Source organism: Cyclopterus lumpus, chromosome 8, assembly GCF_009769545.1.
Source record: "Cyclopterus lumpus isolate fCycLum1 chromosome 8, fCycLum1.pri, whole genome shotgun sequence".
Classification (NCBI taxonomy): Eukaryota; Metazoa; Chordata; class Actinopteri; order Perciformes; family Cyclopteridae; genus Cyclopterus; species Cyclopterus lumpus.
The window spans coordinates 10,886,615-10,958,703 of NC_046973.1; the positions used below are offsets into that span (position 1 = coordinate 10,886,615).

A 72,089-nucleotide genomic window follows, 5' to 3' on the forward strand; every position below is an offset into this window, starting at 1 on the left:
TTAGTTTATCGCAGATTGGGAGGAGTGGGGTGAGGAGAGGGTGAGGGCGAGAGGAGGGGGATGGGGGGGGTAACTGGGTGGCAGTGTGGGACAGAGAAGGAGAGAGAGGAGAGAGAGAGAGAGAGAGAGAGAGAGATAGAGAGAGGGAGAGAAAGAAAGAAAGGTGTGTGTGTGTGTGTGTGTGTGTGTGTGTGCGTGTATGTGTGTGCGTGCGTGCGTATGGAGACGAGGAGAAGGGGTGAGGAAGGGTGTAAAGGGGGAGGCAGAGACCAGCTGACCTCAAACTGACCAATGGGAGGCTTCCGTGCCTGGCATTCGTTCGCCCCTTTTCCTTTCGTTGGAGAGAAAGGGGAAAGGGGGGTGGGGGGTGTCGTGGTGGTCCCACCCACCCACCCTCACCACCACCACCACCACCTCTCTTCTTTCCTCTTTCCCTCCTTCACTGACCCCCCCCCCCCCCCCCCCCCCTATTTTTCTTTCTTTCTAATCTCCCCCTCCGGTTCCCGGGGAGATTGCGCAATCACACCGGAATCCTCGGCCCGTTAAATTGATTCTTTTTCTCGCCCCGCGCGTCCTCCTCCGTCTGTTGTTGGAACCATAAAAAAAAAGAAGAAAAAAAAGAAAGAGCGGCTCGCTCGCGCACACACAAGCCCTCCCACCGAGGGGACGGGTTGCTGCTGCTGCCGCTACACCACCGCCGCCACCGGAGGCAACCGAACAATAAAACATATTCCCGGCGCTTTGCAGATAATACCGACCGTATTAAAATGAATTTGGCGAGCGTAAATCACAGCCGGGAGCCGGGAGCCGCGCGCACAGAGTCACGAGTGATCCCGCGTGTGCGCGTGTGCATGCAAGAGAGTTATCCTACAACATAATGTGGGCTATCCACGTCTATAATTGAGGTGTTTGTACGTTTGTAATTGGTATATTTGGGTTGGTGGGTGGATTTATGGCTCCTACGCCGGTCAGTGCGCGTGCACGCGTATGTGTGAATGTCCTTTCACCGCAGGCCATGTTCGTCTCTCTATCGGACTGAGTGGGCTAATATGGAAGGGTTTATTTTTTGTTGTTGAATATAATCTGGTAGGTGTTGGTGTTTTATTGATGGCAGATAACCCGGATGACGCTCTTCGGGTCGCGCTCCGCCGTGCGCGTGGCATAGTGCGTTCGTTACAAATTATTATTTGTCTTCTGCACTGATTAGAGCGTGAAACTCTTCATGGGGCCATATATATATATATATATATATATATATATATATATACATTTATATTCAAGTTAAATATATATATATACAAATGACCTACAATAAGTAAATACTGATACACACAATACACGACCATAAGAAAGAAATAGCTCATCAAACCGCATTCAGCAATTTGAGAAATTAGATTTTAATATTATTAATAGTATTACAAAGTAGGCTGGCCTGGACTCATATTGTTAAGGTAATTGCATAGAGATGGACCTAAATAAAGTAAATCATATTTTAAATTAAATAGGCTGCATGAAACCAACATATTTCTATTATTAATGTGAAAATATAAAATAATCAAAAATAATTATATATATATATACAAAAGTTGTGCCAAAAAAGAATGAGTTTTACATATACATACATACTGCATTCGTAACACAAAAGTGTTTTTATTATATTATTATGACATACTAGTGTTCGAGTTTTATGAGTTCAAAACCAGGATATAAATAAAAAAGACACACACACATCTTGAGTACTATGCTGCTTTGTACTTTTGACTTCCACCATTTTGAGCCAAATCTGCTTGTTAGAGTTTGGCTTTTGATTATTATACCAAAAAAGACTTGGTAAAAATTATTTAAAAATTAAAAAAACAACAACCAGAACAACAACAACGGCAACAGAAAAGCTACGAATAGGCCTGCTTTTCATTCGCACTTACAAACGGAATATGTGTAGCTGAAGTCGTAAAATAACCGCAGCCATAAATAAATCTCCCTTTACAGGCTCTGACTTGTCTGCAGGGCCGAGCTGCAGACAGTCCGACTGACAAATAGAGACAAAGACTCTATTTTTACTCTTACTTCACCCTCCCGCCCGTCTATTCCTCCATGCCTCCCCCCCTCTCCCTCTCTCTCTTTCTCTCTCTCTCTCTCTCTCTCTCTCTCTCTCTCTCTCTCTCTTTCTGACTCTCTCTTTTTTCTTTTAAAGGAACACTGTTCAGAGCAGGGAGACAGATAATAAGTTTAATCCTCGACTTTCGCTTTCTGTGAAGGAACACGCACACAGAGACAGTTGGGGGAATCTCGCTTTTTAACTCTCATGTTGACCTTTCTACTCCCCCCCCCCGCCCCCCCCACCATCTTCCTATCTCTTTCTCTCTCCCTCTCTCCCTCTCCCTCTCCCTCTCTCCCCTCTCTCTCTCCAGGCAGGACGCTCCGCTTCCTCTCTGCTTTGTGGGAACGGGAAGCAGCAGCATTGTGTTTGCGGCCGACTGTGGTTTAATCATTAATGAGCACTAACAGTCGGGGCAGGACAGGCATGGCTTCAGCCTGGGACACACACACGCACACACACACACACACACACACACACACACACACACGCACGCACGCACACACACACACACACACACACACACACACACACACACACACACACACACAGTAGGACCGTGATACCATTATTACATCATTTGGTTTGAACGTGTATTTCGTTGGTATAAAGAAGAAGAAAATGCTGATGAACGTGTTTACGTGTTGAGTTCACGTGCTAAATGACACAGCGTAAACTAGTGGCAGGTGGACTTTAAAGTACCTTTAACAACAACTCCATAATGAAATTGTATAACTCTTTTTACTTAAGTTAACGTATACAAGCTATGAGCTTTTTTTGATTCAAAGTCAGCCCAACTTTTTAAAAACCCAACAGGTGCAGCATGTAGCTAATAACAATGAGCGTTACATATATACAAACCGTTGTGTTGTTAACATTACGAAAAAGCCTATTTTGTCACAGTGTAGAATTATGACACATGATGTTATCGGCTTGGAAGTTTTATTTGTATTTTGTTCAAATAACAAAGCCTGGCATACAACATTTTAAGGGACAGGTATTTTAAAGAGAATAATACTGTTAATATAATAATACTGTTTAATTCTTAACATGAATAGGCAGGCGGAATGTAGCTAGCAACGTTAGCTATACCGACGTATTTTAACATGTTAGCTGAAGTTAGTCTATAGGACCTATTGGAGAAGCTAAATGTGAGCTAACTTTTAGCACAGCAGAGTCACACGTTGAGGCTCATGTGATGTGGGCCGTGCTTCATTCAGCGGAACCTGAAGGCAACACGGTCAGCTCTCTCCTCGTATACTATTCAAGAGCCGGGCTTACATGCTAGCCTCTCCGTGTAACTGCGTATCGAGCTGTAATGAGCGGGTTGTTGTTGTTGTTGTTTTTGTTTGTATCGTTACAGGTGTGTTTGGGAGAAGCGGCGCGGCGGACGGCAAAAAACGGAACGGAGACGAGACTGGGAGCCATGTCCGGTTGGAAGCAGCAGCACATGAGGAAGAGCGGTGAAGTTGAGACACATAAGCGGCCGTTAGTGAGACATTAAAGGGAGACAGTTACACCCAAAGTTGTCAACGCGTTGTGTTTTTCCGTCCTTTTCTTTCTGTCGATAAGCGCGCCGCGGTTAAGCCATGCTGGAGCCGTGCAACATGCCTTAGGCCAATGTTCAACTCCTGGCTTCACGTCGCTATTGGCTCCTGTTCGGACCCCTGAACGTCACATAAACTAGCTTTACATAAAGGCTTTTTATATCGACTGTTGTGAGGCAACGAACATGTCCCGTAGAAGTCACATCTAGGACACGGTCGTTGAACTGACATTATTTGGGCCGAAATACGAGAATTAAAACAAGGAAAATGGACTTCATCAACCTTTTTTAAATCTATTAATAAAAATTGTATCAACAGAAAAGGCTACCCAAAAAAACAACTGCAATACCATAGGCAATTCATACTACTACTACTACTACTACTACTACTACTACTACTACTGCATGCCACTAATAATGATAATATGCTATGGTAATTTGCTATGAGGCCTACTCGATCGGGGGAAATAAAACAGAAACATGATTATAATCTGGAATGTGTTTCCGACTGGAAGACAGTTAACCAAAAGTTAGGAAAAAATAATAATAATGATAATAATGATAATAGTAACTATAATAATTCATATCATTATAATGTTGATAACAATTCTGATGATAATAATTATATGAATTATAATAATCACCTGCATTGTATGTTATAGTTTTTACAGTTTCAAATTCCGTCGGGGTAAGAATGGCATTTTTAATTTTTTTATTATATTTCATAACGGAGCAGAGCGGTGTAGCTGTGATTGCTCTGCAGGTCAGAGCTGCTGAAGGAACTCCAGGAATCTGAGAAACTTCAGAGATTATCGACAATTAAAGCTGAAGGAGTCAGACTGCTGCTTTATAGCTTTATGGCTTGTGTGTGTGTGTGTGTGTGTGTGTGTGTGTGTGTGTGTGTGTGTGTGTGTGTGTGTGTGAGTGTGTGTGTGTGTGAGTGAGTGAGAGAGAAACCTTAGGACTTTTATGGCTTTATGGCCGTTTATGACTCCTTGTAAAGTCCGAGGAATGGCGACGAACTGAAAAACAGGCCTGCAGCAAACAGCAGATTAACACAAGTGCTGTGCTGCACACAAGGAACTCGCGTTGACACGCGCACACACGCACACATACACGCGAGCACTGTACAGTTCATCTGTGGTTCATTTCAGCCGCCGCGGCAATGCTCAAAGCGCCCGCAGTTCACTCGATGTGAAATATATAACTGTCTATGAAATTAAACACCCGCGATTTATTTCATTGACTAACACTGTATTTATATACATATATATTTTAATAGACTGAGAATTTGATTTCAAACCGAGCAGAAAGACAGGACGTGTTTTTAAGCTTCTCTTCAGCTCACAAAGGAACTAGGATGGATATTACTGCTATACGGTTTAAAAATAACACATCTTTATTTCTCATTTAATATTTTCGTCACATACGCATATGAGTATTATTAGAGTATATTATATTTTATTCATTCTTTTTTATTTTTTATTCTCAAATGGGAAACAATAGCAAACCGAGAGAAAGCGCTTCACGTCCTTTCGCGAGCGTGTGTGTGTGTGTGTTTGTGCGCGCGTGTGTGTTTGTGTGCGTGTGTGTGTGTGTTTGTGTTTGTGCGCGCGTGTGTGTGTGTGTGTGTGTGTGTGTGTGTGTGTGTGTGTGTGTGTCTGTGTGTGTGTCCGTTTCAGGGCATCGCGAGCAGAATGGCCTCGTCCTTCACGGCGCCGTGAGCTCGTGCTCTGGGTCAGTTCACCAAACTGTTGCCGGTGGACGCGAGCCCTCCGCCCGGGGACGAGTTAAAGATTAACGGAAGAATGAATGCAGCACCACGGGGAGGGCTGCATTTTGCTCTAAAGGTTTTTATTTTACTTGTAGTCTAAGTCTGTTAAATACACGCGCACATGCAGGCGCACGTCATCACACACGTTACTAATGAATTTATTATTTTATTCCAATGTCATTTTAAATACAATTTAAAGAGGGCTAGGTTTTATAACATTGTCCTTATTGTTATAGTACTATTAGTACATGCTAAACAAATAAATGAATCGCTAACGCTCACTTATCACAGCCTGCACAGCATTTCTAATTCACCTTTAATACTACCAAATGGTAATTTACGTTGTGTGAACACGGTGGTGCTCACATGCAGCTCAATGGCTAAGTGGAATTCCCCCTCTGATACTATAGGGTGGGTAAGGAGAGTGGTGTGTGTGTGTGTGTGTGTGTGTGTGTGTGTGTATTGAATGCCGGATTAAAGTCAGATGATGCTCGAGTCATAAATCAAATGCAACACCATGGATTATTTCCTTTCCCCCAGCCTTCCCTCCACAACGATTTTTAAAATAATCACACACACACACACACACACACACACACACACGCACACGCGCGCACGTACACACACACCTGGATGCATATATTCGGGAGGCTGCAGATGAGCGCGCCAGTAAAAGTTGATGAAATCACGGAGCGAGGAGGAGTTATTATGGAGGCCACCCTGACCAATCAGCAGAAAAAAGGGCACAACGTTCGTGTGTGTGTGTGTTTGTGTGTGGGTGCGTGTGTGTGCGTGTTCTTGCGCGTGCATGGGTTTCTCCACGCCTCATTCACCACAGTGAGTTAACCTGGTATAGAGCGAGAGAGAGAGAGCGAGAGAGATGCCACAAATCTGTCCCTCTCTGCCTTTACATCAAAGACATGAGAGGAGCCTCACAGAATCACGCACGCGCAACTCTTGTCGTGTCTGCTTTCATTCCAAAGAAGACCATAAAAAAAAAGAAAAAAAAAAGTGAAGTCAACAGCTCGTCAGCAGACACTCACACACATGGAGCCAACAGCACATCGCGCATTTGAACTGCCACAGAGCATCAGCACCCGGGAGCATGGCGCGCGTGACAGTCTCTGACGAGCGCGTCCCAGGAGGGTGAAGAAGTCTTTGTGTGTTTGGGAACGGACGGTGCCGTCGTCCACGGGACGCTAGATGGCACTAGAGCTTCTTGCAGCAGCGCGCTGGGGCCCAATCTGACCCGACTGTGTGTATTTTACCGACAAGTTTATATGCGTGAGCCTGGTTTCCTTAACATATTCCAATATTTGTATCTGGTGTTTTCTTTATATTGTTGTATCTTTAGTGGGGGAGAGACATGTTTTATTTCAACTGGTGCCAAATTTGCCATAAATAATATGTACAGTCTACTTGTGCTGAGAATATGAATGAACGTGTGTTTATTGATAAAAACATTTTTGTACAAATGCCTATCAATAAACTCATGAACGTGATGTGCGCCTTGTGATATAACCCGGAACACGACAGGGGAAAACCAGCCGATGATGAGAATATTTTATTTTAACTTGTGTATATATACTGACAAAAATAATAACCACTTAACAGAACCTCCAACAGCTTCTACAGTGAATGACTTCAATAGGATCCATGTCCTTGTTTATTGTCCGTGTTTATTGTGGCCACGAAGCATCCTCTGGAAGAAGACGTATGCTCCTAAATTAATATTTACAAATGCATTTTGAATAAAACATGTAAGCCGTTATTAAAAGCATAAATCCGTGCAAGAGCGTGCAGAGCGGGCTCTTTTGTGCCTTTGTCTCGCTTTCTTTTCAATACAAGGCGAATTTCTGGGGAAATATGTTGTGCTGCATTATGAACATACATTTCATGAACATACATTTCACGAACCGGAGTGTGTAAAGCCTAGCGCCCTGTCATAACAAAAGCATAAACATGTCCCGGATCAAAGAGTTTTCCAGATTGTCGGATGAAATCGTTGCAGTATGAATATGCTACGCCAACAATATACTTTTGGTCAATGGAGCCACAGTGCTTCATTGGACTGTATCTCTAACTATGAGCACTTTATTCATCGGTTCAGAGACGAGAAGACGTGGCTGTGTTGCATTCAAAGTCATACAGTAAAGTAGAGTCTCCACCCGCTGGCTTTCCAGTTCGAGGTGTCTCTGACATTCAGTGGATACAGCGTCAACGCACGTCTGCGTTCAACTCCAGGGTGAGCGAGGTCAGCGGTTATACAATATTGAATTCAGATGTATATTTTATAGAAATGTCTTTGTGTTATGGATGCCTTCGTAAAGAAAAAAACCAAAAACTAATAAAGCCAGGAAACGTCTTAGTGTCCACATCACAATTCACACACATGTAACCAAACGCATATTATGCTTATGAAATAATGTCTATATCACACATCTATCGCCACGAACGTTAATACTAGTCTCATGACAAACAGTACAGTTTCAATCATTATAAAAACAATTACATTTAAATGTAAAAAGTCTCATAACAAACAATGTAGTTTAAATAAAATAATCTCATTAGCCTGCTTATGATCATGTGGTTGGTATCTTTTACCAAAGTCGACTCGTGAGAGACAATAATGAAATATAATACAGTCATAGAAAAATAATACATACTCTCAAAATGAGCTGACATGCAGCTGAGCATGGAGCATTTATAACTGTATCTAATGTGTGTGTGTGTGTGTGTGTGTGTGTGTGTGTGTGTGTGTGTGTGTATGTGTGTGTGTCTGTGTGTGTGTCAGTGTATCAGTGTGTCAGTGTGTGGGATGAAGGAATTCCCTCAACAAATTATAGACCAGAGGGAAGACAGACAGACAGACAGACAGACAGACAGACAGACAGACAGACAGACAGACAGACAGACAGACAGACAGATAGACAGACCTGGAGATGTGTTTGTGAATGTGGGTTGGTGGTGGTCGTGGTGGTGGGGGGTTAGTTGGGCGGTGCCCTGGCTGGTTAGGTGGAGACAAATATGGATACAAAACAGCCTCCCGCCGCAGGGAGGAAATGAGAAGTGAAACAAAGTCATAAAAGTGGACTGAAGGAACCGAGACAGAAACAAAAAAAGATTCCTGTGTCTGTTAACACGCGCGCACACACACACACTCACTCACACACACACACACACACACGCACACGCACACACGCACACACACACGCACACACACACACACACACACACACACATACAGGCTGTCAATCATCAGAAACCTGGAAGCTCTTAGATCTGGAAGTGAAACAATTGAAACACTCACACCGAGAGCCCAAAGGGACATTTAGAAACAGATTTATGAATGAATGTAAATACACAAAACCAGGAAGAACCTCCAAATATAAATATACAAAATTATAATTGAACAAATACAGCACACCTGCCTAGCCTCTCTCTCTCAACGACAACAACAACAACAACAACAACAACAACAACAACAACCACAAAAACAACCAAGACAGGAGCTAATTTCCAGGACCCCAAACCAGCCGAGTTGTACCCGATGGATGGCTCTTCCGCGGCTAATCCAACACTTACAGAGCCGATCCATCCGGGAGACTCACCGCGCAGCCTGACCCCGACAGGAAGCGCTCTGGTCTCCGATGGAAAACTAACACCTCGTTTGTTACGTTAATGTACAAAAAAGAAGCTGCAGAAATCATGTTGCAAGAAATATTAATATAAAAAAAGAAGAAGCAGTGCGGCTCGACTTATCTTGCTGCTTAAACAATGCGCATGGCAGCGCGCGCAAAGAGGCGAGCTGCCAGAAGGAGGAACGTGCACGGGCGGCTCTTACCGTTTGTTGATCGTCCGTCACGAGCCCCCCCCCCCCCCCCCCCCCCCCCCCCCCACACACACACACACACACACACGCACACACACACACACGCAAACACACGCACACAGCTGAGGCTTGACTTCACGGCGTCCCGCGCGCAGGCAGCCAGGGCGCCCCGGAATGGCACGAGACAGCCCTACACCGCGTGCAGACCGGATGGATGGATGATAATTGGATGGAGGGGGCGGCGGCGCGTAGGGGGGAGGATGAAAAGGACGAGGCACCAGAGGGGGGATTGTGCGTCCTCTCCCCCCGTTGTCACCCAGTCGTCAAAACACCGCTGTCATCTGCATCACCTCCTGTAGCCTATCATCATCATCCTCCTCTTCCCGGTGACAAGTGAGAAATTAAGTAAAATGTCAAATTAGAAATAAAAATAAATTAGGTCATCTCCGGGATGTTCCTTTCCGGGTTCGGTGTTTGCGGGTATAGGCCCCCTCTTCGCCTCACCGCAGCGGAACGGTCTCGAGCTCGAGTCCGCCGATTCAGCAGCAGGAGAGACCAGACGGAGAGAGCGGAGCCATAGCGGAGGAGGAAGAGCAGGAGGAGGGGTGTGTGTGTGTGTGGGGGGGGGGGGGGGGGGGGGAGGGGGGGGGGGGCTGTTGTCAGCGTCTCCTCGTGCTGGTTTCCTAGGTCGCAACTAGTATCCTCATTACCTAGTCCGTTTAATTACAGCGGGACGGTAATTTCCCAGCCGGTAAGCTCGGCTCCGCTCATCGGCTCCGGCGCGGCACCTCGCGAGCACCTCGGCCAGAGGAGAGGAGAGGCAGGCTGCTCGGGCCGGAGCGGAGTGCAGCAGCAATATAGCCACTTGGGAAATCATAAAAAGTTCATGTTCACGTTAAGCGCGTCCACATGACCAGCCCGTCGGCCAATCCCCGCGCGCGGCCACTCATAAACTTGTATCACAAAGTTGTAAATTTTCATAAAACAACAAGGAATTTATTGCATTTCTTCATGGACCGCTGCTGGAGGGGAGCTGCTGCTGCTGCTCTTTTCTCCCGTTCCTCCCGCCGCCATTTTCCTCCTTCTTCTTTTTCTTCCTCTTCTTCCTCTTCTTCTTCTTCTTCTTCTTCTTCTTCTTCTTCTTCTTCTTCTTCTTCTTCTTCTTCTTCTTCTTCATTTTCTTCCTCTTCCTCTTCTTCTTCATTTTCTTCCTCTTCCTCTTCTTTTTCTTCTTCTTCTTCTTCTTCTTCTTCTTCTTCTTCTTCTTCTTCTTCTTCTTCTTCTTCTTCTTATTATTCTTCTTCTTCTTCTTCTTCTTCACCCTTTTCAGAACAGCAGCTCTCAAAACACACAGAAGACATTGGGATTTCTGTCTTTTCCCTTTTCTCTTAAACTATCCGTGACTGCGTCGGGTTTGGTTAGCGCAGCGCTGCAAGGCTGCTTTTTTTATCCACTGAGGTTGGACTGTTAGGAGGTTGGAAACGTGTTTCCAAATGCATATTATCCACATTAAAAACCCAAAAAGGTTACAGTAAAGCTCAGAGTAAACAAAAGAAGACATAATAAGATAGTCGGATAGAAATTCCCAACAACGCAATTTGGCGGGCTGAGGAAGAAACAGCGACGTAGTTTAATCATCTTTATCTCTCAGCCTCAACCAACAGATGTAGCAGGAAGGTGTGTGTGAAGGAAGGCAGCTCCGAGTTGAAGCCGTGGCTCTCTGGGTGCAGGCGAAGAACAAGAACCGGGGTGGCGAAATATCATTTTTAATCAATGAATTGCAGGCTCCAGTGGGAAGTAGCCATCATTGTGTCCGTGTTGTTTGTTTGTATCTACGAAGTTAGGAGGATGGGGGGGGGGGGGGGATGTGCACACTGTTGCAACTGAACTAGGTGGAATTTGGGCTCGATGTCGATAGTGCAGCCGTAGCATCCAGCATCACCTGAGCGGCGGCCTGGGCCTGAAAGAGCCGTGCGTAAAAAGAGGTTTCGCAATGCGGCAACGCGTCATCGTTTTTAACGGCCCTGCGGGCCCTGGAGCCGCAAAGAGCTCGGAGAGACGCTGCAGACACACACACACACACACACACACACACACACACACACACACACACACTACAGTGGTTGATTATTATTATTATTAACACAACAAACATCTTGCTTCATAGCAGTTAAAACCAGCCCAAAGGAGAGACGTGAAAAAGGCACCAATAACAAGCGGCGTTAGCATTACAAACGTTTGGAGATGGTTCGGTTTCCATGCATGCTTGATTCATTAGAGTTAAATATAGAAATACATATCCTTGGTTGTGCTAATGAAGAATCAAACCTCCCACGCGTGGAACATGAGCCCAAACTCATCCTGAATCTTAAATAAGCTCGACGCCGCCTCCTGTGTTTCTGATTCAGTGCGAGCGCGCGCCGTACACGTACACGTTTGTCTAAAGGGACATTGTTACATTTTCAAGTGTCGGCTGCCAAAAACCAGCGACTGGAATGATTTAAAATGCTGCAACCAGAATATGTTCCGGCCCCGCGGCGACCCACACATGGCAACTAATACACCTGGTCGTCTGTTTCCGGTTCATATCTGCCTCTTTGTCACCGTCCTCGTGCATCTGCTCTTGATAAAGTCCAGGTCAGAAGAATCTCTCCAGACTGCTCCAAACACACATTCGGAAGAACTCTGGGTCCGAACTACGTGCATCCAGTAGCTTATCTAAAGCCCACAGCTCTTTTGATTGGAATCCTTCAGTGACCCACGCGTGACCTTTTCCCAAACTGCGCGTCTGGTTCCTGCAGGGAGACTCGGATCCGTGGCTTCCTATCTGCTTCAATGTTCTGTTAAAAATTAACAGAAAGCGCAGAACAGGAGGCACAAACCGCTCCGCGTCCTGTTGGTGTTCTTTGTCAGTTGTGTCTTTTTTATTGGGGTTTCCGGCCTTTTCACGGACGCAATAAAGACATTAGGACCCCCCCCCCCCCCCCCCTCCTTCCCTCACATATACACACACCACCTTCAGCCATTTTATTTGCTCTATTTGGACCCTGTCCCCTCTCTGGACCCTATCCTCCCCTTACAGCTCTCACGCGGACTTGGTGCAGCTACCTGGATGCTTTTGGTGTAACGCATGCAGGTCCAATGCTTGGGATCCGGTATGTGTCGGTCTGGAAAGAGTTGAAAAACATGTATTTATTTATTTTAGAAACCACGCAGAGGATGAACGCGTCAAAGATAACGAATGTGTGAATTATACAAATATTCCTTTCAACTTTATTTAAAGAAATTATGATTGTCATGAAGGAAGTTGTACTATTGTAGTTGTTTTAAATATGACATTAATGCCAACATGTTTTCCTTTTTCTTTCTTTTGGCAGCACATATTTGTGCACTATCTTTGTTGGTCGTCTGATGATGCATCATATATGAATTTACTTTTTCTTATACACATTGTGTACTTTTTATCCTCCATGTTATCTCTCCGTTGTCTCACTGTCCTTTTTTTGCTCTTTCTCTGTGCATGTAAAATGCGAGCAGCGAAAACAATCACATTCCTGCAATGAAGCGGATTTGGATTGTATTATTTTTTTTTTGTTAATACTATTAATAATAAGACTATTATTATTATTATTATATCGAACTGGTGTTGGGAAACGAAATGCCCACGAGTTCCTCCCTGTGTCGGGTGCGGTTCCGAGCCGCGCAGTGATATGTCGGTGTGATAACATTCGAAACGGGAACTGTCCCCATATATATATAAGAATGCAATACTGAATACTGACAAATCTAAATGTAAATACTGACACTCTTTGCTGTGGTTTATAATGTGTGAAAGTCTTGATTACATTCTCAAAGTGAAACCAATAAAAGAACTCTTCATAAGGCCTTTCTTGCAGTTTGTATGTGCGTGCGTGCGTGTGCGTGTTTACGTTCGTGTGCTTGTGTGTGTGTGTGTGTGTTAACTGATGCCTATATATATATATATATATATATATAAACTAAAGAAACGTTTTTTTAGTTAAGGGCGTCAGAAAAGTGGCTCCATGAGGACATTTTAATTATATGGATGTTTTTTCAGAATATTTTGTATCTCCAATATGTAGAACACGCGACGTGTCTGATTGGTCTGGATATTTCCCAGACGTAGAGTGCTTATATGTATCCATATTTGTATCTTTACCTTTGATCTGGTATAGCTGATGGATGATCAGGGTGTCCGGATCAATATCCACTTCCTGCCATGCATCGATATAGATCCTAGAAACCACCCGAAGAGAGAAGCTGGAGAAACGCACATTTCTCCACGCGCATTATTCCAGATTGAGTGGTTATTGTCTCAGACCTGGAACGGTGCCTCGTGGCTCTCTGCGCGTGGTTCCGGTTGTGAAGAGGTTCTATCTTCCAACGGAACCTCTAACTAAAGAGCACGTGAAACAGCTGCGACCATTTACACATGGACTCATCTAAAAGATATGACCACACATTCATTGCAGTTAAAGTATTATTTTAATTTTATTGAACGTTTATTTTCATCATTTAAAAAAAAAAAATGTACATGTGCATATAGTCTGAAGATGTAACCGGGCCACATGAACACCGATGCAGAAACAGATCATTAATACTCAGCATATTGCATATTTAAAAACCACAAACACATTATTGAGTCAGATCCAAAATCTACTTCAAACTAACGCAGACAGGAAGCCATGTTCAATGGATTATAAACAAACAAGATACAACCCATGTATTCAGTCATATTGAGCACATGCACACGTCATATCTTTAACACTAAGACCGATTCAGAAATATGGGTCATAGATTACTTCTTTTTTTTGCAAGAAAACTGAATGGAGGACAAATGATTTAGTAAAACATCATTAGGACCATAATAGATCTCCAATTTACAGAAAGAATAATGACGTTCATAATTATTTTGTGAATGCTTTGAAAACTCAGAACATTGTGCAGTTTTGTGGGCGTGGTTCTGCTGTACTTCTAAAGAGGTGAAGTTCCGATAAACATATGCTTATAATGGAAATATGATCCCACTCACAGTACACATTTTTCTAACAATCATATCCAGCTTCGTATATACGCAGAAAATCTCTCCCAACATCAGTTATGATTTTGTTTTTAAAAGTACAAGAAGCTACAACGTCCCGATGACGTTAGTCTTCAATAGGTGGTCCACATATTTAAAATCATTAGATGTAAAAGTGCACGTTAGGATTTGTTTGAAGTGTTCCTATGCTCATAGGAACGGAAATACTTTTTAAATATTGACTTCATAGAGAAAGAAAGAGCCAAAGTGTCACTCTTCCTCCTCCTCCTCCTCCACCTCCTCCTCAGCCCCCTCCTCTTCTCCAGTCGTCGGTAACGCCGCCGTCGGGGAGCCGCCCTTCGTCGCCTGGTTCTCCTTCTTCCACTTCATCCGCCGGTTCTGGAACCAGATCTTGATCTGCCGCTCCGTGAGCAGGAGCGCGTGCGCCACCTCCACCCGCCGCCGCCGCGTGAGGTACCGGCTATAGTGGAACTCCTTCTCCAGCTCGAGCGTCTGGTGGCGCGTGTACGTCTGCCGCCCGCGCCTCCTGTCGACACCTGCGCACGTGAGGACGCAGGTTATACCACGGATGAATCAGGAATAACTGTAGCTATAACAACAATATCTTGGGTTATGGGATATTTGTTGTATTTTTTATGTTTGACAACAAATATGTGAACGTTGTTAGGTTGAATTCATCACTTGATATGTGTTTTTATTTCTTTTGTATTATTATTATTATTGATTGATTTTTTTCCTCACCAAGGGGTTTTCTTGTTTACGGATCTGTTCAATTATTAGCCATTTTGTTAAAGACAAAGGAATGGTAGAGGCATTATGATTAAACAGTTTATAAGTCAAAATTCAAATCCTAATATGTTGTTAGAAAGGGACAAAGTGCAGCTATATTCAGAGCTTCCACAAACTACTGAATTATCAGGAATAGTGTTGCTCCCTATATCACGTGTCATCATATTTCAAATGAGAATAATCAAAACATGTCATTCATCCAAACATATTGCATTTTCTAGCAATTTAGCAATATGATAAAACATGTTCAACCCGTCTCAATCCATAACTCTAATATTTGGACCATTTGCACACAGATTTAACATAACAAACACTTTCAACCCCTGAACGTCCTCTTGGTATTTTGGGGTGTTCACGCTAACTTGGCTGCCACTTGTTGTCACCTCCACTTCCTGGCCAACACGTTTAGTAAACACCATAAAGCAGTTACTAAAGGATGTGGCTCAACTGTTGGTTCAGCTGCAGTCGGTCTGGCCGGGTGTTCGATGCTGCCCTCGTGCACTCAAAGGAGGTTGAAGCAGCTTTGAATTAACTTTATAAATTGAAGGGGAATTTAAGATGAAGAAGTGGTGTTTAATGCATTTAGATATATATATACATTAAATTACACCTGCTAGAATTTAGATATACACAACGTATATTTATTTACACCATGTGTGTTTATATTTACACTACATGTATTTATATTTACACTATATGCATTTATATTTACACTGCATGCATTTATATTTAAACTACATGTATTTATGTTTAAACTATATGCAATTTTATTTACACATACCAATATTTATATTTTGACTCTTGACTGTAATTTTCTTTACACTACCTGTATTTATAAATAAACTACTTGTGGTCATGTGTTATATAAATAAATAAATAAAATGATACATATTTACAAAAATATTAAATATAAATAAATGAAATAATAAACATTTACAAAAAAGACAAATATATATATATATATATATATATTAATTTTATCTCTTTCTGTCACTTGCTGAGAGTCAGACTGCTACAGTGTTGGAGCATCACTATAAAGAGGAAAAAGTAGAAAAAGAAATCTCTGTTGCTCCTCCTGTGAAATGTGCATGAGTCAGCCATTGATTAAGGACAGCAGAGAGCATGGTGACCTTCTGCCTTCACAAGGTCATGCAGCACCTGAAGGAAGGAGAAACTGATCACATGTTCACAACTCGGAGGTCGTGGTGTCCCGTGTAAAAAGTAAAAGCAGAATATTTGTGTGAGTTGGTGCAAAGCAGAGCTGTGGATGCTGGAGCATATTAATAACCCGGACGCCTCTTCACACAACTGATGAAATACACCGGGTTTGTACATTGGTCCACTATGGGACCTTTAACTTTTCACACTGCAATAGAAAACGCTGCTCTTGTGTCTGTGCTCGTTACGGCATGAGCTGCTGAGTGAGGCCTTGTCCATGATGGAGGGTTGTGTGTAGAGCAGAGAGGACACACACAGCTGAGAGCGTCATCTGATGGACAACCTTCAGTCTAAATATCTTTGAGTAATAGCTGCCATGATTTGGATAGATCTTTTTTTCTGAAATCTGATATTTGGATATGCATATGAGGCACTGTCTTGTCAAATAAGTATAAATCTAAATACCTTTGAAATTAGATGAAGACAGGTTTAAAAGATTGTGCTATAGTGGACATGTTAGACTCAAGTTAAAACATACCATCAACAGCCACCAAAAAAACAAAACATTTTCACCATGTTTTTTAATAAAAGCTTGCATAATTCTGTTGAATAAACAAACGCTAGAAACAAGTTGGGAATATAGAGAGGAAGGAAAGTGGAACGTTTGTTGGATGTAAGAGAAGTGGAGATTTCTGGATTAGTCAGATAAACATTTTAAGTTATGTTTTGTAATTATTAATTACATATATTTTAAGACACTATAGGTCACTAGGGAACTGATATTGATAATGATCCAGCTCCATGCACTCAGGCCACCCAGAATGCAGTGTGTTTAACAACGTCTGAGGAGGATAATAAAGCTTTAGTATGGCTTATAAAAATATTTATTCTATTTATTTACCAACTGTTTCTCTCTTTTTCCTTCTCTCTCTCCCACACACACACCGACACATGTAGAGTGTTTTGTCTCTTTACTTTTATTACAGTATTCTATTAATTGCCAAATACATATGGGGCGTTAAAATACATATTCTTTCATATGTGTGTGATAAAAACACGTTTCCAAATCATTCTAAACGGAGCTTATTCTCTTGAGAAAAAATCAAACTTGAATATAATAAAACTAGAAACTGTTACAACGCGTGCACGTTCCAGCTCAATCATATTCAAAGTTGTGCACTTGCATTCTCATTCATGTAATGAGTGTTTTATTTTGAAATGTCTTCAGTGCTTTTATAGCTTGCATTAGATGTATTTACTCACGATCAGGGTTCTCTGCAGCATACAGTTTTCCTCCTCGTGCAGATTTTTGGCGCGTGAGCGTCTGTGCGCGTTCGTGAGCGCGCCCCGGTTTATCGAACGCAGCGGCCGGTATGTGTGGGTGACCGAGTGTCAGCAGCGGGGAAGTGTGCGTGATTGAGTGTGCCTAAGTGTGTGTGCTTATCTGTGCGCCACTTCCTTTCCTGCTGCACAGCGAGGCGTGCGTGTGTGTGTGCGTGTGTGTATGCGTGTGTGTGCGCGTGTGCGTGTGTGTGTGTACGTGTGCATTGGTAATATTTTTCTGCTCTCGCGCTGTCGGCGGTGATTTGTTCGCGCTCGAGTTGGAATTCTCTGGCAATCAACAAGAAGGGATTGTATTGTGCTACGCACACACACACACATACACAAACATACACACACACACACATACACACACACACACACACACATGTGATAGACCAAAAGTGTATGTCTGTGCACGTGCGCGTCCCTGTTACAGCTCGAGCGTCTGCTTTAATAAGGGCCCATGCGTTTCTTTTATTCGCCGCTGTTAACTGGAACATCCGGGACTTTTCCCCCCAATCAACTTTCTAAGCCCTGGACTGGAATCGGATCTAAATTAAAATCTATAAATTCATTAAACAGACCGGTTGGTTCAACCCCGTCAAACCCCTACCTACACAGGGACATAGTAATTATACGTGAATACAACACGCACACTCTCTGGAGAGAGGAGGGAGGGTAACACCTGAGTGTGGGCCTGTTGTATTCACATATTTTATATTGTTTTGTAATCATACACAAAGCATTGTTACTCCTTAACGTTGCCTTTTGTTTATGTTGTATTAATATGATGCTATGATGCTTTTTTTTGTCAATAAATGATTCTCTTTTTGCAAAATGTTACCCTCATATCAAGGTCATGAGTGTAAAACTTAGTTTTAATATGTATTGCCTTTTCGGCTCTGTTTTTTTTCCCCAAAACAAAAGCCCCAAACAAATTAGCTTCATAGAAAATAACACACTTATAAATTCATGATGCATGATGATTTCCTTTTCTCTCTTTATCACACAGCACTCGTGGACCTTTGCCGAGTTCACTTTCTATCACACACAAACACACGCACACACACACGCACGCACACACGCACACAGGGGGACCCGAGGATGGTGAGGTGATTGAAATTAATGAGAAAGCCTGCAGCGACGACGAGGAGCCGTCCAGGAGCTGCCAGGAGGCGCCTGCTAATGAGGAGGAACCTGATTTCTCCAACACTATGTTCTGAGTGACTGAGTCTTCTGCTGGAGACAACAAAGAATTACACTGAATGGAAAAAAGCTACCTGATTATCTTTTAGATGTTGAGTAAATGGACCGTTTGTCCCCTCAAATTAACCCCATTTACGCACACAATAATTCATATTGCACTGAATATATACAAGCGCGCGCAAGGCGTATACACTCCCCCATTCACGAGCTTTAGACGCAGAAAGCGTTCGCGTCTCCTTCCTGGTTCCACGTTGCTGTTTTTGAGAGAAACATCTTGTTTACGCGCGTTTTACGCACAGACACTCACAGCAGTTCCCAGTTTTTACGCGCTGCCACTCAGTAGTGTGTGTGCGTGTGTGTGCGTGTGTGTGTGTGTGTGCGTGTGTGTGCGTGTGTGTGCGTGTGTGTTCGTGTGTGTGTGTGTGTGTGTGTGTGTGTGCGTGTTTTGGTTCGAGGCCCCGCGTCCATTCAGCATCCAGCCCGCTGCTGTAGCACAAAAGCCGCTTTTACAATCGGGGGAAAAGGGCAGGCATTCAGAGATCAAACCCATCTGCTAATTTATAGTGTTTATAGTTTTTTATCGGATCGTGGGTGACGGTACAATGGCACAATGGGCTTTTCAGCGGTGCCAGATAGCATTGACAGAGAAACACAAGGCTATCGGGACAGCGAGGCCGCGCTGAGCAGCAGCCCCACACTGAATATGAGCGATAACCGCGAGCCACCGAGGGACGACTTTCTCTGGAGGCTTTTTTTCAAACGACTTGGGATAATACTCCAGCACCCCTGCGCTCCCCTTTCCCCTCCTCAAACACAATAACACCTAATGAATATTCACCGAGTCTTAAATTATGGTTTTATGGAGGTAGCAGAGCCATAAAATATCTGCAAAGAGAGAGAGAGAGAGAGGTTGTAAAAAATAAAAAAGAGAAGCAGAGAGAAAGAGACAGACAGGAATAGTTCAGCTACCGGCAGTGGCCGCTGCGCAACCGGGCCAACAGTTTAAAGAGCGATTAACGTAATTATTGGGTCGAACTAATACCACCCCCACCCCTTCTCTCTCTCTCTCTCTCTCTCTCTCTCTCTCTCTCTTTCACATGCACACCACCAACCCACAACCCCTTTTCTCACCCCCTCTTTACCCAAATCCCTCCCTCACCGCTCTCTCCAACTCACCTCACAGAGGCCTCGCTAATGATCTCTCATAACTTATTCTATTCCCATCCCTTTCCTCCCTCTCCTCACCTGAGCTTCTCATCCAGGGGTAAATACGTGGCTCCTCCTCGTTTAACTGCCACTGCTGCTGCTCCGGGCAACTCTGCCTCCTGCAGGGCGGCTCAAAGAGACCGGCCAGCGTGCAGAGCTGAGACCGACCGGGAAACCGCTCCGTGGCGCATCCCTGCGGGGAGGAGCTCTGTGGACCGGCTGCGCACACTTCAACGGGCTCGGAAGGCTGCGCGCTGGGCCGGGCGCTCCCGCCGCTCCGGTTCAGAGACCAACAGAGTGACGAGGAGGAACAGGAGGGGATGAAGGACGAGGAAGAACTTGAAGAAATGGAGGAGGGAGGGAGAGGGCGACCTCTCCCACCGGCCGCATGGAGGTGATATCCGCTGGACACGAGGGCGCACGAAGAAGAAGCTGCGGTAGCAGTGGGAGAAGTCGGGACGGGAGAAGTTAGATGGTCTGCGAAGAGAAGAGTGGAGCAGCTCGTGGCGGCTCGATGGTATTTGGAAAACAGCGCGTTGGCGAAGTCGAGCGAACTCATAATTTGGCGCCGGTGATTTGTAGGCCCGGGGCGCTTTATGTCCACTTTTTTTTTACGAGGCACCGTGAATTATCGGTGGAGCATTACTGTCTCGATTTACACCAAAAAAAAAGAAAACACCCCACCCACTCTCCTCCACCCCTCCCTTGCAGACCACGTGACGAAGTGTCCATGTGATTTCAAGATGCCCAATGGCCGACGGGGCAAGGAGAAGCAATATTACAGAAGCAATATTACAGAAGCAATATTACAGCGGTAGAAATTAGAAGTGACCAATGTAAACACACACACAGCAGTCCAATCTATATGATACAATCAATACGCAGCAGCTCAGAACGTGTCCACTAATCACCGTGCGCCGAGCTCCGAAGTAAAAACGTCTGAGGCTGACACACTTCTTTTCTGTCCTTCTTGCTGGGTTGGAAAACGGGTGAAGTCGTGCGCAAAATAATAAAATAAAAAAACAAGCGGCATTATATGTGATATTGATTAGACTTGGAATGGAATGGCTCTGGACACGTGCGTAAAGTTGCCGAGAAAAACGAAAAGAGAAGATGGATTTCCCCTCAATTAAAAGAAAACAACCCGTCGTCTCATCACGCTTTGTGGAGACCACACATGGAGAAGAAAGAGTCCCACTGTCGTTCACTCCCATTGTACAATGTGCCGCTGCTGACGTCACGGCAGACAGACGGACTCGGAGCGTATTAACAGCGTTACAGCGGAGCGCGACGTGTTTTCGCTGTGAAAGATCAGGATGCAGTAACTCTCACAGCGAGAGACTGCAGCTGCGAATCCAATCCAAACATAAAGACCTACATGTTTAATATGTATCACTATTGAGTTCTTGGAGTATTGCAGTATTACAGCTGTAAGCTCCGCAAACAAAGCTTGAATGTCAATGAACACATTATGATGCCCTCCGGCAACAGAAGAACAACAATAGGAAACTGCTGCTGGTTTTCCAGATAAACCGCCGCTTTCCTTTGACTTCGGGTCGGGCTTGGCCCCGGACCTGCCCGCAGGCAGAGGAGAAAACTCACCTGGCCGCGCAGGTGCGCAGGACCGCTCTCAGATCCGTGCCCGTGACGTTGACCTTTCCCCACCAACGCGGTTTCAGAAGGGTGCAATCTCTGTGCACCGAGTGTAATGTTTAACAGGCCGAAGTCATGCGTGCGTAAAAAAACATCCAGTTTTCTATTTTTATTTCTAACTGATGTGGCGCAGTGAAAGTGTAAACTCCACTTGATATACACTTTATATATATATATATATATATATATATATATATATATATATATATATATATAAATATATATATATATGCGCGTAACATCTTGTCTGCTCGACAAGAATCACAGATGTGTCCACAAGGTATTTCTTTTTCTCCACATGAAGCTCAAGCTTCATTTAGTTCCTTCCTCCTTTTATTTACCTTTTTGCAAAGCACTTTGGTTATGAAAGGTGCATGCATATAAAGAAAAAATCTGATTATTGTTAGTATTCATGTTTCTATGTTGGCTTTTTACGCAAGTTTGTTTAAGGCCAGTTTTAGTCCATCTTGTGGCCTTGCCTTTTAGAACAGAGCTGTAAGTAATGTATTATTGTTATACAGTGCTCACGTAGTGCACATTCAAGCTGCGTGTTACAAAATCACTTGAAACCACTTTGGGCATCTCTCTTTAAATCTGTGTCGTTCCTCAATTTCATGGAAGTGTGAAACATATAATATTGTTCCTCTTGACCTTGAGTTGTCAGTCTACACTGTCAATAGGCATTGCAACATAAAACCGAACTGCATCATTGTGCACCACAATGCTACTTTTGGGGGGAGACACTCCAAAGTCCAGCTCATGGAGACAGATACACGTGCGTAAATACGCACGCTGGGTGGTGTTTGATCTCTCCAGATGGAAACAATCCAACCTCAAGTCGTCAACGTGATGATGATGGAAGGCAGTGTAATAGTGAATGTAGAGGGCTGTAATAATGTAAGTGGAAGTGACTGACCGGTCACCGGTCATAAATAAAGTGTTTTTTGGATATGTTGTTTTAAGAGGAGATTTCGGGGCTTAAATGTTTGGCCTCCTGAACTGAACGGTTTTATCAGTCTGGGTGCTGACAGTGAGGCGAGAGAGAGGGAAGGGAATGAGGAAGGAGGCGAGGGAGGAAAAGAAAGGGCGGAGAAGGAGAAAAGTGTGGATGAGCAGCTTGCTTCATTTCCCACTCTGTTTGATCCCAGACAGCTGACTTCTTTCTTCTTCTGTAACAATTGAGTGAAACCCATGTTGGTCATGAAATCAGCCGTCAACACTCAACAAAATCTGCTTCACATTAAACGCAGAATGCAACACGTTTTATTACATTTTTCCTCGTTTTTTATTTTTATGAATGTTCTCTCTCTCTCACTCTCTCTTTCTCTCTTTTTTTATCTGCACTGTGCGCATGCTTTTTACCCCAAAAAAGGGGAAAAAAAGGGAAGACAACATAAAACAAAACACCATCAATCAAAAAACGAACTAAAACGACAATTAGAGTGTAAAAAAGAGACCCGACCTACTAAAACGGCATAAATAGGCAGTTTCATGTTGTTGGAAATTTCATTAATTGCAAAGGCATCATCACCATCATTAATCATCAATCAATCAATCATTGCCAGAACAACAACAACAACAACAACATTGAGTGTGAGAAGTACAGTAAAAAGTGCACCATCATCATTTTTTAACTTAAAAACTATACAGCTGCCAAAGATAAAATTGTTAATGATAAACTTCTAACAATATAGAAATGTTTCCACGATAATTGTTCCACAAAGAAAGGAAGCTATTCTTTTTTTTTTTTTCAAACACTAGAGTAGACTATGTTGGGTTGACTCCGCTAGATCCACCGCCCATCAGTGTGCGTGTGCGTGTGTGTGTGTGTGCATGCGTGTCTCGGTGTGTGTGCGTGTGTGTGTGTGTGTGTGTGTGTGTGTGTGTGTATGCATGCGTGTCTCTGTGTCTGCTGTCTGTGTGTGTGTTCTTTAGTTTTTAAGTTCACTTTCTTGCGTCCTTGTTTTCCCGTGGTTACAGTCAGCAGGAGACAGAGGCGGAGCCCCTTTCAGTCCGTCCCGGCTCGCCGGTCGCCATTTTGGAGACTCAAGTTCCTTCTCCTTCAATTGAATTGTGGAGACAGCGCAGCAGTCCAGTGGCCTTAATAAAGACGTAAACAGCCCCCCTCCCACACCCCAACGTGTCCGGACACTTACGCCCTCCACCCCCACCCCCTCTCCAAATGACACCGCTTCCCTTCCTACATCTGCTTGTGAGTTTTCTCGCAGCAGTCCTCGTTCACGGAGGCCTGTGATCCCGCCGTGCCCGCCACCGCCACCGGCACCGCCACCGCGCCTCCTCCGCCTCCTCCTCCCTCACCACCGCCTTCGCCGCCTTCGCCACCTTCGCTCCCGCCGCCGTCCCGAAACTCCTTCTCCCTCCGCTCCCTCTCCACCGCCTCCTGCTCGGTCTTGCTGCTGGGAAACTTGTCCTTGTTGTTCTCCTTCTTCCACTTCATCCTCCGGTTCTGGAACCAGATCTTCACCTGCCGCTCCGTCAGCGCCAGCGCGTGCGACACCTCGATGCGGCGCTTCCGGGTCAGATAGGGGTTGAACAGGAACTCCTTCTCCAGCTCCAGGGTCTGGTAGCGGCTGTAGGTCTGCCGGCCCCGCCGCCTGCCCGCTGCTACAGGGGGGAGAGGGGGGAGGAGGGGGGCATTATTAGAGGCAGAACTCTACCCTCTTGCATCTTGGTGGTCGCTGGCCACCGTTCATATATTTATAGTCCTATCAGAAGTTGGCATAACACTGGTTCATTCCACAAAAAGCCAATATACGATATAAAGGAAAGAGATTATAACACGTTTTGTTCAGCTATATTATTTTCACAAATTAACACCACTTTTATGATTGCATAAGTAAAAGGCTAATATTAGGCTATAACAGAACTACACCACAGTCACATGACCACAAATCGACTGGTGTGATGACATGTTAGTCTCATTTAGCCACATGTTAGCAACCGCCTTTTTGAGACACGTAAAAGCCTATAATGCCACGAGCGGTGTAAACGTTGTAAAACAAAACGTTAAGATATTATTTCAAGTATTTAACCAAAAGAAAACATAAAAAAGACCAACTGACAGCACTCGTTGGACCCCGTAGGTGAAACATATAATGTTCCACTTAATTAGAAATGCTTGAGGTTATGACTGCAGGGATGACGTGTTTCTGGTGGCCAACCCTGGAAGCTATTAAGCATCGCACTGGTTCCCTGATGGGATTTCAGATGAAAAACTCTGTGATCAGGTGATGATTCACTTTTTGTTGAGCAAGATGATTTCCCCAAAAGAACAAACACTTTTATGACTTTTGAAGCGCAAACATAATCAGCAGAAATAAAGCGAGTCGGCGTGAAGACGTTTTGTTGTCTCTTTCAGGCACTTGTTAGCAAAAGCTTCTAAATTCACGATGTTGCATGACTCAGTCCTGCACCATGTTGGCTACTTCTGACCAAACAAGCATATCGGTCGTATAGCTAGTATCACTATTAAACATCATTTTTTAACATTTTGAGAGAAGACATGTCAAATCAACATTAATAATATTCACTGAATAATCACTGCTTTTTATTAAAGATGTCAATCTGGGGATTATTTTTACAATTGATATTGTAATCAAAAATATTTATAAATGACGTTATCAAGAGTCCAAAATGCTGAGATACTCTATAACTTATATATGTTTAGATCCCAAATAAATGTGTACAAAATGTTGCTTTGGATGAAATTTGTGTTTTCCTTCTTATATTACAATGTAATAACGTAGTAATAACTTGTGAAAAAAGAATTTCACACTTCTAGTTTAGTATGTGGTTTGTAAAAAGGGTTATCCTCATGTGATTTTATTGTTCAGGGGTCTTATTGCACATGCGCTCTCACACACAACATTGGCACGCAGCACACCAACACACATACACACAGACATAACACATAGGTACACACACACACAACATAAGCACACACACACACACACACACACACACACACACACTCCCAGGGTCCAATCCACCAGGAACTCTACAGCAAAACACCATCAGTTAATTGCAGTTCATAACATTAAAAAACTATTTCATATAACAGAGACAAATACCGAGCACTTACAGAGGTGCACATGAATATTTGATGCTGTAAATACATCATGAACACTTTTCAAAAGGGAAAAATGATCCCGCACTGCGAAGCACGAGACAGAGAGAGAGAGAGAGAGAGAGAGAGAGAGAGAGAGAGAGAGAGAGAGAGAGAGAGAGAGAGAGTTGCCTTTAAATAAGTAAAACTTTTAATTAGAAGAGGTGCACACACTGCAAAGTGAAGATGAAGCCTTGAACCAGTTAATGGTTTTTCTTCTGCTGCTTTTCATCTCTGTTTTCAGCACATGTTAAAAAAAGAAAAGGAACCAGCGCGCATGCAGAGGAGCCTGCAGTCGCAATATAAAAACCATAAATACTTAATGAACGCACACAGGTTCAGACAGTGTGCGTTCTGCACACAACAACGGACGTGTGCGTTCATTAAGTGGGAGAAAAACCTGCACGATTTTTCAATTAATAAGCTGTTAAACATCTTTACCGGCATTTTATGAACCAAAGGAGGACAGGCAGGGTAACCTTGCAACCAATTTTGTTTTTGAAAATATATTTCCCACACGCAGTATTCAATCGAACTGGATGATACTACAATTATAAATGATTAAAATAGCAACATTTTCCAAATTGGCATTGAAAATATAAATACTTTTATTGATTTTGTTTGTAAGAAATATGCCGAAGTGTAGAAGTTATTTCAGATTAAAAAGGGCGAGAGAAAAAACACAATTAAGTAGTTTACACATTTGGGACATTTGTGTAGCTAAATGATTATCCACCCATGAAAGTGTTTGTTTTCCTCCTTGATTATTATAAAATAAATCAAAATTTAAAAATATTTATATACAGTATATGCCACCATGATCATGATATATATATGATATAAAATATGTATATATTATATATATTAAACGTCTGCTGCTTCAAAATGACTGATCTAAAGAGAAATTCAGATGTTGCATGCTCGGATTGTTTAGCATTAATTAAAATATGCCCTGTAAATTAAAGAAGAAAGACCACACGGACACAGACACACACACACACACACACACACACACACACACACGCACACACACACACACACACACACACACACACACACACACTCACACACACACACACACACACTCCTTGCCAGACAGTAAAGTTTCAGGATTAAATTAAGGAAGGTAACGACTTCAATGGAAGCGCATGTACGTTTTATATTTTATATTTACAATGATCTCATTGGAAGGGTATCTCGATCCATTATATATATATATATATATATATTTAAAATATATATATATATATATATATTTAATATATATATATATATATATTTAGTATATATATATAATATATATATATGTATATTATATATACATATATATGCATGTATACCACAAATACTTAAAAAATGCTGTGACTCCCGTGCTCCCACTTTTCCACGTCTCTGAGCCCATTATGGCAAAGCAGCCACGGGAAGCAGACAAGGGAGTCTTTATGGAAATGCGCGGACGTGTAAGTGATGTGAGTGTCTTGTATGTGTTATCTGTCACGGGCCCGGCGCCGTGATTTCGTGCTGTGGGGACTAAAAAGTGAAGCCGGCGCCACATTCGGCGCTGTCACATGCAGCCATGAATTAAAGGGATGAAATGACAGCGCGGACGCCTCGATGGGAGATGTTCGTTTCTTTTGACGGTGAATCTGAACCTCCGGTTCACTCGACGGTATTCGCTTCTCTCCAAACTCATACAGCTTCAGTGTGAGGGATAAATCCAACAATTTGTATAATTTATTTTCTTCTCTGACGGTCTGGGAAAATGTTACACGCCTTGCAACGTTTTTAAGACCTGTTATATATGAAACCTTTTACGGAGCCAATTAGATGAGCCCTAAACAAACGCGCTGTAGTTGGCAGTTGACATTTTGGAGGAAGGAGAAACGAGGTTTCCACTCGACTGAAGAGATGCGGAGGCAGAGGACACTGGTGCCATCACTCTGCCACCTAATCACATTTCATTCTGTTGTCTGTTGTTTTATATATTATATTTAAGTCACTATCGTAAAAACGTCTCATAGGCTGTAGCTTGGGGTGGGGGGAGTAGGGGGCTCGTGCGGATCTCGAGATCCTATCCGCTGAGTGGGAGCCTCCATGCAGCATGAAAGGTGTGGAGGAGGCGAGATCCCACTTTATAGAACAAATTATTAAACGCAAACCCCCTCGTTAAAGGGGGATTTCCGCGAGAGGCCCGTCGGCCTATCCCGACCCCCTCCCCTCCTCCTGCTAATAAATCCTAAGAACCAAGTCATCTAATCAAACTGGGCCCGGACTGTAACTGTGCGCGTATGCAGTATCGGACTTGAAGCGCCGGGTTTCCTATTTTGGCTTTTTTATTTTGCCCCGAACCCGGGGGCCGGGGGCTTTAAAAGATGTAGATTGTCACAATTTACAGGCCAACAGGAACGCAGATCAACACACACACGCACACTGCTGGGTGGTGGTGGTGGTGTGTGTGTGTGTGCGTGTGTGTGCGTGTGTGTGTGCGTGTGCGTGTGTGTGTGTGTGTGTGTGGGGGGGGGGGGGGGGGGGGGGGGGGGTTACTGAGGGAAAAAATATATATCGTGCGTAAACGTGAATTAAGGATCATTATTATTATCACCGCTGTCTGTAACAGGTGTGAGTCTGATATAAATGGGGAAATGAAATCAGCTCGAGGTGAAAATACAGAACTGTTTTTAAAATTAGTATTATTTATTTCTATTTTACCATCAAAATCATGAAGCCACAAAAGTCCTGTAAAGGCTATATAACCCGACTGCTGTCCCAAAAAAATACAACCGAGAACCGAAGCAATAAAGTCTTTCTCTCTCTCACACACACACACACACACACACACACACACGCACACACACACACACACGCACACACACACGCACGCACACACACACACACTCACACACACACACACACACGCACACACAGCGCGGCCCAAGAAATATGGGCTCAAACTAAATAGGCTACTATACATGTCAATCCGCTCTCTCTCTCTCTCAGTCCGTCTACCTGCAAGTCTATGTCTCTCTACCACCACGGCGCCTCTCTTGCGTAATCCTTCTTGTCGGTGGAGTTGGTTTTTAAGACGTCGATTATAAACTCGGTTTCTCTGTAATGCAAATACATATATTTATTGTTCTCGCTCATGAATCACATTCCTTTAAGATTTATGATCGGATCGAGTCGAACCAATCGGGGGCCTGATCCATATTCACAGGCTGGTCGCGCAGCCACAAAGACCACTAAGTGTTCACACACACACGCACACACTCACACGCGCGCGCTCAGTACACAAAAGCAAGACAGCTTCAATCTGAACCACACGGACAATACACTTGTGGGATGATTTTGAGTGAGTGGGATCAGACACGGTGAATCCATCCGACTATTTCCCTTCTGTATCTTCTATTATATCTATGCAACCCCACCCCCATTCTCCCTGCCCTATGATTTAACCCTGTGGAGGGACTGGCCACCGTGTTGCCAAATAATCCCGGAGACCACAGACAAGTCGTAAAATCGAGAAAAAAAGGGCAGTAAAAGCTTAACCGGGTCATGTCTGTGTGCGGCTTGAAATAACTACTTCCAACAACTCTTTCCCATCTGCTCCAAGCAGGGGTTTCTAATATTTGGAGCTGGTGGTGGGGCGGGAGGCTGGTGGTGGTGGTGGTGGTGGTGGTGGGGGGTCTCCCTAGCAGGCCCCCCTCCCCTCTCTCTCTCTCTCTCTCTCTCTCTCCTCCTCTCTCTCTCTCTTTGTGTCTCTCTGTCTCTCTACCGTCTCTCGCCTGTCTGACTGCTTTCTCTCTCCCCCTCTCCGGGCTTCCTATCCGGGCTCTTCCCCTCCATTCTCTCACTATATGACCGGGGCAATTAAGCCCTAAAGTCATTGACAAGTTTTGGGGGTGCCAATAAAACCATAAAGGCGTTTTGAGGGCAGGAAGTAAGATTACCCTGCTCAAAGTGCTGCTTTTAAACCGACTTTTCCCCAACTTTCCTCCCCGTGCGTCGAACACTCCCCGCCGTCCTCTCCTGGAGGAGCAGCGTCTTTGCTCCGAGCCAGGACACTCACCTTTCGCCTGAACGAGAAGCGTTGAGGAGGGGGGGGGGGGGGGGGGGGGGGGGGGGGAGAAACAATACTAGTATTTTAAAAGCCAGAGTATCCGTTTGCTCACCTTGCGGCCTCATCCAGGGGAAGAGCTGCGTCGGCGAGGGGCTCTGCTCGGTCCCCTCCGCGTCCTCGGCGCCGAGCCCCGGCGCGCTCCCCAGTTTACAGTCGCTGTACTGGACCAGGTCCGCGTCCTGCGCGCCGAACAGCGTCTGCCGCTGCAGGGCGTCGTATCCGTAGAAGTTGCCCGGCTCGCCGTGGCATGTGACCGCGCAGGGGCTCTGCTGGTACGGGTTGCTGGGCAGCGTTGAGGCGCTGTGGTGGTAGAAGTCCTGGATCTGCGGGGCGTGCTGGAAGGTGGCGCCGGAGCCCGGGCCGTACACCACGGTGGGCCGGCTGCCGGCCAGGTCCTGCGCAAACCCGCACTCGTAGTAGTTCGGACGTAGCGAGTCCCCGCTTTTGTATTTGGAGAAGAGCGAGTTGACGAAATATGAACTCATCTTTTGTGTCGGTGTTTTTTTGTGGTTTCAGTTTGTGTTCGGCTCGGCGGAGTCCGAGAGGCTTCAACTCTTTTCTCCCCTCTATTCTCTTTTTGTTGTTGTTGTTGTTTGGCTTCTTGTCGTGCGGCTCGAGGCAGAGAAACACCGACACGCGAAGACACACGGAGGGGAGGGAGAGAGAGTGTGAGAGGCAGGTCTGCCGCCGGTGTCGGGGACCGTTGTTGTGGTGTTTCCCTTCACGGCCGCAACAGAAGAGCGGTGTGCGGAGCGGCGACGGCAGCCGGCCGGAGCGGTAACAGCGACAACAATCACAACAATCACGACGATTCCATAAAATCTCCGGCGATGAAGAAAAAACAGCAGCAGAAGAGGAAGAAGAAGAAGAAGAAGAGGAAGGATAAGAAGAGGGAGAAGTGGAGGAGGAGGAAGGGCTCGTGCGCATCACAATTCCGGTGTTAGCGCTGTAAGCGGGATTCCTGTCGCGCTCTCAAACGGGTATTCCGTGATTTACTCCTCTGCAAATGAGTTGTTTCATATTTTCTCTCTCTCTCTCTCTCTCTCTCTCTCTCTCTCTCTCTCTCTCTCTCTCTCTCTCTCTCTCTCTCTCTCTCTCTCTCTCTCTTTCTCGCTTGCGCGCGCGCGCTCTCTTCCTCTTCTCTCTCTGCTCCTGGTCCCGGTGTGTGTTTGTGTGTGCGTGTATGTGTGTGTGTCGATTCCAGGGATAATTTGCATCTATTATCAGCTCTTCATCCCATTGGCTTTTCCACGCTAGAAGACGAACGTGCACAAGCGCGCGCACCCACACACATGTCCACATCAAGTCTAATATACTTTATTTTCCTTCTCTTTTTTTCCCCCTTTTTTTTTTCGCCGCGCACGCGCTTTGCAATACTAGATGGTGGTCTCCTGGCTCGAGGAGCTCTGCGAGCCTGCGATAATGCAAAGGGAGTGAGGGAACGAGGGAGGAGAGGATAGGAGGAGGAGGAGGAGGAGGAGGAGGAGGAGAGTGGGTGCAGCATCAAGCGAGAGAGGAGGAGGAGTGGGTGCGTTCGCGTGCGCGTTAATGAGAATTATGCCGCTTGGCATCTGATCGAGTACACGCGCACACACCAACTGATAGTCCAACCAACCAAAAGAAGAAGAGATGGAATGTTTTTTTCACTTTTAAAGTTAGATTGAGGCTGGGTGATGATGGTGCTGGAGTGGTGGGGAAGGGGGTGGGGTAGTATTACATTTAGGGAATCTCTTGCATTAATTGCCCCCCCCCCCTCCCGAATCCCTAAAGGAGAGAGCGTCTATTGGTGCTCGCGAGAGCGAGGCCCGAACATTTCAGGCAGCCTTACAGGAGAAAGCTTCACGCGGACAGAGAGAGAGAGAGAGAGAGAGAGAGAGAGAGAGAGAGAGAGCAGCGCTGCCTAATTGGTATTGGTTTTAACAAGTACCGGCCTATAAATGTAATTGAGGTTTTAAAACCCCGTGTTGTCAGTTTCGTTCTCGTCCTCTCATTCCATTCCGACTGCTGCTCTCTCTCTCTCACACACACACTCACACGCACACACGCACGCACACACACGCACACACTCACAAAATAATAAAAATACAAATAGACGAGCTCCGCGGCCGCATGCTTTCTGATCTTCTTACACTTTCATAAATATGATGTCCATAAACGCGTAAGGGGGACCTGGGAGGGTAATGGGTTTCGGGAGGAAAGCTGTAAACGCTTTAACACACTGTAAAGCTCCAATAAAGGTGGAGGGGCAGTGTGTTGTTATTTCTCTTGCTTGTTTACGTCCTCGCAGCAGATCAACTAAGCAAAACAAAGTTATTGTTGGAGGCCTCATATGTTGCAGCACCCTCCTGACTCACAGACTGCGTTGTGCTAAATCAGCTGATTGTAGGCGCTCGACTTCCAGGAGGAGTAATTGCCGCAGTATTTTCGTAATTTAATTATTTTTATTTCCTATTTACTTTCCCGGAATATGAATATGATCTTTTGTTGGAAACTTCACCCGCGCCGGGTTTTACGCTTCCAATTGAGTGTTTTGCTTATGAGAGCTGTGGTTTGTTTGTACGGTTGTGATGTGATGCACCCACAAATAAAAACAAGTGTGCACGCTCCCTCCTACTGTCAACACACTTACGCACAAGCGTGCGCGCACATGCCGTCAAAGTCAGCTATCGGGTCATTCCTGAAGAACACAAGCGGCCCAAATGAAAACACCATCCTCTGCACTAATTACATCTTCACGCGGATGTGTGTCCGCTGCAGCAGTGCACGTGTACGTGCATGCGTGTAGCTATTCCTCACATTTGTGGGGAAAGTGTTATTGGCTCATTCACACTCAAACGGGTGCGCGCGTCCTTGGTGTGGACTTTCCACTGGGGGGGGCACACACCATTTCCTCACAGTATCCTGCATGTCTATGGGTTATTATTTCCCAAGGTCCCAACACACCCACCCCCCGATACTGATAATGACCTGAAACTGCCTCAAATGTCTGAATGTCCTAAAGCAAAGTCAGAAGAAGAAGTGGCCCAATTCACCTCACTGCTTAAAAGCTCCCTCTTTTAAAAAATGCATTAGGAGGAGGAACACGGCAGGTTTCACCCCCTTTAGAGGAGCATGTGTGCGTGTGCGTGTGTGTGTGAACGAGTCCTCCGTAAAAGGCAGGCGAAGCCTCGGGTGAAGTCTTTTTCTTTTATCGGTGGAGCACGAGCGCCATCAAGCGGTGAGTTACAATAAGGCCGCGGAGGGGAGGGGGGAGGGAGTCGGCCTGTAATGCGGCTTTATGGTTCTATTAAGTCGGCACATAAAGCTATACAAGCTGCTTTAAAATAAAACTGCAGGTTGTAATCGGAGGCCAGGTGCCAGGGCTGATTTGAGGGTTGGAGGAGTCAGTCACGCGCAGAGCTCCGACTGTAAGTCTGCTTTGAACTGAAGAAAACCGCAAATATTGAATTGAAAATTAAGGCAGACAAAGAAATACCTTCTATATTAAACTTAATTGTTTTTTTGTTTTTTATCTCAAGGGGGCCAACAAATTAAACTAACAGCATAATGGATCAACTAAATGTTAATTGTGCACAACGCTTTTTGTATAACGCTGTATCTGTAATTATAGTGGTATTTCCTTTTTAAGCTGAAGCTTTTTCGGCAACCTATGTAACATGAGCACGCACTTTTATCATCACTATATTTAATATTTACGTAATTCTTTTTTTTCCTCAGTCAGAGGCGGCTGTAGCATGTGCAAATACGATGATTATTGCTATATGGATTTGCCCCCTGTCCAGTGAGAGGCAGTTGTGGCATGTGCACATATACTGTATTCCTATATTTAATATTATTATTTTTTAATATATATATATATATATATATATATATATATTTTGCCCAGTCAAAGGCAGCTAAAACATGCAAACTATATTTTTGTGTTGTTTTATTAATTTAGCAATTTATTGTTGTCATTACGTATTATATTATATTATATATTATATATTATATTATATTATATTATATTATATTATATTATATTATATTATATATATTATATTATATTATATTATATTATATTATATTATATTATATTATATTATATTATATTATATTATATTATATTATATTATGTTAAATTATATTATATTATTGTTGCGGTATTTTAGCGAACAACGATGGTTGTACATTTAAATGCATGAAGTAGAGGAAAAAAGACACGAACTGTGCAACAATGAAAGAGAAGACCGAGAAGTGAGACGTGTAACAGCGTGATTCTCCGGTGTCAGTGGAGTCCAACTCCAACCCGGTTTATCACCGCTCATGATCGCTGCTGTTATATTTAGAGGGACCTGGTGTGGTGTGCGTGTGTGTGTGTGTGTGTGTGTGTGTGTGTGTGTGTCTGCGTGCGTGTGTGTGTGTGTGCGTGGGAGTGTGTGTGTGTGTGTGTGTGTGTGTATGTTGCAGATAGCTAAATTACAGGCTGTAACAGACTGTAAAAGTGGTTGTTACTATCTGAAGAGAGCTGCAGCCTCACCGCTGTGCAATATGAACCCTATTAAGCTCTTATGAGGCTGCAAACACGGAGAAGCGAAATAACGCGAGATTTACTAAATGCAATAATAGTAACAACAAATGTAATCCCGCTTGAACCAATACGGGCGTCTGTACTGCGTATTGCGTCTGCTGTGTTTTTAGTGAGCAAGTTCTCTCTCTTTTTGGGAGATCAGATGCACACACACAACCAGGCTGCAAAAAGGGCCAAACAGTCAAAAACCCATAAAACTCCCAAAGCTGAAAAGAGGAGGAGGAGGAGGAGGAGGAGGAGGAGGAGGAGGAAGGAGACTCGCCTATACCTTCCACGTTGCTACCACACAAACCGCAGGAGAAAGAGGGTTATTCCTGCAGGCCTTGTGCCCCCCCCCTCTCTAGAAACGCGCATGATAACATGTAGAAGAAGACGCACACTAATATTTGCTCTCCTCTTCAGTCTTCATCGCCCATCAATATAACCTCCCCCCCCCCCCCCCCCAAATACACACACCACACACACACACACACACACACACACCACACACACACACACACACACACTTTCTTTCGGCGTGTTTGCTTACAGCCGTTTAGTTCTTAACCTTCAGAAATTTATACGCTATAAACTTTATTGCCGTCATATTCTTTTATTGCGCGGCACTGCATTGAATCCTTTTTCTCTCCTCTTGCTCTCCTTTTCCGTCTTTGCTGTTTTTACGACAGTCGGCGGCGGCTTCTTCCAACCCGCCCGCATCCGCTCCCGCATCCCTCATCACCCACCCTGCCCATCCTCGTTTTTTTTCTTTCTTTTTTTTTGTTCCCCGGGAGCTTCGAGGCCCCCGGTGCGTGCAGCACATCCTGCTCCTCTCGTGCTGCTTGTTTCCGTGTTTGAAAATAGGAAGTGTGCAAAAACAAACTGGCGTGCGAAAGAAGAGGAGGAGGAGGAGGAGGAGGAGGGGGGAGGCTGCTGGAGCTTTACTGGCCCAAAGGGAGAAATACCAGCAGCTTTTTCTTTCAAGACAAAGTAAGATAAAACAAATGTAACAAACCCTGGTGGCCTTTTTTCTGACCGCCGGAGTCCGCTCGAGGTTTCACAATTACTGAAGAAATAGATGCGGGAAGACTCATCTCCCCCGTGGAGCTCCACCGGGCGACGCGCTGCAAGAAATCAAACCGGCCTGAGATTTGCGGCTGTGAAACACAACTGCACTGTGAATGCAGATGGATGGGACTCATTGGAGGAAGCGGAGCGCAGGACCGCGTATGGCGCTACCGTAACCGTAACCATTCTCAAACTAATGGCCAACAGGGCCACGCAAATAACACGAGATGTCTGCTGCAAGTTGATATCTTAATTCGAAACTTTAGAGGGGGAGAATGTTAGTTAACCTATTGTTTTTGAATTATTGTTTGCAGTACAAGCAACACTACATTTTATTTCCCCTGTTCTTGCTCTTATTCTTCTTATTGTTTTTGGAATTGTTGGGGTTTGTTTAGAAATAGTTTTCAATAAGGTATTGTACAATCTCAATCCATTGTCCTTTTTATTTTATTTTATTTCATTTATTTATCAGTATCACAACAAGCTGAATTTATTATATTTTATTTAATGTATGTCTAATTAAAAACAGAAATGTCCACTCACTGTTAGATTGATTTATTTCTCGAAAGATTTATTCGTGTGTGTCGGAATAAAAAAGTAGCTGACCTAAAAAATAAATAAACAGACGCAGTTACATTTTAAAATAATGATCATATTTTATTATTTATTACATAAGGCTATGTAATGAGTGAATTATTGGTGCACATGTTGTTTAATTATTACATTTATACTCAATCAGAAGATGCTGTAACATGAGAACATACTTTTACTATTACTATATTTAATCGTATTATTATCATTATTATATATTATATCAGAAGCAGCTGTAAAATGTGCACATAAAGTGATTATTTCTATATTGTGTATTATGATTATTATTAGGTTTTTACACAGTCAAGGAAACTGCATGTATATAACTAAATCTAATGTTAATGTTTTTTATATTAATTATTAATATTATGATTTTGTTCTTCCGAGGCAGCTGTAGCAAGTGATATATAATGTTGGTATTACTATATTGAATAAATAAATATATATATATATATATATATATAGTCAAAGATGCAATATGTATTCAACTATATCTAACAATCCAATGATAATAAAATAATCTTTCATTTCTGCCAAGTCAGGGGCAGATATGATATATGCAGATGCTGTTATTATTACAATATTTTATTTGTATTTATTTTATACTGGTATTATGACTATATTTGATCTTGTTATCATCATACTCCGGCCAATTCACAAGCAGCCGTAGCGTGTGCAGTGCAGCCAGCAGCACTTGGCTCTCCATCCAACTCTTAATGAGTCCAGAATGGCCGATGTGATCTGATTCACACAAGGAACCATAACTCTCTTTGAGGAAAATTATGAATATGAATGATATCCATTGCTGCTTGATGAATTATAGAAGCAGCGCGGTGTATAACAGCTCATTCAGTGTGTGGGGCGGAGGGGAGAGCTGCTCGGGCCCCCACTGAGCTCTCACGTCGGTCCAATCCGGTTATTATAGACTCTGTTTTAATTCGAGGGGATAAAGTGAAGACATATTGGATTGGCCGCGTTCGCCGTTGGTGTAAATATGAATTCAGCCAGCAGCAGCACGTGGCTAGTCTTGGTCGGCCCATACTTTTATAAAATGTCAGTGGAATGATGAGGCCTGCGCCTATTTAGCAGCGCAGCTAAATCACCGCACAAGGAGACGAACCGGATTCTTCCGTTGCCTCTGCAACACATCCAAACCGGATCCAAACCGGATGTGTTCCAGAGAACGAGGGAGGTGTTGTTGCGTGGCGTGACTCTTTCAGCATAACAGCTGCCACCAGACCAGTGGGATGCACTCTGCGGGGATTTGATTAGAAGCAGACGGATCAAGGTTTCTGCTGGAGCCCAGATCATACAGTAACAGACAGTAACGTTATTGATTTTGATATATGTTGGTATGCATTATATGGACTATAAAACAGGGATAACTCCAGCCGGATTGCAGAGCGAGGCGGTTGTAAAAGTACTTTGGCTGATTTTAACGCATGAGCTTGTCTTATGAATGGACACCAATGTGATTTCTACTTCCACTGATATGAAAGACAACACTGGAATGTTTCCTTCCCCCTATAAGTAGTTCTTTGATCAGCACGCTCTGATGCTGCCTCTCTCTTTAACCATAATAGCAGTGACTCTGCCCTTCAGGAGGAGACCGTGATGTCTCCCTGGTGCTCTTTCCGGCTCCATAACTGAAACTCATCCTTGTTTTAACCTGATGTGAATGTGTTGTTGTTGTTGTTGTTGTACGAGGCTCCTGCTCGCTGCATTCTTTTAGATTTACTGTGCACCCCTCACTCTTGCTCAGTCTCTCACACACACACAGACACACGCACACACACAGACACACACATTCACACTCACTCACACACACACACACACACACACACACACACACACACACACACACACAGAGACACACACACACACACACACACACACACAGACACACACACACACTCTCTCACACACACACACACACACTCACACACACACACACACACACACACACTCACTCACAGACACACACACACACACACACACACACACATACACTCACTCACAAACTCATAGTAGTGTGAAGCAGCTTGCAGTTGCAGTCCTTCCCTGGGACAGCGGGACTGAGGCCCCCAGCCCAGTGCAGTGCAGTGTAGGGGCTTCTGGATTTAATGAAGCTCCGACCCCGCTGGACCTCGGAGGAGCACCACAATCATCTGCCATCGAGTCCGCAGATGGTTTATGGGATGGCTTTGTTGGGGCCCGAGCCTTAATCTGCTTGAGTCCAGAGGCCTCTTTTGCTGGGCCCAGCAGTGCGGGGAGAAGCGGGAGGCTGTGCTCAGACCTTTGTAACTCTTTACACCAGAATGGGCTGTTTGTCCTCACTGCTAATACAAAATGTGTCATTGACGAGTGCTGTATGATAAATTAAATAAATGTCATGAAACTTATTTTTGTACGCTTTTATGTAATCATGAAGAAATACAAGAAGATTAGTTTTATACACTGTATATGTCCAAACTACTAGGACTTCTCTTATACATTTCTTCCCACAAAGCATCCATAACAATTAAGTGGTGATAATTTGTCTTGGTGATAATTTGTCTTTGTGTGTTTAAATTAATGTAAACAGAATGTATATGAGTACGTGCATAAGCATTTGTTTAGGCCATTTCATAAGTGTTTATCAATACATGCTTGAATGTTTACCATGACAAATGTTCCCAACAATGTTACAACTTCTAATACTCCTGCTGCCAACCACTAGTGTACGACTACCAATACTCATGCGTCTAACATGGCTAGATTGATTTTAACAACTGCATCTCTATACACTCATATTACAAAAGTAAAGACTTCCCTATGTGCATGACACCGAACACTCCTCATACTATTACTCCTCCTGCAACCGCAGGGATGGGGCTAAGGACACTGTCCTCTGGTCATGTCCTCCGTGGTGATCCTGATCATTTCTAGATTCCATAGCTAAAAAATTGTTGGTATTGTGCTTTAGGGGGAACATTTTTAATTAACCTTTTAAAAACCATGGCCCCCAATTGGGGGCCAATTTACACATTATAGTTAGACTGTGTAAAGCATTACAATAAACATGAGCAAATATATTACATTACATTATTACATTACATTACATGTCATTTAGCTGACGCTTTTATCCAAAGCGACTTACCATGTGCATTCAACCATGAGTACAAACTCAGAACAACAAGAATTGAGAAAGTACAATTGCTTCAATGAAGTTAAACTACATAGTGATGTTGTACATTGAATTAAACAAGATAACTTGCGCTACAATAATAAGTAAGCCATTTCCACACAACTCAAACACCAACTGAAAGAATTATTGAAATATCATAATCATCTTTTTGTCAGGAGTCAGCCCACTCAGCACGTTTTCGGAACTAGCAACCAGTAGCTCGGTGCTATCAGAAAAAGCCAGATAGCTAAGAGCAAGAGGATTTAACACAGATTCTAAACATCTTTAAAAAATCCTTCTGCACCAAAGCAGCAACATCAATCGCTTTAGTCACAAACGCTGCTTATCTTTGGTTTATAAAAATCTTCTAATCAACAAAGACTGTTGTATTTGGATGCATTGAACACCATAAGTAATATACAAGTGACATATATGGTTTGATACATGAGAAAATTCAAATTGCACAGATGGTGCCCAAATGCCCATTTTGCCTAAATTTTCTGTACTTACCTCTCTAACTTTGTTCTGCTTCACTTTTTCAAAGTCAAACTTTGCATAGACTGTTCACACAGTGTGCTATGATCTGAGTGAGTAGAACTTTGCTGTGCATCCTTCCAAGAGATAATCATCCTGAAAGTGCTTTTTCTTTCTAGGCGAACCTGAAAATTCAACTTTTGCTGTCTTTCATCTTTATTTACTCTTAAACAGTAACACATATACTAATATGTACACATCTGAACAAAAGCACACATGGATTCCCTTTATTATAACACTATAATTATAACATTATTCAAATAGCCTTTGTGGTTGCTGAGGTACACCCTTTTTAGTTTGGGTATGTTATTTCGAGCAGAAACCTAAAAATAGGTCGGGACAAATAGACAGAGCTTGTAGAAAACATATTTTGATAGTTAAAACTGGCCATAATTATCTGAGATTGGTTGACTTGTTTGGTTGCTATGGTGAAAAACCTTTAAGAAAGGTGGAGTTGCACTGGGGGTGATTTGGACTCATGATGACCTGCAGTAATAGTACTAATAAAACATTGCAATACTACCACACTTGGTGTAATTGTCACAGTATCTACTATGAGTGTGTTGGCACAAGTGCCAACAATGCCACAGTTGAAAGGGTCGCTGCAGGTCCTTCTGCTTCTATTCCGTTGCTTTTGGAGTTTTCTTCTGCACTGAACAGCAAAAAAATTATGCAACTTTTACTTGCACTACTTCAAAATCCGGGCCTTGTTACAACTGTTTCTCCATCACGTGAGAGGCACGAGAGGACACAAAGATCCCGGCAGCTCTGCTCGATAGACGCCGTGTCTGGGTTAGTCATTTGGGCGCAGAGACAAACACAGGAACCGCAGCGGCTTCACGAGGTCCTAATGGACGGATGACGACGCTCCTAATGAATGCACTCATCATCTGTGTGTGTGGGTGAGGGGGGAGGCGGAGGCGGGGGTGGGAGGGTGTTTATGGTTTTATGACAGTCTTTTGGTGTTGCAGCCAAACAGACGCCCCTCTCCTTTAAGCTGCAGTGTACAACTGAGGAGACACATATTTTAAACACATGCTGGCTCATCCCCCCCTTCTCGTCTGTTTCATTTCCCCCCTCCAAGCACACACACCAGAGTCAATCTGGAGAAGGACGAGAAGAAGAAACAGAGAGCTCTCAACTTTTCCCACCGCAGCAGAAGAAGAGATAAAGGAAATGTATTCAAATCGTAAAATTAGGTTGTAATCACAAATTACCCCCCCCCCCCCCCCCCCCCCCCCCACCTCCTATTTAATTAGAAATAGAGACAAGAATCATGGTCGTATACTGTAAAGTATCTTCTTAATAAGGAATCCAGCATTCACAGTGCCATCAGCACACACACAGGAGAAAAAAAGACACAACAACACAGAGAGAATAGAGAACAACAGACAAGAGGGGACTGGAACATTTCACAGGGAGGAGAGGATCAGAGAGACTGGAGTTAGTCCTGCTCTTAATAATGTCTTTACTGTGGTTACATGGCTCTGGTTTAACTTATTTTTTTTTTAAGTGAAAGTAAAATGACTTGTAGAGCTCGGTCCACATTCATCTGCAGAGCAAAACAATAATAAAATTAACCCCAAAAACGTTGTTCCTCCAGTCAGAAGAATACTGCGACAGGAAGTGAGATAAAGTCATAATAATAACAGAAAATAATAATGAAAAAATGTATAATTTATAAAGATGCTTTGCTTCATTCTTGTCCTCTCTGCCCCAAACACCAAACCGTAGACACCAAAGAGCTCATCGGACTGGTAACGGACAGTCGGCACAAACGACATGGAGAACAGAAGGTAAAGAACACGACAGAGAGAAATCATCTATATTACAGTAAGATGCCGAGTCCCATAAGACAAAACCGTAATATTCAGCATATTTAACTCATTCCAATAAGAAAGACGATGTTACTCACTTTATGTACAATAAATTAGAAATATGTCCTATCAAGAAACTTCTATGTTTTAATTTTCCCAGCAAGCATTCCCCTGACAGATTAAACACATAAAGAGCTAGACGACGAAACCACGTCTTCGAGCCTCGAAGCATGCGCGAACCATGTAAACATTTGTACTCGTAAATAGAGGATTTGATACTTCTGTATTTAAGACTTTGCAAAGAAAAGGAGAGGCTGCTTGTCGACCCGTTGGGCTCTGCGTGTATGAATGAAAATATCATTTACTAAACTGGAGGAAATAAGTGTGCGTAAACTATATGTATGTGTCTTTTTTATTATATGTTTTACAACGGTGGTACACAAGCAGCCTTTGTGGTCTGCCACACACCACACACACACGCACACACACACACACACACACACACACACACACACACACACACACACTAACACCAACACACACATGCGCGCACACACAACGTTGTAAAGCCAATGTGTTGTTTATGACCCGTCCATAAAACTGACATCGGACGCTATTTAACTATGCCGACACTTCAAATAACGCCACAGTGGCCCTCCGACATGGCCTATTCATATTTTAACTTCCAGATCAATAAACATTCCGCATAAACTGAAGTCTTGCCAGAGAATAATACCCCGAGCTATTTAAATCAGACCCTTTTGCTAAAGCATTTTACGCGGGAAGAAATCCAAAGTGTCCAATTGTGTCGGTTTTCACGAACGTGTTATAGAACCTCTAGGAATTACATTTCCAGGATAATAATAATAACACAAAACTGAAAGGTAATTTCAAAATGGTCAGTATGCACGTGAGCGCAACCTGGGCTCGGTCACCAGTCTCGGGTTGCGTTCGGTATCCGTCTATTTCCTGTAATGAGAGAGAAACCCGCCTTGCATAGCAGATAATACACAATATTCTGTATGTATAAAAATAGAGCTGGTCACTTCTGCAAGAAGCACGTTGGATTAAGATTGGAAGATGGTGACTGAGAAGGCTGGACATTTAAAAAGGATTCATGCAAACATTTGTGCACACCAGAGGATCTGAAACTAAAATGAAACTAACTCTAAATAGCTTGTAAACTAGAAGCATGGGCGCTTTTTACTGGTCGGGCTAATCAAGAGGCGTTCTAGCTTGTGTCTTTAATGCTGTTTGAGAATGTGTGCTGCGAGGAACTGGAGAGGAAGCTACTAGGCATTCATCGTCAAAGCCGAGTCCAGATGCCTGAGGCTTAATTTAGATAAGGATGCATTTGATTACAACAACAGAAAATGGGAATGTCTGCTGCGTCTCCTCTCACATGGACTCCGGGCTCATGTGAAGCGGAGGGGGCGACTATCGATAGCCGATAAAAGCCTCGGAGGAGCCGCCGCAGCGCATAAAGCATGTGGCGAGGAAGCTGGAGGGCTCGGATCCACCTTATCGACAGCCGCCTAATCGGAATCCCCGGTTGCTGAGTCGAGTTAACACCCTCCCAGCACCCCATCACTCCCACCCCATCACACCCAGTCTCCCCCTGCTCCCCCTTTCGGTGTCTGCTCATTACTTCGTGCCGACAACCGGGAAACAAACGGCGGCTCGCAGCCTGTATCAACGCCGACCATGGGGCGCTTCTCAAATCACAATGAGTGAAGCAAGAGAATGGGAGAACCAATATTGCGTGCGTGTGTGTGTGTGTGCGCGCGCTCGCCCACGCTCGTGTTTAAAATTGGCCATTTGAAACCCCGGTTTCAGCACCTTATGCGTGCCTCCGGTGTCAGCGAACAATAAATAACTAATACAAGGAAGAGTAGTGCTTGAGAATACATTTCAATCCTCTACGCCCCCCCCCCCCCACCCCTCTTTTGTTGTAGACTCGCCAGGCCGCTTCCTTCCTTTTCATGTAGCCAAACATCAAAGGCCCAAATAAAAGCGAATACAACTAGAACAAACAACAGCTGTCAGTTCATGGAGCAAAGTGTCCAATCCGTAGCTGCATGTGGAGTCCGACCCATTTAAAGGAGAGGAGGTCCGGGAGGAATCGCTGTTGGTCATGAGTTTTTTTACTGCTTTGTCCTCCAAGACACTCAAATGATTTCAAAGTTCAAAACACTGCTTCCTTCTAACATCAGACGTAGCGTTCTTAAGACTTCAGTGTTAACGTTGCAGCGTCTGCTGGAGATCAATGGAGGGATCGATCAGTTGTATCAGTGTGATGGGGCTGAAGCGCACATGGTGGCGCCTGAAGGTTAAAACAAATTGGAAATAGCAGGTGTGTGTGTTTACAGTTATTGGGAAAGGCCATTCTGTGTTCTAGACATAAGAAATAATTCATGTTGAATACATGGGGGTGAGCGTGCATGTGCGTCTGAATGTGCGCGCACAAGCGAGAGTGCTTTCCCCGCTGTCTAGTCCTTGGGTTGGTCCTTGCTCTGTTTCTTCATCTTCATTCTCCGGTTCTGGAACCAGATCTTCACCTGCCGCTCCGTCAGGTTGAGCGCGCGCGCCACCTCATGCCGCCGGTCCCGTGTGAGGTACATGTTGAACAGGAACTCCTTCTCCAGCTCGAGCGTCTGGTATTTGGTGTACGGGCACCGCTTCTTCCTGGAGGAGCGCGCGTGCAGCCAGTTGGCCGACGGATCACCTGGAGACAGAGAAGAGGAAGAGAGGGAAGGCGATTAGTGAGACTGTCTTCAGACCTCTTTGGAGGGGTTTACCACAATAACGCAACGATAAAAACAAATGATCTTCGTTCGTAAAAGTCGCAGAACCTTGTGCGTAAAAGCTCGGCTCGAAAACACCTGAAGCTGTAAATGTTGCTCCTTTTGAACTGGTTGACACATTTCACAATTCATTCACAATTTAAGGAAAAGCATTAAAAATCCAATTACTGGTTTAAAATCCGCCAATGAGTTCGCTGCTTTGTTCACTGTCGCAGTTAATTACATACAAGAGAGGCTTCTGACTTGTTTCTGAAGGCTCCTGTTTGAAGGTGACCTTCAGCGGATGAATATGATGCTCTATAATCACGGAGGTTCAGATCAATGATTACAGGAGGCTGTGTGCGTGTCCGGCTCTATAACATTTTGTAACATAAAAAAATCAGCGAATTTATCCCGCGTGATGACAACAAAGGAACAAAAACACACCAAGGAGGATGTTTTACAGACATAAAACGGTTTTGATTTGGGTTTTTTTTTTGCGTGAGAATGATCATGTTTATATTGTAGCACATATGCCTCACTCCCAATTGCTCCAAAATGAATAAACAGCGAGAAGATGTATGGCCCCTGATGAGATTAGAGGGAAATCTTATCTGCGTGCATCCTTGTCTTTCATTCAGTTTCCACCCAATAGACCACACTGAACCCATCAGGACATGCTCAACCCATTATTTTTCTTCTCATAATGAACTACAAATGAACTATTCAAAAGCAGATTGTCTTACTCTTTGCAACATCAGCGGAATTAAAGGTGAAACAAATAAAGGAATGATGCCCACTGAGATTGTTGAAACGCGTGTATGAGATGGGAATAACAATGTAATGCACAAATGTAGAGGCTCCTATTGGATTTTCGACAGCAACAAATGTATGAATTATTGCTTAGATTTGTTTTTCCCCTCAACTTTGTCTTTCTTTCTTTCTTGGTGGCCAGGCCACCCTGATTCCACCGCCATCCACCCCACCACACACCCACCACCACCACCACCCTCCCCCTTTTCGACTGCCCCACCCATCTTTATGGCTTTCAGACAGATGTAATTAGCAGAGACCTCTTCTTGTTTGGGACGTGTCTGGTTTAGGGCTGAACGCTATCTGCTCTTCCCTTCTGCAAAGCACAGCTTTTCAGCTACGACGCCGCTAGGAGTCTCACAGCAACTCCACCATGAGAGGAGAGAAGCTCTCCCTTTATAACACAGTTGTTGTTTTACTTGCAAACACTGTATTTAATGCTTTGAAGCAACTATCAAAACACATCCAGGAACATTGTGAGGGCTGGTTCTGATTCATTTCCACTTTTACGTGTTCTAAATAAAACCTTGAACCATGAGCAATCATTCCCTGTGGTTAGGCCAAGGCTCTTCTCCTCCAATCAATCACAGCAGCCGAGCTGTTGCCAAGCAAGTTTTCCACTTGAGTCAGAAAAGACCAAAAAGAGAAGCTCAATGCGGACAGGTAAAGCTTAAAGTGTCTGTCTTAGGAGGACAGCTTTTTCCTAAGCTTTAATCTGAACAGCTAAGACAAATGCAAAAGCAAGGCCACACTGAGTTTTTTCATTGCATTTTTATAATGGTATCAACTGAGTACGGCTGTTCAATTCCAAGTTTGGTACGCAACCCAAAATGTGTCTCGGAGAGGGGTTCCGCTGTGGAATTGTTGGTGAAAACACTTGGTTTACACTTGTTTTTGTGACACAAAAGCCTCCCAGAGGTGGTGTAAGTCCCACTGAATGGAACACAGCACACATGCCGTCTAGCCATCCGGCTGAATTTGGGAATCTAAGCTTCATTCTAAATCAGTGTGGCCAACGTCAGGTCCTTAAAAGCATCTTATTATTGCTGTCAAACTGCAAAAAAACAAGAGATTTAATAAATTTCTTTCCGCCCGGAGACCAGGTCCGTAGGGCGAGGGGTTATAAAGGAGATATTCTATGTAAATGGAAGCCTCAGTCCGCTGGCCTCAAAGGGCAGAAGGGACGATCTTATCTCTCACAAGTCATGAGGAAAAGCCAGAGCCTTCTGACGCCAAGCGAGGAGATTTAAAATATTGCGTGTGCCTCCCGGAGGACCCGCTTGTTTTCCTAACTCATGTTGCGTGGAGGCTTCTTCTCTCAATTTCCTGGTGATATTTTTCATCCTGTGACAGAACTTTGCCACAACGTCATGGCAATTTACAAAACTGCTACATAACATTCGTAACAATCATTCGTTTAACTCCCAGATGTGAACAAAGCTGTTTTAGTGCTCGATTGTTATCGTTATTAAGCAAAATTATAGGACACATTTTGACTTCTCATTTAAGGTTCCTTGTTCTGCTGGGGCCTCCATAATTTCCTCATGACTAAGACATACACAAAATATGACATTTTAAATCAATACTGCCAAGGCAAAGTTGGGGATGGATAGGTCTGTCCTAAAGTATATCATATATTCTTAAGATGTCAAACCTCACCAGTTTTTCTTTAAAGCATTAGATCTCTCTTCCAGGTTGGATTGAGCTTGTGAATGTATCATAATTACACAAAAACAACTTGTTCATTGAGGACATCCCAGATGTAATTCATCACCAAAATGTCATTAACTAATCAATGAGCTATCTGGTCGCCAAATTTAACCCAACACATATATCTCAAAGCTTTTGTGTAATTATCGTTGAAATAAAGCCGACTGCTGTATGAAAAGAAATGCAGAACTATTTGCATACAACAGATGTGATCCATTTGTATGTAATCCACCTAATCTTGAAACTAGACAATATAACAAGTCGGTAGGGAGGATGTCATGGTGGAAGGGTGGATATAATAACCCCAAATCGTTCGTCGTTGCAACCGCCCTTCATATCTCATGTGGAACCAGAAGTCAACGTTGACTTATTCACTGTAACCTCCCGACTAAGGTATCATCACTTCTGTCGTTATTTTAACACAAACGTTAACTTGCTTTGTCCAGTCTGGTCTCATCGCATTCATAGCTATCCCACCAAATGATGTTCTATGTTATCCACATAGCCATAAATAAGTGAAAATTAATGGACATATGTATCTGTGGGCTTGCACAGACTGATTGCTGTGTTGCCTCGAAAAACAACAAAATACCTTGCCTAAGCTATTAATGCACACTTGTGTTCTTCTTATAGCTAACACTACATTATTGCAGTAAGGTATAGACAAAACGTAATACCAAAAGTATTTTTTGCAGGACTTTGGGTTCGGAACAAGACTGCAAAGCCAAGATGGCTGCCAGTGATGTCCATGCCATCACCCAGCCTCTATGTGGGTCTAGCAGGATATATATTCCCATCAGCCAAGTTAGTTAGCGCCTATCATCAGTAATTATGTCCATAATACCCTCTGGACTCCCCGTGGCAGCGTGGGTTCTCTCCGGGCTCTCCGGCTTCCTCCCACAGTCCAAAGACATGCTGCAGGTTAATTGATCTCTAAATTGCCCATAGGTGTGAATGTGAGAGTGAATGGTTGTATGTCCCTACATGTGCCCTCGATGGACTGGCGGCCTGTCCAGGGTGTCCCCTGCCTTCGCCCTATGTCAGCTGGGATAGGCTCCAGCGCCCCCGCGACACTAATGAGGATAAGCGGTATTGAAGATGGATGGATGGATACCCTCTGGAATCAATTCCCTCCAACACAGTCAGCATGTAGAGGATCGATTTCATCTCAAGGCAAAATAATGCCGGGTAAAAGAGGTGAGAAGAGGGTGTAGGGGTCGGGTGGTGGGTGTAGGGTGCTTTTGTCACACTGTAAAGTGGGTGCTTTGCATTCCCGGGGTGTATAATCACCTCCAGGACCATTCATTACCCTTCGGAGCTGCGCCACGGTCGTGGCTGTCACCCGGGATGACAAACTGGTTGTGGGGATGGAGGAAGGGTGGCGAGTTGGGTTGCCACTGGACGGTATAGTCTTTTTCTTTCATTCCAAGCTGTGGGACAGTTAGGATGATGACGGATAGAAAGAAGGAATACGGGTGGGAGGTTATGTGTGTGTGGGAGGGGGTGGGTGGGGGGGCGGGGGGGGGGGGGGGGGGGGGGGGGGGGGGGGGGGGGGGGGTCCTAGCTTGAAGGTTCCTCTCATAGGCCACATCCAGAAGCAATGTGTTGGCTTGGATGTCAGTTGGACGAGCACATGGACGAAAAGATTGATAATCCGTAAAACTTTGGCCCCCGCGGCACGATGTGTTAAATTGTAAGCCAGTGTGTGTGTGTGCGTCCGCCATGATGAATGCTGCTCGCGTGGAAACAGTGACCGAATCGGCTCGAAGACTAATATCACGTCCCGTCTCCCTCTCCCTCTCTTTCTCCCTCTCCCTCTCCTTCTCCCTCCCTTAGCAATTTCACCCTAATAGTTCCCGAAATTGACCTCTCATATATCCCAAAGGTACGTTATTACATTTCCACAAGTCGTATTTTATGCCCCCCCCCCCCCCCCCCCCCTGCCCAAACCCAACCCTTCCACCCCCATCTCGCCCAGCCAACCAACAGCAACACGCCAATTAATGGGTTGTTCACCCGGTGTTATAACTTAATAAACTTCGGGGGTAATAACTTTCCTCGCACTGCTCGGCAGCAGCAGCACAAAGACCGAAGTGTAATCTTGTAGTTTATTCTGGATGGGCGCCCAGCACCAGTAACACAAAGGGAATCTGTAGCTGGATGCCGGCTTTGACTGGATGAGATGTTTTGAGGGGATCGGATTCCGCCTCCGTTTGGAATACCCGGGGAGGGAAATGTGTCCAAGGCGCAGACACTAATCACTCCTTAGATCCCAAACCGAAAAAGTGCCCCAGGTAGAGCTGGAGTCAAAGAGGCCAGGAAAACAAGTTGGTGATCTAAGATTTCAGCCTTCACAGCGTTCTCAAAATGTACAAGTTTGCATTACATTACATTTCTTATTTTCTGTTTGAATGTTTCCCTTTAGCAACACACAAGGTACCCAGCTAAGTGTCTTTGGAGCGTCGTTAACTCCAACTGCCTGTCCAACATTCCTCACCATCAATAATAGCGAGGACTTCCAAGAAGTCTGCCGTGATGTAAAGTCAAAGCTCTCAGAGGAATTTGGCCCCTGTTGAGTACCACATTTGCTGGCCACTTATTGCAGTGCATAATGCATACTGTGCTTTGAGACAGGACCAGGAAAACAATGATGAAATCCCATATTTTCAGAAAAGTCATTGTTTTATTTGTTCTGCATCATTCTACCTGTCTGTTTTAATCTGAATTAAAATGGCCACGCATTCGGTACTCGGATGTTAGCCACATCACCGTGACTTTGCACTCATTTGCCTGAAAGGGAAGATTTGTAGACTATGATATGTTTTACTCTACACACTTCATCAAAGCAAAACCAAGACCAAAGCCTCGACCACAGCAGGTTATTTTAACCCTATAGCCGAGAGGAATAGTTTTACTTTCTTTGTCAGCTGTTTCCTCGTGCTAAGTGCTGGTGTTGAGATTCCTACGTACTATTCTGCCATTGCAGCACAAAGTAACAGATCCCAACACAGACCGACAAGTATAACGTGTTGATACTTCAGACCAAATTCTCTTGAAAGTGGAAAATACCATTAGCACGGGACAGAATGCAAAGAGGCCAGAGGCCGCACTAACCAATACGCTAACCCTTTCTGAAGCACAAGCGTTTACCCTCCGCTTGCTATCAGTAACCATTCAGTTCACCGGCAAAGCTAAAGTACGAATGTGTTGGGCTCGCAATGACAACTCCAAATTGCACCCGAAGTGTATAAAATGGCGGCCATGTGAACAATGGACTCGCCGGTGGGCGCAGCTCCCACTACCTGCCGCACCGCCGCACTGCACACCAACATAAACCGACAGATAAACCACAAGAAAGGCCGCTGGCAGGGAGAAACTTTATCTAATTGAGTGCTGCCTGTTTGAACACCAGAATCCATTACAGACCAGCCTTCATTATACCAGCGAGCCAGACTGGAACGTGTTACTGGTGGAAAGTCTAATAATTCAGACTGGAGGCTGCTGGGCTCAATCCAGCCCTTAACCAGCTCCCTGCTCTGATGGATAGCATGCTCAGATGCTGTAATAAGGTGTGTGTGTGTGTGTGTGTGTGTGTGTGTGTGTGTGTGTGTGTGTGTGTGTGTGTGTGTGTGTGTGTGTGTGTGTGTGTGTGTGTTTGTGTGTATTTAGTAATCGGTGAAAAAAAAATCCAATGCGAGGCCTCCCTTCACACGCTCAGACACATGGATCAAACTAGATTTATCCGGGGGGATTAGAAGAGGGGAAACAGAGCCCCTTCACATCCACCCTCGCCTAAGAAATATATAAAATATTAATAATTAAAATGTTAAAAATATTTCTAGGGAGCTGCCCCCTGTCCCACCCAAAATAAGTCAAGAAACTTTTTTGGAACACAGCTTCACAGAGAGACAATAACCCCGCCGGTTCATGATGGATTCAATGTTGTTGTTGGAGCGCGGGAGGAGTGCAGATAGAAACAGAAGAAATAGGCCGAACCCTCCGCGGCTTTATATCAAGATGATTGCGATTCCATGACAGGTAAAATATTATTAGTATCATTGTTATTGCAGTGCGAGCAGATGAATAAAACAGCAGCTCGCATGCGAAGGCAGACAATAACACGAGGAACAGTTGCTCATGCATGGGGTAGAATATTTTGAATTGAAGTAAATTAGATGTCTTCACTGCCCTCGATGGACTGGCGGCCTGTCCAGGGTGTCCCCTGCCTTCGCCCTATGTCAGCTGGGATAGGCTCCAGTGCCCCCGCGACCCTAATGAGGATAAGCGGTATTGAAAATGGATAGATGGATGGATGGATGGATAGATGTCTTCACGCAACGCTTCCAAGGGGCGCACTTTTATGAGCCATAGCTGGACTGGCCAAATAATGTAGGCGGCTATATTAAGTAAAAACAAACATCGAGGGAAGTTCATTTCCATCTCCTGCCTCACCTGCAGATCGAAACAGCACCAGAAGCCGCTGTGGGATTCGCGTGAGACGCATCCTGACTGGCTCCAACTGCAGGTGCCCCCCCCCCCCCCCCCCCCCTTCCCCCCCCCCCCCCCCCCCCCCCCCCCACACACACACACACACACACACACACACACACACACACAGACACACACACCGTGCGCATCTGGCTGTGATGTGGCCTCCGCTCTATTTAGAATTAATGTCGCCTGCTCTTCCGCTTGTGTCAATGATGGACGGTTGGACTCCTCTTTATGATGATATGTGCAGCTGATGACAATAAGATGGGTTATTGTTGTGTTTACAGCTCGGTGCTACAGAAGAGCGACACCATGGGCATTTTGAACAGAAATATGACAACATAGGTCCGCGAACACGCACGTGTCTCTATGGCTTTTTGATTGCAGAATACATGTCACATCAAGGCAGGAAGGCTGGCGCACATGAATAGAGCATAGCACTGCTTACTGTAATCATCCAACCTGTCTCTGCGGCTCGCGGCTCCACACCGACCGACTCTGGGTCAGCGCAGCAGCGGGATGAAGAGCCTCCAGAGCTTATTATTTTATTTGGTTTATAGTTTGGACTGGGCCGGTCTCTCCGGCTTATTAACCGTCCTGTCTAGCCGACATGATGAGCTTTAACAAATAAAAAAGAACCCATGTGGTGAAGTAAAAAAAGAAAAGACACAATGAGAGACGAAGAGAGAATGCACCTGCGGTTAGAAAGAGACGACTCTAAAATCACCAACCACTTTTCAAACAGGACAACAACCATGTTGAGCTCACCCCAAAACAGCAACGTTTTCTGATTACTTTCAGAGGAATGGATTTGACGAAGAAGAGCAGCAGATTGAAAATACGTCCCAAAAAAACTGACTGAGTCTTTTTTTGGCATCATCTGATTAATAGCGGTTTATATCATCTTATTTAATGGTGTAGTCACTTAATAAGCACCCTGTTCAACTTCCTCACACAAGCATCTGTATTAAAAATATACACATATTATTTTGAGTTCCTGCATGTGAAGCGAGAAGGATACACGTTTGATTGGAAGTTTTTCATGTAATCCAACAAGCTAATCATCCTGAGTACTTTCAGGAGTACTTTCAGGGCTTTTTTCTTCAATCTCTCACAATAAACATAATAATGTACTAACATGATAATAAACTGTTCGTTTTTTGTCAGCAGTGTTAGGCATTGTTCCTACTTTGCCACTTTGTTTAGTTTTAATTATTGTAAATTGTTCATATTACTGTATCCACCTATTTAATAAAGTCACATAAGATATATATATATATATCCGCCCGGTCAAAGAAGCAATATGTATATAACTATATCTTATGATGTTGTACAGGAGGTGATGATACGGGCTGAATATCAGAGTAAACTCAGAGAGCAGAAGGATGGGGCACTTTGGCTCTCCGGCCCTTTGTTCTGGTTTTATGGCGGCATTAAAAGCATTTACAATCTCTCTTTCTCCCTGCGCTCTCTCTCCTTCTCTCGCGCGCTATTTCCTGCTTTGATAACTTACTTTGATCCAGGCCGTCTTTGTCCTCGCTCCCTTCGCAAATGTCCTTATTGTCGTCGAACCCCGCTCTAGGGATGGCGGCCGGGTGGCTCAGCTCGCGTGCCGCTGTGGACGCCGACTCCAGGATGTACGTGGTGGTCTCGTGCTGGAGCAGTCCGCCGATTTTGGGCACGATCTCCCCGCCGAGGTGGCCGAGCTGAGGCTCCAGCTTGACCTGCCCCGTCTGGCCCTGCCCCGGTACGGACTCGGAGCTGCGCGGCGCGCAGTCCAGCCACGAGCGCAGGTACCGTGTGTCCGCGGCGGGCACGTGCTGGGCCGGGATGTACGGGTGGTAGACGGCGGACAGGCCGCTGGCGCCGTGGTGCGGACTGAACGGGCTCCATGACGACGAGAAGACCGGGGGCTTCGGCTGGAAGCTGCACGACGGATACGAGTCGGGATGGGGATGCTCCGAGTGCGCCGCGCCGCCGGGCTGCCTCCCTCCCGCAGCCGCCGCCGCCGCCGCGGCGGAGCTCGAGCCGGAGTACTGCACGCCGGGGAAGCGAGCCGGGCTGGAGAGTTCATCGCTGTCGTGACTTATGATGGAGTCCACGTAATAGTTGCTCAAAGTCCCAGAAATGGACATTCTCGGACATTATCTGGGAAACGCCGCGAGTTTCAGTAAACAGAGAACAAGAAGAGAGACATTACGATATTTTCTCTCTCTCCCTCTCTCTTTTTCGCGTCTGTCCTTCACTGGCTCACCCCCACTCTCTCTCTCTCTCTCTCTCTCTCTCTCTCTCTCTCTTTCTCTCTCTCTCATCCACTAGTCCCCTTTCCTTCCAAACAACTTGCTCACTATAGCGAAATAAAGTGCCACAGCCTACAGCCTCGCACTGCGCGCGGGGGTTCGTGGAGTCTTTTCGCGAGGAGCAAACTGATTGGCCGGACTTTTTCTTCGAGCCTGATAAAGCATCAATGGAGCGTAAATCAAACCTGCACGCGGGGCCCCCGTTTCTCTCTCTCTCTTCTCTCTCTCTTTCTCTCTCATCTCTCTCTCTCTCTCTCTTCTCTCTCTCTCTTCTATTTTTCTCTTTCTCTCTCCCCCTCTCTCTCTCTCTAATAGATTGCACCCCCCCCCCCCTTCTAAATAAATTGTCTTGTTTATATGCAATATGCAAAATGAGCAGTTCCTCCGTATATCTCGTCCATATCTATGGCTGCTGTCAAAGTCAGAACTATATCAAACCGTTCAATTAAGCGTCGTCTGGAAAGCGTGTGCGAGACGTGGAGCGCGAGAGAATGGCTGACAAATAAGTGGCGCCATTATTATTTTTTATGCATGTATTTATTTATTTATTTTCAGTCTAATCAAAACAGATGCGCGTGCGCCTGTGGCGTACGAGGGCGCATCAACGGCAGCGCGGTCCTCCACTGTTTCCCGAATTGCGCGCGCGCGAGCAATCACTCCAATCAATCTCGACATTCAGCGAGTGCGCTTTTAAAGCGCCATTAGTGTATAAGCGCCGAGAGTCCTCCACTTAAAGGCGCAGAGATGTTCTTCAAAAACAGAAGTCACAACTATGTGTTTAATCATTTACTCTCTGTGAGTACATGGAAGGGTTCGCTGCGAGCTGCCGGGCCGCCCGACACGCTTTTATTGGCAGATTAACAGTCATTTTTGTTAACGAGCGCCATTAAATGCGGGCCCCGCGCGCGGTTATGCCCCTTGTCTTTACAGCGCAAACTACTTCAACTACTTTTTTTAGGGGGAGTCCGTTTAATACCATAATAAAATCCTACATCAGGTCGCCTGCGTTTTTCTTTTTTACAGGGCTGATATATGGCCTGTGGTGGTGCGGACCGTAAACGCGATTGCAGCCTCTCTCTCTCTCTACCCGTCTCGGGCGCTTCTCACTCGGCGGTCAGGCTGCTGGAGAGTAAACACAACTCCGGGAAAGGAGCTCGGCGGAGGTGCGGGTGGACTGGGGTGCGTGGGGGGGGGGGGGGGGGGGGGGGGGGTTGCGGCTATCTTCTGTATTGTAGGTGACCTGGCCGGTCCACGATGGAGCTATACTGATGATGCGCTCTCAGCGGTTTTGAGGGATGAAATCCGTCTCTGGGTATTTTTTTTTTTAATGAGGAGACCAGAGAGCGGCAGCAGACTGTGAGTCCAGACTTCTGACTCCCTGCTGACCTTTATCAAAGTCACCGGGATTGTAAGTCTTTATATTTCTTTATAATTATCACAGACGTGGAGTCTCAGCGCTCTTTTGGGGGAGGGGCGGGAGGGGGGATGGCAGGCTGCTGGTTCCCTCGGGCTATAAATCCGAATCTCCGCGTCGCGTACACGGGCTAACACCGTTATTTACGACGATTAAATATGAAGTGCGCGTTGCTTATGGGGGCTAACGCCGGTTATTTACGAGGACGGAGGTGTAGAGGCTGTGCAGCAGCTTTCAGATCTGCCGAGGAGGAATGATGACTTGGACCGGGGACCGACGCTTTCGTGTCGGGAGCGGTAAAAAAAAAGAAAGAGAAAAAAGAAACCACCCCAAGACCAAGAGTCCTTTTAGAGATCAGTCGCGACTCTGGCGCCCAGCTTTGGCCTTTGAGCTTGAATGCAACACATTCCTCTAGCCTTCCGCCTTAAAGGACCCGCTTCCAGCTCATCTGGACAGCTTCCGCTGGATGAAGGCGGAACAGTAAAGGACCAGACCGAAAGTATCAACTCCATCAAAGGTTGATGAGTTTTCGCAAACACTTTCAGCTAGGATTTATTTTTTCGGTTTGAAAGAACATCAACACACAATGAATACATAAGGCATACGAGTTACATCTGTGTGCGTGGATTGGCGCATTTTTGTGAAGGAAGCATCTTGTTGTTGTTGTTTCTTTCAGTATGCTGCCCTGCACTTAGCGCATTTTTTTATTTTTTTTATTACTTTGTTTTTCAGTCGCAGATGCTTGGGATGTCTTTGCAGTCAAAATGGCTTCTCGTCAGACCGCAGGCTGCGAGGATTTAAAATGTTCAGAGAGGGCCTCCGCCCTGCAGGCCGGGGCTGCCAACCAGACAGCGCGTGAATTGGATAATCTGGCGCAAAAAAAGTAGCAATAGAAAAAAAAGGCTAGAACACGTTATTTAACCTTTTCTACACGTTGCGCGGTGACAGGAATGTCCACATCCACGCGCGCGCTTTGTGACGATGAAAAATGCCTGCACATTCGTAATGTTGTGATTATTGACGATGAGGTCAACATTGGCACATTTTAGACATGTTTTTGTTTTTCCCCTCTCTTTTCCATCAGCCAGGTAACGGCGCGGTGCATTCTGGTCGGAGCCTCGCTGGTAAACATTGAACCAATTAAAGTGTTTGGCAGAACCACGTCGACTCTAAGCTGATTGATTTTTTGGGTTTTACAAGTGGCCAATAAAAATAGTTCCACTATCCCCTCTACATTTCTAGCCCCCCCATTTGATTATTTATTTATTTTATTTTCCTGGAGCGAAAGCATTTATTTCCACCGACGGATGTGGATGCAGAAGTCATATATTTATAGCCCGTGTTTCCGAGTAGCTTCACGAACGTTGTTTGGAGAGTGAACATTTTGTCTAGACACATTTTCATTTTAATAAGGCCTTTTCATAATTCACTGTTCAATCTTTCATATATTTCGTTGCAGAGACAAAAACAATAATAAAATGCTCCTTAAATATTCCACAGTAGCAAGAAGATGGAAATATTTACCTTTGCAGATATTTTCTTCTCAGTCAGAAAGAACATATACAATATATATTTAACTCAAAAGTAGAACTGTAAACCAGACCCCCTCTATTCATGTTAAGTAGCAGTATTAAATGCTATTGAGTCATATATTAATATTAACTCAGGCCAGAGTTTAACTTGTTTTGGAACCGAAAATATCTACAATTATTGTATCTCGACTGCTGCATTCAAAAAGGTTTCATCAATATGCTGACCACCAATTTTTCTTTTATTTAATTTCTCTCCCGAATATTTTTGCAACACAGTCCAACGTTGTTAATGAGATTAAATACAATCATTTATTAAACTGCTGTTTTTAAGAAATGACATTCTGGCGGGTAGAACTGGAAACATAATAATGCAGATGTATCGATATATTTACAACTACAATTAGTTTAATTTGTTTATTTTTTAAAACCGGCTTCAGGGCTGCAGAATAGCAAAGACACAAGAGAAGCACTCAAAAGAGTTTAATATCACGGAGGTCAGATTAACATGTCCACTCAGTTGGCCAATGAAACCGAAGCTTTATAAACACAATGAAGCAACCTGTAACTTTTTCTATGACACATACAATGCATTATGGGCATAATGCTTTATAATCTGCTTATATCCCAGCAAACATGTAATATTGTGTATTGTGTGTTGTTGTTTTCTCACTTCACTGAAAGCAGAACGTGACCCCTTAGAATAACTTATTGTCGCATTATAAAGCATTGCAACTGTGGTTATAATGCATTATTAAAATATTGCAATGAGAATGATATGATTCTTGCAAAAAATAATGTCAGTGAGTGACCTGCAGTTATATGAAATATTATGATACTCGACCTTATAAGTCATTATAAAATTAGGTATAGTCCTTATGTGTTATGATTATTGTTATAAAGTATTTATGAGTGCATGCATATAAATATGCTTAGGGCTATGAGAAGATTACGCAAAGTTACCAGCGTTTGTGTTAGGTACATTGTTGGAGTAAAGATGATTGAATGAAGAAAGATGTTATAGAATTAAACACAATTATATTTTGACCTGAATGTTTAAAACACTGACGTATATGATAATGTTTATAGATAATATGTATACATGTTTCCATATAGGATTAGATATTGAGATATAAAATAAAATGGTGACTCTTGGGAAAAAATAATAAATGTGTATTGCTTATTGAATGCATCAGACACTTCCCAGGTATATATATATATATATATATATATATATATATATATATATATATAAAACACAGAATGTGGATGATAGACATTTAACACTTGACAACATGATGTGCAATGACTGATTCAAGTTCTCTAAGTTGATGGAACAGCATCAGTGATACGTAAAATAGTGGACATTTCATGAGCATGATAACCCACGTGATTGATTGGAGCTATATATTTTAATAACAGCCCGGGCCTGGGCCTCGTAGATCAGGCGTGGCGTCATATTTCTCGGCTGAGAAGCCAGAAGAGGCTCCGGGCGTCTCCCTCGGCCTCTTTACGGCTCAGGTGGTAAAGTTGCCTTTTGTAAATGAAGTCAGCGGAGAGTTATTAACCGACTGTCCTCGACAGCAGGAGGAGGGGGACATGTATCACGGCGCGGGATGGGCCCAGAGCAGGGGCCCTGAGGAGGGGCCCAGAGTAGGGACCCAGAGTAGGGGCCCGGAGCAGGGGCCCTGAGAAGGGGCCCAGAGCAGGGGCCCTGAGGAGGGGCCCAGAGGAGCGACCCAGAGTAGGGGCCCGGAGCAGGGGCCCTGAGGAGGGGCCCAGAGGAGCGACCCAGAGGAGCGACCCAGAGGAGGGGTCCGGAGCAGGGGCCCTGAGGAGGGGTCCAGAGCAGGGGCCCAGAGAAGGTGCCCAGAGGAGGGGCCCAGAGCAAGGGCCCAGAGCAGGGGCCCAGAGGAGGGGCCAAGAGCAGGGGAATAGGGGAATGTCCTGAGAGACGTCTTCCTGGGGAGGGAATAGACCTATGGGGACAGATCAGTCTCAATAATTGCAAATGCACACAGAGAGATTTACAAATGCACACAGAACAATTTACAAATATGTTTGATTTACAAATGCACACTGAACAATTTACAAATCAATTAGACTCACAAATGCACGGAGAACGATGTGTCTGTGTTTTCTTATTTGTCAATCACACTGCATTTGTTTGTGGATTGCTTCACGTGTGTGGATTTATGAGACTCCCCTGCCGTGGCTAAATCTGCAAATGCGTTTTTTTCAACATAGACCTATCTGTAGCCAATCAGATGTTGCCCTCATTTTCAGCCAATCACATGAGCGAATCTCCCCCTCCCCTTCCCACGGGGCTGCCAGCGGTAAAGTTGCGCAATTTGCAGAGGGATACACAATTAATATACACCACCTCCCCCATTGTTGTAAGCCATGACAACAAGGAAGTTGTTCTAAGTCATTGAAAGTTCGGTTTAATCTTGTAAATCTAGTAGAAAATCTTGGCGCGGCACGAATGACGCGAATAGAGTTAAGCGAAAAGTTCGGCCGCAGTCATTCAGACGTCGTCGGTGAAAGTCACCGAGCTGTGATGTTATGTATATATATATATATATATATATATATATATATATATATATATATATATATATATATATATATATATATATATATATATATATATATATATATATATATATATGATATTAATGTTATGAACCCAAACACGAGGGCGTTAGATGTTCCGACGTTTATGGGATGTCCACAACAAGTATAAAGCAGAAATAGTGGATGACGGAAGTTAGAACTGTTTCCACGGAGTAAAGCCACGGAGATAAGCCACGCCCCTCTACGGCGCAAATAAAGCGAATGACGCTCATGTAATTAGTTGAAAATGAGGGCGACATCTGATTAGCTACAGAAAGGTCTGTTTAAAAAAAAAACGCATTTGCGGATCTAGCCACGGCAGGGGAGTCTCATAAATCCGCACACACAAAGCAATCCACAAACAAATGCAGTGCGATTGACAAATAAATAAACAGAGACACGTCGTTCTGCGTGCATTTGTGAGTCTAATTTATTTCTAAATCCTTCTGTGTGCATTTGTAAATCAAACATATTTGTAAATTGTTCTGTGCACATTTGTAAATCTTTGTGTTTGCATTTGTAAGTCTCTCTGTGTGCATTTGCAATCATTGAGACTGATCTGACCCAATATGGACCATCTGCTGTGGACTCACTGTGTGTGTCTGTGTGTGTGTGCGTGTGTGTGTGTGTGCATTGTTATTATGTTGAATGATGAAAGTATGAAGATGACACTAAACCTTGTTGTGTGACACGTGACATATTATGATATTGCAGCATTGTCCTTATGTTGCTAGGGTCTCTATTTTACCTCACTATATGTAATATGGAAATGCAATGTGTGTGCACGTGTGTGTGTGCGTGTGTGTGTGTGTGTGTGTGTGTGTGTATGCAAGTTGAAAGCACACATAGCGCAGATGCACAAAGTGTTGTGGTAACACTTGGGGCCCATGTCCATAACACATTATCAACTCAATCATAATGCAGTTATAGTTATAAGCGCTCATGAATCTTCAAAATGCTTTATAACTAAAATGATAACATTTTAGAAAGCATATACTTCATACTTCATACTTCATAACATGACCTTTTAGATCTGATGGTACTTTTTTCCTTTACTTCAAGCAGACAAAGTCCACATTTAGCATATTTTATAATCACATTATAATGCATTGTAACAGGGATTACATTTCCTTATTGAAATAGTTTAATCCATGACAACTATGAGAATTATAATGACCCTTGCAAAAATGAAGACACATTATTATGAAAATACTTAATAATGTGTTATGATTATTGTTATGAAGCATGATCAATATTGATAACTACAATTATACAGTGCTATGAGCAGATTATAACACATAATAAGTGTCTTTATAATGTATTCAACACTATAGAATCATTTCTAACTTGTTATTGTATATCTGTATTATCCTAATCTCCTATGCATAATAAGTAATTGCTAACATTTGTCACAACGTACCCGTGTCCTTAAATGACAGCATTGCTTTCATATTGCGTTAGCAGTCAGCACCAATTCCCTCTGATATGGGGAATACTTAGTTGTATGGCTTCATATCTTTTTCCCACTGTTATGTCATGAAAACACGAATAAATAAACAGGGAAACAAGCTGAGTTTAGTTACTTTTATATAATATTTGTTATATACGTGTGTGTGTGTGTGTGTGTGTGTGTGTGTGTGTGTGTGTTCGTGTAATGTCCACCTCAGTAACTAAACTTTTATTATCGTCTCTTCAGTATAACTTGACATCATTGATTGAGACGTTTATTCAAGCTTGGTATATTTAAAGATGTCCATGTGGAGGATATGCTTATTCAGGAAATTGGCAACATTTCTGTGACATCACTGTAGATGCTCTTTGAACTCGGATCAGGAGAGTGTACTCAACATACATTATATTACAATACATTACATAATGTAACGACACAGGGCAAACAGCATTGTCTTTATTGTTTAAGTTAACTTTAGTAAATGAGAGCGTGGTAACTCAGTGTGTCTGTCGCTTCAGTTTTTGGAACACACACACACACACACACACACACACACACACACACACACACACACATGCCGTCTCTAAGTCGATAAGCAGAGTGCACCCGACATTCTGTGTACGGAGATGCAGAAACCAACCATTAGTCTGGTGCTGAGGAAACATTATGCCTCAAGGTTTCTGTGGCTTATTCAGTTTAACAAACACAATTCATTACAGAAATACATCGTGTGACCACAATATCAACTTCAATAATAAAGATTTGCTCAGTTGTGCAAGACCTCCAACTTCACATTGTAATTTTGTGTTAAAAATTAATTGAATCCCCAAAAACCTCCTGCAAAGGACCTCTGACTTTGGGATCAAAAGCAATGAGGATGTTTTTTTCATATATTTGTTCATGAAAATCTTTACAAAGTGCTGTTTACACATCGGTTTCAGTTTAGTGACCTTGAGAAAAGGGACAATGCAGTTTAGAAGGGGGAGAAGGACTCACGGTTGGTCAAAAGAAAGTAGAACGACACTGCAGACGAGAAGAGCTCAGTGCTGACGCGTGTGTAATAATCATTCGTTGTTTTAATTGGTTCCTGAAAGATCTATAAGTGTTTAGTCATCTGGTGAGAACTGGAGTTATATTCCACTCTCTTGAACCTCTGACCGGTCAGGGTAAAACATGGTGTACACCCTGAGGGACACAATTAGTGTTGCTTCTTCTGTTGATGGAGGCTACAAGAGGCGGTGCAGAGCTAAATCACAGAGTATCTCTATTTAGACCACTGGACCAGATTGTTGGTAGCATAGGCAATCTGGTTTTCCGTTTGTTGTCCCAGTTGCATTGACCAATCACGTTCTAGCAAGCTTTGCTTTAAAGCAGGCAAACAGTCCGAGTGCAAAAGAGGCATTGGCCGTGATACAATCTGAGGACAGAAGCTAAGTTGTCCGATAACGATTTGGCTTTTGTTTCATACAGAATCAGATTACAAACAACATTACAGCGTGCAAATTGTGACCTACACGTCACAACTTGTTTTAATTTTTAAATCAACGTATTTTGTGCTTTTACAACAGAGCGAGTATTGTGTTAGCCAACCCTAACAGTTAGCTTGTTGTAGCAGCCCCGGAGGCCCCGTGCACGCAGTCCGCCGCGCATACAGGGACATGCAGCATCCCGCCGTGGGTCCAGTTGGGTCAGCTGACTCCATTTTACAACTGTTGGACAATAGTTGATATACGAAAAGCAACAATGGCTCCACGGTTTGTGTAGAATGTTCATCACCTGACCTCAACCCCACTGGTCACATGTTCACCGTACATGTACACCGTCTCATACGAACTCGGGACTTTGTCTGGAGTTTCTCGTTCACACACAGGAGACGAGTTCTCACCTACTGGAAATACTGCCTTTTGTTCAGGGCGCGGGACGAGCCGGTTCTTAAACATGCGAATGTCTCGCCGCGCCTTGAATCTATCCAACGATTTCGCCATTTGCGCTTTCCCGACAGAAGTTGGCGAATCTGGTCTCTCCATTTCTGTTGGCGTCCTCGGGTAAATGATCCTCAGATTGTTCGTTTCCTTCTAGTTTCTGGATCGGATTCTTCTCGTCTCACAGCAATTGCAATCTATTTGTTTTGTGTTTTTTCATTTCGCCTTGAAGGACTTACAACCACCAGGTTCAGGTAACAAAGCTACAAGGTTAGGAAAACCGGTTTAGGTCAAAGTAAACACACACATCCACACTCTGGGACTCACGGTGTCGAACACCGGTCTGTGGTTTAAAGTCCTGTGTTTGTGGGACCCCTCCACCTCCCGACTAGAAGTGGTCTTTGTCACTATTTCATTCTGTGTCACTGACTCCGGATGTCTTTAATTTAAGTTTCCACGAAAAAAAGGATCCACATTGACTTTCCATTGGCGAAGTTTTAGTGCTCAGCGACACACACACAAACGTCCATCTACACAAAACCAGTAGATTGCATTGGGCTGGAAGATGGTAACACCTGACTCCACATGTTGAGTAAACTGAAATTCATTTGGAGGATCAGTACCTGTAAGTTTGTGTCCAATTAGGATACTTTGTGTCCTCTAAATTATTGAACTAAGTCCAATAATGTCTACAATCTGTGCATTACATGGTGATGGAGTTGAATTAAAGCTGAAAATCTGTGCATAATCAAATAATGACGCCCCAGGTAATATTTCCTACCCCGTCCAATGTGTGCACGATTCAATATTTCCTACACCCTTAGTTTTTAAACATTTTGCTATAATCTTTTATATCCAACTAAACTAAAATATTATAACCTATAATGCTGATGAGCTTATAATATATCTGAATTTCCCAGTAAACTTCAATATGATAAGACAAGATGGCACTTTCATTTAATTAAATTGAAGTAAAGCGAGATTACAAGCTTTGATTTTTTTAAATGAACATAGTTATAAAGTAACTATGGGTTTCCATAAAATGCACCGTGAGTTTTTACAGTGAACTGCTTCATTTACAATCAGACCGTCAACAGCATCCTGTGCTGCATGTGAAGCCGAGAGAACGGGGAGCTCGGAGCGGCGCCACAACGCAGCCAGACAGTGAACTGTGGCCGCTGAATGTTAATGTGCTATTAAAGCGTACTGCAAATTACACAGAAACCCTCGACGCAGGAGAGCAAGAGAGGGAGCAGATTTACAGCTTCATGGCAGCACGCTGAACTTCATAAAACACAATTATGTTTTTCAAGGGAACGCGGCCGGCGTTCATCATCACTGCTAGGCACAGAAAGGTCAACACCATCTGACCCCTGGCCCCCTTTGACACACACACACTCATAATTCGTGATGTGTTATATGTCCGAGACAAATCGTTTGTCGGTGAAATCAAATTAAAAGAATGCTTAAAGGTACAGTGTGTAACATTTCGTGGGATCTATTAGCATAAATGCAACATCATATTAAAGGACTATATTTATTAGTGTATGATGAGCTAAAGCTAAGTATTGTTGTGTTTTCGTTAGCTCAGAATGAGCTTATCTACACACGGAGCAGATCTTCTTCAAGGAGTCCACCATGTTGTCATGTTTCTACCGAAGCCCAGAATGGACAAACTAAACTCTGGCTCGAGAGACATATTTATGTTACCTCCCAGCCGTCGTCTGACTTCCGCTGCTCCTAAAGTAGTGTTATTATGTGGTAAGGATGGCCTCTGAGTGAGGTGAAACCAGGGGTTTGTACTCGGTGGGTCCTGTTACCGCAGTCTTGGAAAGGGAGGAGTGAGGGGCATGCACCGCTAAATGCCCCCAAATCATACACACTGTCCCTTTAACCCCGCGCTGCAGCACAAGTCACATGTTTTGGCAAAATGGATCGGTGTGTGCAGGCTGTTCTCATCCACTGTTTGTAGCTGTACTTAAGAAAAGTAATGCACAATAAGTAACCCACACAATGCATTCATATGTCAGCCACTCGGCCGTAAGCTACCACTGGTGATATATAAAGAGCGACAAAGCCTGCACCTGAAGAGGTTACGATGGATGGGATTTACAAAACCTAACCAGTAAATATTGTTGTCTATACACAGCCGTCGCTTGGATGAAGGATAACTAAATAACTTTTCTATTATATACAAACTGTTGAATGAGGAAATGGTGCTCTGTGTGCCGACCACAGATTGTATATGTGGACGTAGTCATGGTGACGTCACCCATTGGTTTGTGGACTGATGTTCTGAAGCCTCGAGTATTCTGATGTCGCCGTCGCCATCTTGGATTACCGCCGTCGCCATGTAGTTTTTTTCGCAACCAATGAACAGAAGTTACCATATTTAGAATGTGGATGACTGACGTAGAGGAGCCGTTTGCGGCTCTGGTAGTGACAGCAATCTGTCAATCACAGTAAGCCCCGCCCTGAAGCATACCTTGTTTTATGGTCTATTTGACCCTAAATGACCATCATTTACTAAATGAACATCATGCTGTATTGAAGAAGACTTGAAACTAGAGATTGAGACCATAAACTCATTTACAATGTTTACTGAGGGAATAAATCAAGAGAGAATTAGAGTCATTTTCTCATAGACTTCTATACAACCAGACTTCTTTTTTTAACTGGAGGAGTAGCCCCCTGCTGGTCAGTATAGAGAATGCATTGGCTTCTCTCGGTAGAACTGGAGGTCTTTGCCAGATCATTGTCTCAGCTGCTGCGGTGGTTTATGTGTTGCTGGTTTTCTGGCTGGGCTTTGGATCCTGACGTAAACTGTTCTTTTTCCAAGTTGCAACCTCACCCCTGGTCTGCCATCCGACATTTGGAAGGACCTTGCTGTAAACAAAGACAATATTTATTGAGGCTATTAATGCATCAACTCATGAGAACGCCACCATCTATTCAAGTATTTATTTATTTACAATTGTGCACTCACACATGGCAGCATGTAAAAAATACTGTTTTACTCCAAAACAGAAGGAAGCACACTGTCCCTGCTTGGTTTCCTCCTCTGCTGTCGGTCGGCATGTGAGACTGGTGTGATTCAGGCAGTTTCAGGTTCCTGTGATCTTAAGCATCCAGCCCAACAACTTGAAACTACCTACATCACACAGCTCCTGTATGGATCCAGTGGCTCCACTCGTGGCGGCAGCAGCGGAAAAGACTGCAGCTGGTTCTCATGGGGTCAGATCGGTCTCAATAATTGCAAATGCACACAGAGAGACTCACAAATGTAAACACAAAGATTTACAAATGCACACAGAAGGATTTGTGTGCAAACAAATGCTGTGCGATCGACAAATAAATACATACAAATCCACAAACAAATAGAAAAATCCACATAGAAATGCAGAAATGTATTTTCTTTTACATTTATATAAATCGTAATTTATTTATGTGTGCATTGGAATGTATTTGTGAATCGTTCTGTTTGCATTTTTGTGAGTCTAATTTATTTGTACATCCTTCTGTGTGCATTTGTAAATCGAATATATTTGTGAATTGTTCTGTGCGCATTTGTGAATCTTTGTGTTTGCATTTGTGAGTCTCTCTGTGTGCATTTGCAATTATTGAGACTGATCTGACCCCATAGGTTCTGGCATTTCACACGACTATATAAAATAAACTGAATTGAATTGACAACAACAATCTTCGCTTTAGTTGCCAAATCTTTACAATCACTTGTTTTATATGACCACAATATTCCCCTAATATTAATAGTACTTTAGAAAGTGATAGGGGTCCTTGGCAAAAGGGTGATGATGAACTTTAAACACGGGCGACTGTAACTCAGTGGTAGTACAGGGTCGTCCTTTAATCAGAGGATCGGCGGTTCGATCCCCGGCTCCGCTACTCTATGTTGATGTAAGACACTTAAGCCCAAATTGCTCCAGTAGCTGTGTGAATGTTGTATGAATATTAGTTACTCCTGATGAGCAGGTGGCACAGATGTCATGTAGTGTTAAAGAGCTTTGAGTGGTCGGAAGACTAGAAAAGAGACTCCAGGAAGTTACTGATCTGGGACATCCCCGCATGTAAAAACACAAGGGGTGGTTTAATTTCAGGGAAATATTGTAGTTTTAAGTGTTAGAACAAATAATGCTACTTGCGAGTCTCACTACTCTCCATTGATGTCATCAACAACGTTTTTTAGAAAACAAGTAATTATGTTAAACAGGAATGAATGGCTTCAAAGGTCAATTCAATAACAAAGGTCGTTCTCAATCGGAGCATGAGAGCAATAAGCAGATTTTAAATTGTCTTCATAAACCATTTGCTTATCTGCAACCCGTCTGGTCGTCTGACTGCACACTCTACTTGCCCTGTGGACATCTTTTTAGCGATGTCAACAATAGACTTCTCTTACTGATGGCCACACCAATGAAAATAAGATCCAGGTGGTACTGAGATTGGCTTCATGTATTTCAGGAGATAGAACACAAGAACCTGGCAGAACGAGGGAGTAATTTATTTTTATTGTTTCTAGTGTTTATGACTTTACAGAACACGTTGAAGCTGCAGTTGCATAACTTGCGTAACTTTAACAAAAAGGAGAATGTGAAATCACAGACCAGCATTGGGTGGCAGTGAAACTGATGAAAGAACCCGACACCCCAAGTAAAAAAGTTGAAGTTGAAGCTGCAGTTTGGTAACTTTTATTAAAAAGTAACTTTGTATCATATGCAATCATAGCTGTCAATATATCCTGAAAGTAGTACATGAGACAGATAATCTGTGGAAAAGAACCAGGTTCCTCTGTCTTCTTTTAGTGCTATTAATGGTGTTTGCAAGATTACACCGCGTCCGAAAAAAGCCAACCAATCAGAGCCGAGGAGTCTCTAACGCAGATGTCAAGCACTGTTTGATAAACTCGGGCAAAAAGCAGGGCCCTATTTCTCTCACGTGGCTCAACTAAGTTGATCAAATGTCCTATTAGCCAGATTAAATTAACACGATGAACATCTAATGCCCTCGTGTTTGGGTTCATAACATTAATATCATATATATATATTTATACATAACATCAGCTGTAGGCTCACACAGCTCAGTGACTTTCACCGACTACCTCTAGATACCTCTAGACTACCTCTGGATGAAAATCCTCTTTATTCGCATCCATTTGTCTGTGCATTGACTTTCATGAATTCATGAATTTCGCAACGCAGCATCAGTGTTGGGAAAATGTAGCGGCTAATTTTAAGTGCCTCATTCTTTAAATGTGCCTGCTGGCAGTCGGCTTAATGGCATGCATCATCCAATTAGATCTACAATAACTATCTCAACTCTTTCAGAACAAGTAGATAATATACTGTATATGTGTATATGCATGTATGTGGAGATGACCATATATAACTTTTATTGCATTTACATGGACATGGCCAGGGAACGTAATAAACACATCCATGAGTCCCTGAAAAACCCTGACTTGTGTAATCTCATCCGGAAAATTATCCCGCTAACCACGTTAGGCAGGTACAAGAAATAGGGTCCTGGTCTTTGACTAGTTATTTTAACCCAAACAACGATCTTTTCCTAAACCTAACCAAGTAGTTTTGCTGCTTAAACATAACTTAGTATCCTGTGTGGGCGGAAGTTAATTTTGAATAGCTGGACGTACACCGTACTGGGCCGGTGGGCGGGGCTTCGGTGTGACTCAACAGTTTTCAACACGGTGGCCGGGTCGCAGATTTTCTCATTTTGACACCGAAACAGTTCACTCTTATATTTCTGAAAACACCTGAGGCCATAAATAGACAATGAAGTAATAGCGTTTTGATTCATATTTGATGAGACGAGTTCACAAGCTTCACGTGCGGTGACTGACAGACTCCTCGGCTCTGATTGGTTGTTTTATTTTGGACGCGGTGGAATCTTGCAAATGTCAGTTGGGGCACTACAAAGAGGACGAGGAAGCTGATTTATTTTCACAGGTTCTCTGTCTCATGTACTACTGTCAGGATGTAGTGACAGTTTGAGACAATATGACAAAAAAGAGTTACAGACTGCAGCTTTAACTCAAACTATTTCACTTGGAGTGACAGTTTCTTCCATTATTTCACTGTTAAACTCCAATGCTGGTCTGTTTTGCATCTTTGCATCTCGTTCATAATTTTTGGTACAGAATAAAAACACCTAAGGAATGTATTCCAAGAATCATCTGAAAGATAAACAAATGCAATTCCAAGTTATTTGAATTGCCGTTGAATCTTCTCACAAGTACAATAGCTCCGGGAGTTGCAGCATTGCCTTCCTCTGGTTATAATCAAGCAATTAGAGTGCACGTGACTGAATCCAGCAGCAGGAGGTCAGGCGGCTGCAGTAAATCATATCTAACAAGTAAGGAGCCATCAGCAGCAGCTTCCTGCTCGGCTTAATGAATATCCAACTGTGTGACCCTGATGTGAAAAGAAGTTTTGGGAAACCTCTGGAGCTGTTGTACGATGCTCTGAAGCAGCGCTGATGATCCATGAAGACTCAGTTAACTGGTGTCAGCTGGCCTACCGCTAGGTAAATAGAATAATTCATTCTCGAATCATCTGAGGAAGGGATGAATAAAATGAAAAGTAATGTGTGCTCAGTCTCTGATAAGAACCATCTCAGATAACAAGACTGAAATTAATTACATTTGGGAGGGAACAAAAGTACTTGCTTATGTTCAGGTTTAGGCAACAAATGTACTTCTAAGATTTAGGCAACAAAAGTACTTCTAAGGTTTATGCAACAAAAGTACTTTTAAGGTTTAGGCAACAAAGGTATTTATAAGGTGTAGGAAACAAAAGTGCTTCTAAGGTTTAGGCAACAAAAGTACTTTTAAGGTTTAGGCAACAAAGGTATTTATAAGGTTTAGGAAACAAAAGTACTTCTAAGGTTTAAGCAACAAAAGTACTTTTAAGGTTTAGGCAACAAAGGTATTTGTAAGGTTTAGGAAACAAAAGTACTTCTAAGGTTTAGGCAACAAAAGTACATCGAAGGTTCAAGCAACAAAAGTACTTCTAAGGTTTAAGCAACAAAGGTACTTCTAAGGTGTAAGCAACAAAAGTACTTTTAAGGTTTAGGCAATAAAACTACTTGGGTAGGTTTAGTCAAATACATCATGGTTAGTTTTAAAATGATGGAGAAATTTAAATAAAACAATACAAAAATAGAAAAAAAAAATGTACTTGCACAGACTTCTGCAGACTCGTCTGAAACTCGGTTTATTACACGTCAAAAGTGAACGTGATCCACGACAGAAAATCATTCCCCTCGAAACGTAATTCACATTGCAGCGTTGTTGTCTGGGACTGAACCTTTCAGGAGACATGGCTGCTGTGTGCATGCCAGAGACAAAAGCCGACCATCAAAAGAGGGCGAGGCAGACAGGAAGGCAGACTTTCCAGGAGGCCCAACCGTCCTTTGGAGTGTCTTTTGTTGACCGCCAATAGGCAATAAGGGGCAATAAGGCAGCCGTAAAGCCACACTATGCAGTAATACAGACCACTGGCACAACTGCCTCCTCCACTTCCTCCAACCACCAATAAAGTAGTCAGTCAATTACCCCCTGGTAAAAAAAAGTAAAGGTGGGAGAGAGAGAGACAGATGGAAGGGGAAGAGGCATGTGACGGAGAGAGAGTTGAAGCAGGAGACAGTGTGGCGGTGCAGAAGTATTGCCTTCTCAACATGGCGCCTCCAGACCTGCAGCCCCGGAAACCCAGGCCGTCCTCCCTCCTTCCTTTTATGACTCTCTCGCTCGTCTCGTCTTCCATTTCCTCCCCTCGTTTAGTTCCTCCTGTTTTTCTTCCGCCTTGGCACTATTTTCTCTCCACTGAATAACAGTCTGCGTTGCTTCCCTTTTAGTCTCTCTCTCTCTCTGTCTCTCCGTCTCAGAACAAACGGATGGCAGCTGGCTAGCAAGAGGAAGTTCAGCCATATGTTCTGGATCAAAGCCCCGCAGGGTCGCGATGCCTCCGAGGGCTGCGATCAGGCCGCGATGAAACACGGGTGATGGTCAGGTTGAGGATCTATTGCTGACTCACCACCCTGTTCTATCGTGGAGAGGTTACCAACTGCAGCATTTTGCAACCTGACCACTCAACAGCTTGCGTTCTGTGTACATGTGTACTCAAAGATGATATTTTAGAGCCGACTCCACTCTTCAGCCACCGTCTTGAACATCCAAGCTGCAGGACACAGAAAGTGACATACTCAGTGTGCACCGTGTGTCTGTAAAGAGGCCACAGGGGTCGTTCACCGCAGCTCTGATACTGATACGAGACTCCCAGAGCTTGATGTCATGGCGGATTGGTACCACAGTGAGGACGGGGGGCTTCAGGCTGGACTCAAATGCAGAGCTTGCGGGTGCCACAGAGTGTTGTTCAAGGATTGTTCCATAAAAAAGGATTTGGGAAAGAAATCGCGTGTCTGGCCTCCAACATCTGCTTTTCTTGCGTTTTCAACTTAGAGGCAGGGTTGGTGATGTTTATAGAAACTAGCAAGAGTAAACTGGATTTGAACAATAATCCAACCCCCCCCCCGAAAAAAAAACACCCAATGTTGCCAACTCTTTTCCAACAAAAGCAAGCAGCGCTCCAAAACAAGATGAGTACCAACCCTGCCTCTAACTGGAACAGGAAGTGGAAGTCATCAAACTTCAGAAATAGAAGTTTGAAATCTCTCAGAGGGATTATTACAGTAGAACCACAAACATGTTTCCCACAGACTGGAGTGAGCTGGAAGACCAACTACGATATCAAAGGATTCTATACTACTACTGTTGTACAACTACTACAGTGACACTATGATATGTATCAACAGCTTTCATTGATCAGCCTTTATACATCAGCAACATCATGCATAATACATTTTTCATAATTTACAGCAATTGTTTTAATTAAATTTCAGAATGCAAAGCCAAAGGCAAGGAAGTATCTGGAACACAAACTTGATTGTACAGTTTTGTCTGCTTGTGTGGTTGAAACATTCCTGACACTTTGAACTGAGGAAAGAGAGGAGGTGGCAAACATTGAAGGTGAGCTCAATGCATAATTATAATAAGTCAGAATTATGGAATTTTAGAGAAAGAAACACTTGCTGCTTTTAAAATATCTCAGCCTGAATTTTATTTTAAATAAATAAATAAAAATAATTGCACCACAAATTATTAATTAGGTAACTTTTTCTTTTTTTAACATATGGACTTATACAGCAGGAATAATTTAATTACTTTATTAAAGGAATGTTTTAGGGAAAACACAGGTCGAAGCTTCAGTCATGCAGACAGGATATCAGCTTCACAGAAAGAAAAAATATCACAAATATGAACATTTTAGATACTCGCTTGAAAGCTACAAAGACATTTCTGACTCAGAATTGTGAGTTGTGAATTTAAATGTTAGCAGAGGGTGGGGGGTGGAGGG

At 43.7% G+C, this 72,089-nt stretch overlaps 3 protein-coding genes across 3 annotated transcripts; all 3 read right to left on the reverse strand.

The window, feature by feature from the left end:
• Nucleotides 1–14,556: 14,556 nt before the first annotated feature.
• On the reverse strand, nt 14,557–20,611 carry hoxb7a (homeobox B7a). Its single transcript, XM_034540199.1, has 2 exons — nt 20,034–20,611; nt 14,557–14,848 (listed from the first exon to the last, which is right to left on the reverse strand). Exons 1-2 carry the CDS (start codon nt 20,551–20,553, stop codon nt 14,562–14,564), a joined length of 807 nt encoding a protein of 268 aa, XP_034396090.1. The 5' UTR covers nt 20,554–20,611; the 3' UTR covers nt 14,557–14,561.
• A 3,236-nt stretch (nt 20,612–23,847) lies between these two features.
• Nucleotides 23,848–30,375, reverse strand: hoxb8a (homeobox B8a). The gene is made up of 2 exons (XM_034540198.1): nt 29,943–30,375; nt 23,848–24,272 (listed from the first exon to the last, which is right to left on the reverse strand). The coding sequence occupies exons 1-2, from the start codon at nt 30,373–30,375 to the stop codon at nt 23,848–23,850; spliced, it is 858 nt and encodes a 285-aa protein (XP_034396089.1).
• A 13,729-nt stretch (nt 30,376–44,104) lies between these two features.
• hoxb9a (homeobox B9a) lies at nt 44,105–53,547 on the reverse strand. Its single transcript, XM_034539376.1, has 2 exons — nt 52,926–53,547; nt 44,105–44,340 (listed from the first exon to the last, which is right to left on the reverse strand). The coding sequence occupies exons 1-2, from the start codon at nt 53,545–53,547 to the stop codon at nt 44,105–44,107; spliced, it is 858 nt and encodes a 285-aa protein (XP_034395267.1).
• Nucleotides 53,548–72,089: the final 18,542 nt, after the last annotated feature.

Bases quoted from the DNA above. Each gene is read 5' to 3' on its own strand.
- hoxb7a (XM_034540199.1), bottom strand. From the start codon at position 20,553: ATGAGTTCGCTCGACTTCGCCAACGCGCTGTTTTCCAAATACCATCGA. The intron at 14,849-20,033 runs GTGAGGAGAGGG...TCACGTGCGCAG, and splicing joins CCCCTGGATGAGAAGCTCAG to GTGTCGACAGGAGGCGCGGG.
- hoxb8a (XM_034540198.1), bottom strand. From the start codon at position 30,375: ATGAGTTCATATTTCGTCAACTCGCTCTTCTCCAAATACAAAAGCGGG. The intron at 24,273-29,942 runs GTGAGCAAACGG...TCCCCCCTGTAG, and splicing joins CCCCTGGATGAGGCCGCAAG to CAGCGGGCAGGCGGCGGGGC.
- hoxb9a (XM_034539376.1), bottom strand. From the start codon at position 53,547: ATGTCCATTTCTGGGACTTTGAGCAACTATTACGTGGACTCCATCATA. The intron at 44,341-52,925 runs GTAAGTTATCAA...CTCTGTCTCCAG, and splicing joins CAAAGACGGCCTGGATCAAA to GTGATCCGTCGGCCAACTGG.